Source organism: Medicago sativa, chromosome 1 (assembly GCF_051527215.1).
Source record: "Medicago sativa cultivar Bolivia chromosome 1, Bolivia_mono, whole genome shotgun sequence".
Classification (NCBI taxonomy): Eukaryota; Viridiplantae; Streptophyta; class Magnoliopsida; order Fabales; family Fabaceae; genus Medicago; species Medicago sativa.
Genome location: NC_140749.1, coordinates 8,820,766 through 8,890,760, shown reverse-complemented (window position 1 = coordinate 8,890,760; position 69,995 = coordinate 8,820,766). Strand labels below are relative to the sequence as shown.

The 69,995-nt window shown below is 32.7% G+C and overlaps 9 protein-coding genes and 1 long non-coding RNA gene across 13 annotated transcripts in view; 8 read left to right on the top strand and 2 right to left on the bottom strand.

Moving 5' to 3' along the window:
- The window catches only part of LOC146952375 (serine/threonine-protein kinase EDR1-like), a 10,327-nt gene extending 6,786 nt beyond the window's left edge, over positions 1-3,541 (top strand). Inside the window, exons 8-12 of the mRNA XM_085739303.1 lie at positions 2,315-2,413; positions 2,657-2,743; positions 2,865-2,914; positions 2,999-3,175; positions 3,466-3,541. Coding sequence (XP_085595429.1) covers positions 2,315-2,413; positions 2,657-2,743; positions 2,865-2,914; positions 2,999-3,175; positions 3,466-3,541 — 489 coding nt within the window. The remainder of the gene's footprint in view (positions 1-2,314; positions 2,414-2,656; positions 2,744-2,864; positions 2,915-2,998; positions 3,176-3,465) is intronic.
- A 3,236-nt stretch (positions 3,542-6,777) lies between these two features.
- Positions 6,778-9,508, bottom strand: LOC146952374 (histidine kinase 5-like). 2 transcript variants are annotated; one of them, XM_085701348.1, is made up of 6 exons: positions 9,291-9,508; positions 8,381-9,022; positions 8,133-8,189; positions 7,742-7,969; positions 7,302-7,395; positions 6,778-7,212 (listed from the first exon to the last, which is right to left on the bottom strand). In XM_085701348.1, exons 2-6 carry the CDS (start codon positions 8,960-8,962, stop codon positions 7,001-7,003), a joined length of 1,173 nt encoding a protein of 390 aa, XP_085557474.1. In that variant the 5' UTR covers positions 8,963-9,022; positions 9,291-9,508; the 3' UTR covers positions 6,778-7,000. The 2 variants fall into 2 exon arrangements, with proteins under 2 accessions (XP_085557474.1, XP_085557477.1); XM_085701351.1 differs by having other exon boundaries at positions 8,381-8,996; positions 9,291-9,416.
- A 13,097-nt stretch (positions 9,509-22,605) lies between these two features.
- On the top strand, positions 22,606-28,470 carry LOC146952373 (ubiquitin carboxyl-terminal hydrolase 18-like). 2 transcript variants are annotated; one of them, XM_085701335.1, is made up of 12 exons: positions 22,606-23,026; positions 23,573-23,780; positions 24,345-24,433; positions 24,535-24,620; positions 24,708-24,870; positions 25,000-25,123; positions 25,449-25,606; positions 25,822-25,906; positions 26,180-26,392; positions 26,501-26,562; positions 26,929-27,963; positions 28,328-28,470. In XM_085701335.1, exons 1-12 carry the CDS (start codon positions 22,758-22,760, stop codon positions 28,338-28,340), a joined length of 2,505 nt encoding a protein of 834 aa, XP_085557461.1. In that variant the 5' UTR covers positions 22,606-22,757; the 3' UTR covers positions 28,341-28,470. The 2 variants fall into 2 exon arrangements, with proteins under 2 accessions (XP_085557461.1, XP_085557464.1); XM_085701338.1 differs by lacking the exon at positions 28,328-28,470 and having other exon boundaries at positions 26,929-28,154.
- A 2,256-nt stretch (positions 28,471-30,726) lies between these two features.
- G-TMT (gamma-tocopherol methyltransferase) lies at positions 30,727-35,502 on the top strand. Its single transcript, XM_085701327.1, has 6 exons — positions 30,727-31,032; positions 33,160-33,329; positions 33,716-33,820; positions 33,950-34,153; positions 34,513-34,615; positions 35,172-35,502. Exons 1-6 carry the CDS (start codon positions 30,801-30,803, stop codon positions 35,288-35,290), a joined length of 933 nt encoding a protein of 310 aa, XP_085557453.1. The 5' UTR covers positions 30,727-30,800; the 3' UTR covers positions 35,291-35,502.
- A 2,329-nt stretch (positions 35,503-37,831) lies between these two features.
- LOC146952371 (F-box family protein) lies at positions 37,832-40,215 on the top strand. Its single transcript, XM_085701318.1, has 2 exons — positions 37,832-38,168; positions 38,689-40,215. The coding sequence occupies exon 2, from the start codon at positions 38,713-38,715 to the stop codon at positions 39,922-39,924; it is 1,212 nt and encodes a 403-aa protein (XP_085557444.1). The 5' UTR covers positions 37,832-38,168; positions 38,689-38,712; the 3' UTR covers positions 39,925-40,215.
- Positions 40,216-42,212: 1,997 nt separating this feature from the next.
- On the top strand, positions 42,213-46,195 carry AIP2 (RING/U-box superfamily protein). Its single transcript, XM_085701305.1, has 5 exons — positions 42,213-42,478; positions 44,239-44,464; positions 44,600-44,802; positions 45,454-45,669; positions 45,811-46,195. The coding sequence occupies exons 1-5, from the start codon at positions 42,332-42,334 to the stop codon at positions 45,958-45,960; spliced, it is 942 nt and encodes a 313-aa protein (XP_085557431.1). The 5' UTR covers positions 42,213-42,331; the 3' UTR covers positions 45,961-46,195.
- Positions 46,196-49,277: 3,082 nt separating this feature from the next.
- LOC146952369 (RNA demethylase ALKBH9B-like) lies at positions 49,278-54,020 on the bottom strand. Its single transcript, XM_085701292.1, has 6 exons — positions 53,771-54,020; positions 52,526-52,993; positions 51,106-51,191; positions 50,656-50,966; positions 50,432-50,503; positions 49,278-50,249 (listed from the first exon to the last, which is right to left on the bottom strand). The coding sequence occupies exons 1-6, from the start codon at positions 53,949-53,951 to the stop codon at positions 49,796-49,798; spliced, it is 1,572 nt and encodes a 523-aa protein (XP_085557418.1). The 5' UTR covers positions 53,952-54,020; the 3' UTR covers positions 49,278-49,795.
- Positions 54,021-58,036: 4,016 nt separating this feature from the next.
- On the top strand, positions 58,037-58,705 carry LOC146952368 (uncharacterized). The gene is made up of 2 exons (XR_015023234.1): positions 58,037-58,105; positions 58,255-58,705. It is a non-coding gene; the product is annotated as an uncharacterized LOC146952368 (long non-coding RNA).
- An 826-nt stretch (positions 58,706-59,531) lies between these two features.
- On the top strand, positions 59,532-63,903 carry LOC146952367 (initiation factor 4F subunit (DUF1350)). 2 transcript variants are annotated; one of them, XM_085701252.1, is made up of 9 exons: positions 59,532-59,864; positions 59,984-60,187; positions 60,437-60,494; positions 60,747-60,809; positions 61,596-61,671; positions 62,403-62,518; positions 63,186-63,275; positions 63,371-63,502; positions 63,597-63,903. In XM_085701252.1, exons 1-9 carry the CDS (start codon positions 59,545-59,547, stop codon positions 63,729-63,731), a joined length of 1,194 nt encoding a protein of 397 aa, XP_085557378.1. In that variant the 5' UTR covers positions 59,532-59,544; the 3' UTR covers positions 63,732-63,903. The 2 variants fall into 2 exon arrangements, with proteins under 2 accessions (XP_085557378.1, XP_085557386.1); XM_085701260.1 differs by lacking the exon at positions 59,984-60,187.
- Positions 63,904-69,340: 5,437 nt separating this feature from the next.
- Positions 69,341-69,995, top strand: part of LOC146952366 (uncharacterized) — a 1,444-nt gene continuing 789 nt past the window's right edge. The window contains exon 1 of the mRNA XM_085736536.1: positions 69,341-69,995. This exon is cut by the window's right edge and continues 789 nt beyond it. Within this exon, the coding sequence (XP_085592662.1) occupies positions 69,479-69,995 (517 nt within the window). The 5' untranslated portion in view covers positions 69,341-69,478.

The window sequence follows — 69,995 nt, the reverse complement described above, 5'->3', positions numbered from 1 at the left end:
CAAATTGATGATTTAATCGAAATCAGTCGAAATCAGGCATATATTGAAGTGAATTAAAACTATATGCATTCTGAATGAATTATTTTAACCATGGCATAAGAAAAGTCCTTAGACAATTTGGATCGTGACGTCCATATTTTTAATGATTATGCGACTACAAGATTTAGATTCCTTGCAATTGGGGATTCTATGTATTCATGACATTAGTGATTATTTGGTAGTGCACTTCGAAGTATATAAATATTCTCAGCTGATGTGGGACTATTTGGTAGTGCCTTTTCCTGTTTCTTTATGCTTTTAGAAGAAGAAGCATAAACGAATAATTCAGTAGCAGCCTCAAAATCATATTGTAAGCATTAAGAAAGCATTTATCCAATGACTCTTACCAATTTAATCATCAACACCAAATTTAAAATTAGTTTTGAATGAAAGATTCATATATTATTTTTTTTTATTTTTTATAAAGCTATGAAATGAAATAAAAGAATCAGGAGCTGCCTGAACCACTTACAAACACCAATTCCAAAAAAACAGGAAAGCTAAAAAATAAACATCAATCCATGGCAACTCTAGTGTAAGGTAAACCTTGAGAATCCCTGTACAGGAGATTTTATATAAATACCAATCTAATGTGGTTTCTTGGTAACAATACCAGAAGTTGTTTCTTGGTTCAAAGAACCGGAGAAAAATGACAGAAACAGAAATGAGAAAGAAAAAAAAAATAGTAGTATTAAAATTTCTGTTTCTCCCCATTACTAAACTAGAGTTTTCTTGATCATATTCTCCAATTTGTCACATTCTGTTTCTCATCATAGTATATGTTTTCTCCAATTTGTCACATTTTGTTTCTCATCATAGTATACTATATGATCATAGTCACATACCAACCACTCATAGGTTTTTTCAGTTACTCATAATTGATTGTGTTCCATGAGTAATTTGTGAAGAAAGAATCCCTGGATTATCCATAAAATGTATACTTAATAATATTTTTGTCTAAATGACTAGCTTGTCGACAGGGTCGGAGCTAGGTGCAGCCCAGGGGATTCAACTGAACCCCCTCAATTTCATAATTTCTGCCCATTCATAATTTCTGCCCAATTATCTATGTTATTGCCATATTGAACCCCCTGACATTTAGTCCTTGCACCTCTTTTGAACCTATCAGCCTATCAAGTCTCCATAATTAAAGTTAAAGTGTTGAATTGAATTGAATTAAATACAAAACATAACATTTTAATTAAACAGCAATTGTGGGAATCGAATTAAACATTTTAATTAAACAGCAATTGTGGGAATCGAACAGCTTAAGTTCAATGAAATTGCACTAATCTTTACCACTATACCAAATGAGCCCAAACGAAAAGTATTGCTCAGACTTGTATATAAGACATATTTTCAAAGTTCAAAAGTCTGAACCCCTGACCCAGGTTCCTGGCAACGCCCCTGCTTGTCGATGACCTTACAGGATGTTACTGTATGGAAGTGGCTTGACCAATATGGTGAGTAACTGTTACTATATATATGTTATTAGATCTTGCTTTCTACAAATTAAGGTTATGCGAAAGCTGTGTGATCCTAATGTTGTGCTCTTCGTGGGAGCAATTACTCGTCCTCCACATTTCTCTATCTTGACAGTGTTTCTTCCTAGGTTAGTTTTAACTTTCTTTTACGCATTGAGTTAATACAGACTTTCCCTTTTTTGTAATTTTCTTGAATAAACTTTTTGTTTGTGCTTATGTGAAGTACCTTTTTTTATTGATTACTATTATGTACCATATATCTTATTTTGTTGATGTTTACTTCTATTATAACATTTTCTCAATATGCAACTTTGGCCTTCACCAAACACATGCTTGATTAATTAATATCGCTATATTACTATTTTGCTCATTAACATATATTTGTTACTTTGATACAGAGGCAGTTTATATAGGCTGTCGCACTGTTCCGATCTGGTACTTGATTGGCATAGACGGTTGCATATGGCTCTTGATGTGGTATGAATTGGAAATAACTGTCCTGATTTCATTTGGTGGTAGAAAAAGAATTTATTAGAAAAACGCGTAGAAAATGCAAATAGCCAAATAGTCTGGGAATAAATATGAGCTTTTCTCCCCAACCAAATAACTGCATGGGCGAGGCAACATATTTTTCACAAAATCATAGCCTAGCCTCCTTATTTGTGTCAAACTCCGAAGTTGAGGGTCGCTCTTTCCTTTACCAAGAACTCTAAAATCTGTCCTCATTTTTTATTTTAGATATTATTTCTCACTTTCTGATATTTGATTTGAATTTACTGCCCTCTTGTCAGGCTAAGGGAATGGATTACTTGCACACCGGTGATCCTCCCATTGTCCATCGAGATTTAAATACTACAAACCTTCTTGTTGACAGGCATTGGGATGTAAAGGTAATATTCATATTTGACTTCTTTGTCCGCGGTGTTTATTTCTGCTTCTGAAGGAGTTAACGAAAGAAAATTGGAGTGGATATGTTTTTTTCTCCGCTGTTTCTGATGACAAATAAGAAAACTAGAGAAACATCAATCAATCATAGATCCAATAAACTAGTGATAAACATCTATTATAAAGTATATAAGTTGTTATTATTGTTGTTGATGTTGTTATTATTTTTATTATTTGTTGTGTAACAGGTCTGTTATTTTGGTCTGTCATGTATGAAGTACCATGCCTGTGTGTCATCAGAATTTTGTGCTTGTAACGAGTCTTGTGCTAATAAGGTAATTCACCGTTCGTTAAAAGACTTTTGTAAATTCTGTGATGACCAGTTATACCGGGTTTCTCTGCGAGTTATATACTTTTTTTTATGAAAAACAACCTGAACGTATATTTTTCTTACAGCCTGAGTGGATGGCGCCAGAAGTCTTAAGGAACGAGTTTGCCGATGAAAAGTAAGTTAATTCTGCTTATGTATGCTTCATGGAAAGCCAGATATAAGGGTTTAGGATGTAATATTTAGTGTTTGCACGATGCATGTGTGATGTATATAGTTTTGGTGTGTTCTTGTGGGAGTTAACTACCAAGAAAATCCCATGGCCTGGTATGGACCATGAGCAGGTTATTCAAGTTGTTGCAATCGAAGATGAACGTCTTGAAATTCCAGAAAAAGTGGATATAGAAGTAGCTGAAATAATACGTGATTGCTGGCACACGTAAGTATTAATTCTCCATTTATATTTTCTGACTGTTATTTTAGCATCTAGAACTATGCGCGGTTACCGTGTTTGCCATCCTTTCATTAGATTAGAATGTGGGCCAAGAGATTCACAGTTCTTGAAAAACTTGTACTAGAAATAAGCCATATTATAGACACTCATACAAGTGAAAAATACAAGTGCCAATGTTAGTATATTACAAATTTGTGGAAACTGCAGGGACTGGTTTTTATTTTAACTGATTGTGCTATTGGATTAATTTTAGTTATTTTTGTTTTTTTATGCAGGAAGCCACACTTGCGGCCATCTTTCTCACAACTGATCTCTCGTCTTAACTGTATTCGCCACTTGGTTGTCCGTTGAAATGTATACTTGTTAGTTAGTAATTATTATGATCATTTTCTTTTAACTTAGTTTTGTACATTGATGTTTAATTCGTACATATTTTATGATTGTCAAAGAAGACCAAAGGACCTATCATTTTCCTTACTGATTGGATTGGATACATACCAAGATTTTGAGAACCGACACAAAAATATGAGCATTAAACATGTAAATATTCAGTTCTCCAAATGAAATCATCAACAATTTCATTGTCAAGTATCCACCAACTAGATCTTTATGTGAGTTCCTATTAAAGAACTTATTGAGACAATGTACATGAAATTCATATGGTTTTTTGTAGTGTATAAGGTCTGGCTCTAATCAAATATATTCATTAATTACAAATCAGGACATTGAATAGGTAGGTCCATAAAGTTAGTATTCCTACTTGATCATTTCTGTAATTGATTAGGCCCTACCGAATATAACATTTCTTAATTTCAGCCACATTTTATATTTTCCAACAAAGAAAAAAAGCAAGGAAGAAACATTCATATCAAAACTAGACAAAAATGACAGAAACAGAAATGAGAAAGAAAAAAATGGTAATATTAAACATTTTTGTGTCTCCCCATTACTCAACTCGAGTTTTCTTGATCATTTCTCCTCAAAGCTAATTTGACTATTGGCATGGATTGGGATTTGCAATCTCAAATCTGCAAAATCTTTCACGATAAAATTTAGTTGTGTTGTTTATTAGAATGACGTTGAGTAATTTTGTCCCTTTTTAATTTTTTAACTTTTAGTTTGACACTAACTTACATGATTCAAGGGTTAGTTATTTAGTTTAATTGTAACTTATATATATAATTGACGGACTAATTTGTAGTAAATTAATGCACATTAGTAGAAGGACCAAGTTACTCAACATAGTTTGTGGGGATTGGGTCGCTCAACTAGTTTGATCTAAGGGTTAAGGAGGTTGTCCAAGGTTCATGTCCTGATAAAGAGAAAAACCAACATAACAATTAACAGACTAATATTTGTCATTAAAAAAAAAAAACTCGACATAATTTAAAACCATGGTCTTTTTTGCCTATTCACAAATTTCATTGAATAAATGTTAATTTGTAGGTACTAGTTTGACACTAAGTTATATAATTAAGGGGTTAGTCTTTTTTTTTTTTATGTGTTCGGGGCGGACCTTGCATATATTATGCATTGTCCTTACCAACTGAGCTAAGCTCATGAACACAATTAAGGGGTTAGTCTAACAGTAAGTTATATAATTGAGGGACTAGTTTGTTAGAAAGCGATCTAATTAGTTTGACACTAAGTTATATAATTAAGGGGTTAATCTAATAGTAAGTTATATAATTGAGGGACTAGTTTGTTAGAAAGCGATCTAATTAGTTTGGCACCAAGTTATATAATTAAGGGGTTAGTTTAATAGTAAGTTATATAATTGAGCGACTAATTTGTTAGAAAGCGATATTAACGGGATAATTTGATAGTAAATTAGATACAAATTAGCATACGGACCAAGTCACTCAACATAATTTAAAACCACATTGTTTTTTTTTTGTTTTTTTTCCTATTCATAACTTTCATTGAGTAAATGTGCAAACCTCTCAATTTCAGAGGACAAATTGATGATTTAATCGGAATCATGTGTATATTGAAGTGAACTAAAACTATGTGCATATTGAATGAATTATTTGCATATTGAATTAATTATTTTAACCATGGCATAAGATAAGTCCATGAATAATTTGGATTGTGGCGTCCATATTTTTAATGATTATGCAACTACTAGATTTAAATTCCTTGCAAATGGGGATTCTCCGTAGTTAATGATTGTAGAGAGGTAGATAATTTCAACAAAAAAGCAAAATGTCAATGGAGATCCAGTTAGAGATTCAAAAAAGCAAAATGTCGATGGAGATCCCGTTGGATTGATTTGAAACCACATTGTTTTTTTTCCTATTCATAACTTTCATTGAGTAAATGTGCAAACCTCTCAATTTCAGAGGACAAATTGATGATTTAATCGGAATCATGTGTATATTGAAGTGAACTAAAACTATGTGCATATTGAATGAATTATTTGCATATTGAATTAATTATTTTAACCATGGCATAAGATAAGTCCATGAATAATTTGGATTGTGGCGTCCATATTTTTAATGATTATGCAACTACTAGATTTAAATTCCTTGCAAATGGGGATTCTCCGTAGTTAATGATTGTAGAGAGGTAGATAATTTCAACAAAAAAGCAAAATGTCAATGGAGATCCAGCTAGAGATTCAAAAAAACAAAATGTCGATGGAGATCCAGTTGGATTGATTTGATTGATTGATTAATGATTGGATTGAATTTTAAATTGATTGGAAACTAAGTACTTCTCATCAACCCAACTCTCCCATCAACCTATGTTTTGTAGTGCACTTTGAAGTATATAACCATTATCAACTACTTTTTTCAGCCGATGTGGGAGTATTATGTAGTGTCCCTTTCTTGCTTCATTAAGCTTTAGAAGAATCTCGACCAAAAAAAGGCTTTAGAAGAAGAAACATAAACGAATAATTCAGTAGTAGCTCAAAATCATATTGTAAACAAGCATTTATCCAATGACTCTTACCAGTTTAATCGATCAACACCAAAATTAAAATTAGTTTTGAATGAAAGATTCATTCATATATTGACCGGAACCAAAACCCAATTTGAGACTAGTTCCATATATACATACATACACCAGATCAATACCGGACTAATGTGGTTTAAAATTGTTTCTTTTAATTGATTGTGTTATTTACTGGATTGATTTTATTGTAGTTGTGTCATTTATTGGATTGTACACATTAAATATTGTCCATAACATAGCTATTCTGTAATAATACCAGAAGTTGTTTCTTGCTTCGAAGAACTAGAGAAAAATGACCGAAACAGAAATGAGAGAGGAAAAAAATGGCGGTATTAACATTTTTGTGTCTCCCCATTACTCAACTCGAGTTTTCTTGATCATTTTCTGCTCCAATAATACAACCAACACTATAGGTGGCTGCCAAGTATGCTAGATAACTCGTAGAAAGCTCGTGATTGTTCATCTTCATGCCCTCTTCTCGTCATGTTTTTTTTCTTCTTTAAATTTGTTGGAAAGAAATGGGGGTAGGAAAGTGATTCTAATGAAGATTAAATAAAATGTTGGTGCTTGCCAAGCAAGTTTGTCTCCAATGATCCAATCAATAATTACGTAGTTTGGTTTGAATTAGATTTTAGCATGTGTTTGCTTTTGCGCTATCTTTGCCATTTCCAAGGTGAAAAACCACGTTGATGTAGGAAAATTAAGATAACATAGTTTAAAATGAAAAACCAATAAAAAGATGTTACATAGTCCTTCAGCATGAGCTTTTGCCTTTCAACTGCAGCTCCACCTTTGAGTTCTTCATTCTCCTCGGTTATATTATCTGATAACAAGAAATGGTAAAGGAAATTTCTAACCCGACTCAGCCTTGGAAGGATCAAGTATATCAGTAATATGTTGAAGAACCAAATCTCCTGAAGATATCATGGCATCCAAGAGCTGCCTTTGTTCTCTATCAAGTTTTGTTGTAGTAAGAATTTTAGCCATGCTAACAACATCAGAAAGTGGTGATCTTATCTCGTGAGACATTGTTGCCAGCACTTGTTTTGCTCTCATTGTCTCCTCTATTACAAGGGGTCAAGAAAACAATAATAAGTAAATTAAAGTGTGATATTGAAATTCATAAATCAAAATTTGGATTGACTGATTAAACCTGTAATGTAAATAGTTTTATTAAGTTCCGTTTCCTTGGCTTTCTGAACTGCAATTTCTTCCCTTAGCTTTGCCATTTTTTCTCTTTTTCTCACCTGCAATTGTTTGTCGAAATTATAAATTTTTTTTTGCACAAAAACAAGATTGAAAGGTATTAGAATTTGGTGAAGACATCCCCCACTTATAAACACATATCCTATCCAATGTGAGACTACTAACAAATCGCCCTTACCCCCAGGACTAGACATCTGAAGCGTGACCTTAGTTGCCTGATATCGGGTCACACTTCATAGGCCACATTGGATGAGATATGGCTTGTAAATTTGTTTATAAGTGGGGGCAACCCAGACCTTACAAGTTGGTTTTGTAAGGATGAGTCAGGCCTAACCCAAATTTTAAGACAATGCAGGTAACAGCGAAAACCAAAGTAACAGTTTTTACCTGATCGGTTATTTCCATTCCCATATGGTTTACTCCAATTGTTTCTCCTGCCTTGCTAAACACAGGTTCTGCATACAACAAAAATGTCTTTGATCCAAACAGTTCTGTCTCAAAAGTTATTTCCTTTTTTGCAGGTAATCCTTTCTCCATTACTTCTCTCTTAAAATCTTGAGATTCCTTCACACCTGATCCCGTGAAAATTTCAACATCCGTTTTTCCTATGAGGTCCTGGAAATTTATGTGCAAGTAAAATAAATCATGAAGAGAAAAGAAAACTATATTCTAAAGAAGTTTCATTACAAATTTTATGTTGTTTTTTATTTAATTTAAAAAATCACAATGCAACTCAATCATATAACCTTGCAACAAGACCTCCAACAAGAATCATTACCTCCTCTTTTAAACTTGGAAAATGGTTATAGATAAAACGATAGCGCAACTCTTTGTCCTGGGAATTCATTGCAATGGCAAACACAAATTTAGCATTCAAATGATGAATCAACTAAAATTACAATAAATGAGATATAATGTAACTATTGCACATAACATATATTTGATATAGTTGAAAAGATTACAAGTCATTTAGCACTTAAACAAATAACAACAGAAGAAAGAAACTAAATACTCGTTGTAGTGTACCTGATGGCCTATAACAACAGGTGCATTTTGAAGTATAAAATGTAAGAAATTATCTGCTCTCTTAAGAATCTGTGACAGTTCTTGCACAGGTGATGATTGTCTTTCAATAATCTCTGTACTTTCTTGCAACTTTTCTTTTAATATTTCTTCTCTCCAAATACTTCCCTCCAATCGTTTTTCCAAATCTCGTGACCGATGTTTCCAGTAAACAACATCATCATACTCGGCCTCAATTTCAATTCTTTTGTTTTGAATGACAGCGTCATTTTTCCTGATTGCAACACCATCCAATATTGAATCCGGATGTTTTTCTCCACCGTAGCTTTCTTCCTCGAATCCATTATTGTCTTTAAGTATCTCACACTTTTTAAGCTCAACTTCCTCCCTTTGTTTGCTAAGGTTGTCGAGCTCTTCTCGAAGAAGGCGAACTGCATTCGCCTGCTTATACTCCCAATGTTTCGTGAGATTAGCTAACTGAGAAGACGCTATATCTGTATAATCTGTAAGCTCCACAATTCTTTGAAAATCAGCTATAATTGGTTCCTCTAAGATTGTTACTTCTTCTAATATATCTTGATCCATTCTTGGCTAAATCATTTAAATCCAATTTTCCTTTCTACAATATACAACTTTTGATCTCAACTTCAATTCCATAGCACCAAGAAATACAAAAAAAATTAATACACATTCTAACAATTGCAAAAATATATATATATAAAAAATATCATTGTTAAAATTAAAATAAAAAAACATTTTAACTATTGCAAATACTTTTTTAGATGAATGATCCTAATGGAAAACAATGAAATCAAATTCCATCATCAGAAACAAGTCCAAAAATGTAAAACATTCACATATTCAAAACACAGTTACAACATGGATACATTAAAAGCAAACCAATTAATCTTACATGTTATTGTGAATCATCATGAGAGTGAATTGTTGAAAAACTTCAGCATTTAGGACTTAACAAAAAGCTGAATAGTTGATGCTGACAATGTCCAAAAGATTTTTCTTGCAGATCTGAAGAATCTCTTCAACTTAGGAGTCAAAAGCATTTAGTGGAAACAAAACAAGTCATACAAAGGAGAGAGAAACAAGCATGTGCATTAAGAGGTCAAATATGACAAAAATCCAAGCATGCATGTGCATTAAGATTTATGTGTACTTGTTTATTAACAATAATAATTGAATAAATTAATGGAGCTAGCACAATAATGCGTGCCTTTTCCATAATATATACAAGTTCCTATGTCATCTTCATATGATTAATGGCAACTCCACTTTTGAGCTTAATCCAACAAGATGAGATCATGTATATGAGGTGTTTTTAGATAGGCTAATGGATAGAAGCCGTTTATGGATTGAAGGAAATTGGAACACTATATTGCAGTCATTCTTAAGTACCATCAAATGTGAAGGAAAAAAATTCACTTGGTGGCAGAAATTGCATATCAACCAAAGTGAACATATAAAGAAATTGAAACTTTATAACATAGTACCTTCTTCAGCTGCCAATTGCTAAATTCTGCTGTATTCTCGTCAAGGATTGAAATCTTTGCCAAAAAAATAATTATTATTAATGAAATGAAATAAGTATCATTTAGTCAAAAATAAAACGTAGCCGGTGTAGTTTGATCTAGTTGGTAAGGAATCGACTCATATTTTGCAAGAACGTGTTAGTTCAACTCAACTCTTTGAGTCTAGACTTGCCTATATGTGTGTTACGATATTTATAGTTTATAATTCGTGTCAAACAAAAAGGGTGAACGGTAAATGAGGGTGGCCTCTTAGGATATAGGATGTGGATTGAAATATTTTCTAAAAAAAAACATTATCAAATCAACATTAACAAAATGATATCAAAACTCTAAATACATCTCTGAAGGTAAGTAGTCATTTTGATCTTTAAACGTGTGAGTCATTGTCACTTAGTCTCTAAAAGAGACACTTGAGAATTGTTTGTAGTTTTGTTACATTCAAAAAATATAATGACCACACCTTATACATTAAAGGATGACTTTGCTCTTAAAGTCGACAATCCATTTTAATTTATAAATCTATACTTTATATTTTTAACCCATTTATAATTTGTTATGTATGTTCACATAACATCAATGGTTAGTTTATTTATAAATGATTAAGATTACTTAGTTAACAATTGATCACTTTGGAGGAGACATTTCTTAAAGAAATATGAAGACAATTAGAGGACTCGTCTAACATGTAAGTATACTAGTAGAAACCTTATCATAAAATAGATAGATTTCAGACTTGAAATATAATTTTAAATATTGTGTTGATTATTATTATCATTTTTTTCCTTCTAAATAGCCTACTGGCTAAATATTCAGCAGTAAGGTGAATGAGTGGAGAATTTATGATTTGAACTCTGACTCTGGAATGCATAATGTAATGTCTCTTTTAACCGAGATATGCTCACGAGCACCACAAAGTAAGAAAGTTGGTAGGGAAATAAACCAGCACTATTTTTTATCTCTTAAATTTGTATCCACTTGGGTTGCCTTGGAGTGTACTCCTCCTTAAAGTCTCATGTTTGATTCTCTCCGATATCAATTTTGGTGGAGTAGTTTAGCTTATTCAAAAAAAAATATTTAGATACGCTTACCAATATTTATATGTATCTCTTACATAATGGTCTATCATGATATTCTTACTAACCATTTCTTTGTAGTAAAGATTTATCATCATAAAGACTAAGATGAGCTATAATGGGCAGAAAATACTATTGAGTTGAAAAGATTGAGAAACAATGGGTGAGCCTATGAGGGAAAATATAGGGTTCTAAGAGTTGGGTGTGGAAATTTTTAGTGTCTTGAATGTTAATAATTTATCACATATCATGAAATATAATTTACATATCATGAACAATAAACTTCAGTCATAGTTGCATGAATTAGGACACCATTAAAATTAAATAAGAGGGTTTAGGACTTACCTCTTGAAGCCATTGATTGTCAACGTGTATGTATGCTCTTTGATGATCTTGAATTCCAATTATGTTGGATAGGATCTTCCTCTCCTTCTTTCTCAAACTTTGATGAGTAAGTATGTAATAACATTGATGATCTTTTGCATATGCCCCAAGACATATTTATAGAGAAAGTGGAGAGGGGACCTACCCTTTCATGTAGGGTTACAATGGTTCTACCAATTCTTTCATGAATAGTCACTAGGTATCAAACCATACCCTTTCATAAAGAGTTGAATGGTTCCACCCATCATGGATTCATTCAACTATAGGCTACATTATTCAAGTACACCTACCATGTGATGTCTAATATCTATTGATCACAATATAGATATTCCAAGACCCATCAAGATACCATTCAACCAATGTTTAATTTTATAAATCAATGGAAGACCAAAAATTTCCAACATTCTCCCACTTGGGCAACATTGATTTGATAAATAAAAGAAAACAAAACAAAAAAAAAACCAAAATAAAATAAAACTTTAAAAAAAAAAACACACATTGGTTGAATAATAGTGGCCACTTTTGTATCTTGACTAAAATCACAAATAACCATGATCAATGCCGACAAGCAAAAAACCTATCAGCTAGAGCTATAGGTGAGAATTAAACTATTAAGAGTTTATGTCACCCACAACCACATAACTAACATTTCTTGTTGTCATGATCACCAAATAAGCGTACTAATGCAATACACATCATAGTATATATATTGTGATCATTGTATACTATTGTGTACAAGTCCTCATTGTACCTTTCAAAGAAAGTACAATCAATCCCTTAAAAGAGATTCATGTTTCAAATGAAACACTATTCCATTACGGAACACAATTTTTTTTTTTCTCATGCAAGAAATGACAATCTCCCCAAAGAGATTAAAATCACATTTCATATGAAACATCATTTCCACAAGAGAAATTAGAGACAAATCTCAAATGAAATTTCCATAAAAAAAAAAATGCATGTTAAGCATGATAGTAATAATCGAAAGAAAATGAGAATAAATTCATTAATTTAAAAGATGAACACATACAATTAATGTCTGCTCCCACTAATTAAAAACATCAAAGGACGTTACAATTCCCATATTTTCAACATGTTTTGTAAATATAACCGGCCTAAGCCCTTTAGTTAATGGATCTGCAGTCATTTCTTCGGTGGATATGTGCTCAACCTCAATTTCATTATCCTCTACCATTTCTCGAACAACTAAGAATTTAATCCTTATGTGTTTAGAAGCAGAAGTCGTTTTATTATTTTTGGTAAAGAAGACAGCTGAGCTATTATCACAAAATATCTTCAATGGCCGAGAAATGGAATCAACTATACCAAGAGCGGAGATAAAATTCTTTAACCACATTGAATGGGTTGCAGCACCATACAATGCAACAAACTCTGCTTGCATTGTGGATGAGGCAGTTAGAGTTTGCTTAACGCTCTTCCAGGATATAGCACCGCCAGCCATCTTGAAGATATATCCAGAAGTTGACTTCTCATCATCAGGGCATCCAGCAAAATCAGCATTGGAATATCCAACGACATTTAAATCATCAACTTCCCTATAAACAAGCATATAGTTCTTTGTCTTCTAGAGGTATCGCATTACCTTCTTAGCAGCAACCCAATGAGCATATCCAGGATTAGACAAATATCTACCTAATACGCTCACAGCAAAAGATAAATCAGGTCTTGTACATACTTGAGCATACATCAGGCTGCCTACTGCGCTAGCATATGGGACATTTGACATTGCATTCATTTCAATGTTGTTCTTGGGACATTGATCCTTACTAAGTTTATCTCCTTTAACTATTGGAGCATCTCCAGGCTTGCAAGTCTCCATATTAAATCTTTTCAGAACTCTATCAATATATGTCTTTTGAGATAAACCCAATAATTTTTGGTTTCTGTCTCTATGAATCTCAATACCCAAGACAAAAGAGGCTTCACCTAGATCCTTCATATCAAAAGAAGTGGACAAGGTTTTCTTGGTTTCTAAAAGTAAATCCAGGTTATTACTGGCAAGTAGAATGTCATCTACGTAGAGAACAAGAAAGATAAATTTACTCCCACGGACCTTGAGATATATACATTGATCCACCTTATTCTCCTCAAAACCCATGGAAGTAACAACTTCATCAAACTTAATATACCACTGTCTTGATGCTTGTTTCAAACCATATATAGACTTCTTCAATTTACACACCAAGTGTTCTTTATTATTCTCTATGAAACCCTCAGGTTGCAGCATGTACACATCCTCATAGAGATCACCATTCAAGAAAGCCGTCTTTACATCCATTTGATGAAGTTCCAAATCATAATGAGCCACAAGAGCCATTACAATTCTAAAAGAATCCTTTGATGATACAGGAGAGAATGTTTCTTTGTAATCAATTCCTTCCTTTTGTGTGAACCCTTTAGCCACTAATCTTGCCTTAAAGCGTTCTACATTTCCCTTAGCATCTTTCTTAGTTTTAAACACCCATTTGCATCCTATAGGTTTATAACCATTGGGAAGTTCTACAAGCTCCCACACATTATTGTGATTCATCGAAATTATTTCATCATTCATAGCCTCAATCCATTTATCGGACAAATCACTACAAATTGCCTCACTATAATTTTCTGGATCTGGAAAACATCCTATGTTTGAATCCTTCTCCCCCAGAAAAGTGTAGTAATCATCACGATTGACAGGCCTTCGTTCTCTTTGAGAACGTCTAATGGGTAAAGCTTCAACATGATGCTCAGGAGCGGGTGCAGGAGCGGGTGGATTATCTATGATGGTTGGTTGTGGTTCCTCGGTTGTTTGCTCAACTAAAGGTATCTCAACTCTTTCTTGTATAATATGTATAGGTATTAGAACCTTTTCTCCTTTAGAACTTGATTCTCCAGTTTCATGACCAATTGAATCACCAACATCATTCTCAAGAAATTTTGCATTAATGGCTTCTATTATTTTTGTTCCCCGAGTAGGACAATAAAAAATATACCCCTTAGCATTATTAGGATAACCAATAAAATAACACCTAGTGGTCTTAGGGCTTAACTTTGATGCAGTAGGATCATAAATTTTAACTTCAGCTGCACACCCCCATGTACGAAGATGATTTAGACTAGGTTTCCATCCTTTAAACAACTCAAAAGGTGTCTTAGGTACAGCCTTAGATGGTACCCTATTTAATATATACATAGCTGCCTTAAGGGCTTCTCCCCAAAGGAAATCTGGTAATTTAGAATGACTCATCATGGATCTTACCATATCCATCAATGTACGGTTACGCCTCTCAGCCACACCATTTTGTTCAGGAGTACCGGGCATAGTATATTGAGATATGATTCCACATTCCTCAAGGTATTTGGCAAAAGGTCCCATATATTGTCCAGTCTCACCATGTCTACCATAATATTCACCACCTCTATCCGATCTAACTATCTTAATCTTTGTGCCACATTGATTTTCGACCTCAGTCTTAAAAATCTTAAACTTTTCAAGGGACAAAGACTTCTCATTCATCAAGTAGACATAACCAAAACGAGAATAATCATCTATGAATGTTATAAAGTACTTATTTCCACACAAGGTTGTTCTTAAAGGACCACATATATCAGTGTGAATTATCTTTAAAAGCTCTCTACTTCTATTAGAACCCTTCCTATTTTTTCTTGTAAATTTCCCTCTTATGCAATCTACACATTCATCAAAGTTACTAATATCAAGGGGTGGTAAGAGTTCATCTTTAATCAATCTATTAATCCTATCCTTAGAGATATGCCCTAGGCGTCCATGCCACAAAGAGAGTGAAGTGTCCTTTAATAAAGGTCTCTTATATCCAATATTTTGAACATGTAGGCTATTATAAATATTAGAATCCAATTCCAAATTATATAAACCATCATGTTTATGAGCTTTTCCAACAGATTTGGAATTATAAGATAACAAACATAATCCTTTATTAAAACTAAAAGAAAATCCACAATCATCAAGTTTTGACACAGAAATTAAATTACGCCTCATAGAGGGAACATACAAAGTATCTCTTAATTGCAAAATGAAACCAGATTCTAATCTTAATTCTACTAATCCTATAAATTGCACATTAACTCTATTTCCATTTCCTACAAACAGGTTCACTTCAACTTCACTTGGTTTTCTCTTTGTCTTGAACCCCTGTAAAGAATTAGAAACATGAATTGATGCCCCTGAATCTAACCACCAAGAGTTTAAAGGAATATCTACCATGTTAGACTCAAAACAAACTAAAGCATAAGGCTTACCTTGGGTTTCACTTTGGGTTGAATTCTTAAAGGCATGACAGTTTGACTTCTTGTGTCCTATACCGTTGCAAAACCAACATTTCAGCCCCTTTTTCTTAAAGTTGGGTTTTGAACTAGATGCCATGTTGGATGGTCCACCCTTCTTATTGTTTCCTTGTTTAAAAAATGGTTTCTTTCCCTTATTCTTAAAATAACCATTCTTTCCACTCTTATGGTTAGGTTGCGAAAGAAAATTCACACTTCCACTACTCAAATGCTTCATTCTTTCTTCCTCTTGCACACAAACAGATATGAGGGTATTGATATCCCACTCTTCACTTTGAATATTATATGAGATTTTCAAAACATCAAACTTGCTTGGTAGAGAACTTATAGCATGGTGTATGATAAACTTATCGGCTAATGGACATTTAAGGTCACTAAGTTTGTTGGCTATGGTCATCATTTTCATGATGTACTGCCTAACACCACTACTACCATCATACCTCATGTTAATAAAGGAATCCATCAATTGCGCTGCCTCAGCCTTTCCGGAAATGGCATATCTTTCACCAACAGAAGCAAGAAAGGTTTTAGCATCATCAGAATTTGGAATGGCTTTAACCAATGTATCATCAATGGATCTCTTAATAAGCATCAACGCCTTGTTATTAGCCCTTGTCCATTCCTTGTGATATGTCTTTTGTTCAGGTGTGCTAGTTGCAGTCAAGGCAGAAGGTTTATCCTCTCGAATTGCAATGTCAATGTCCAATAAATTCAATGCTAACTCAATATCAGCCTTCCATTTCTTATAGTTATTCCCCGTTAGAATCTCTATTTGGTTTGCAGAACTATTTAAGGAAAAGGAAATGGGGGCTGAAAAGTAAAAATAAAAAATGATTAATATCATGAGCAAATAATCAATAACAGGGAATCTAAGCACATACAATATAAACCCCCCTGTGGGTGGAGCATATATTATACAAACAACGGTGACAAAAATTCAGACACCTGTGGGTAGAAAGAATTTTTAACCGTTACACATTCCCAATAAATCATGTTTTAAGAATTAAATCCAATTTAATTTCCTGTGGGTAAATTAAATTGTAAATCATTCAAGAAACAAACAATCCAAAAATCACATGAAATTTTATCAATATTCATGAGTGAGCCGCTGTGGCGGTATACACTCATTTCAACTAATAGAATTCCAAATTGGATAGCATTTGCTCAAAAATTAATCACTTATATTAACCATTTTTATTTCAAGCACTACACATGGAAAGTGACCTATGCTATTGTAGTATGTATGGACAGTGACTATCGAATAAGTTCATAACAGGAAGCATTCTTAGATTGAACCAATCTTATAGTATATAATTTAAGGATTAAATATGTATGATATTTAGGCCCTAAAACAAACAGGAAGGAGAACAATGGATTCAAACTCATGACACCAAAATTGTTTCAGAAACGGGTTCACTGCAACCCTTCGCGAACAGTCATGACTTTACGAACATTCACGACCTTTTGTGAACAATCACGATCTTTCGCGAACAGTCACGACCTTTCGCGGAATTTCAATTCAATTTTCCAGAAAGATAATTTTTTTTTTTCATATTCTTATCAATTGGAATTATTTGGAAAGAGATTTGAGATAAAAACAATGTATAATTTGGTTGGGAGTTATGCTATATGATGCAAATCTTTTCCAACGAAAACAGACGAACTTGTAATTGTGGGGCAAGACTTGCACGTTTTAGTCAAAAGAGTAATAACACTTCAATACATGAGATATGGAGATGCATTCAATTAATTTATAGTAATAATAATATAATATCCCATTTACCGAGCACATGAGGATTGGAATTATAACCATGCAATTAAAGTGTTCGTCAAATTTTGTCGAATACCCAGTTCGCACCACTAAGCATTTCTCGTTGGTTTAAGAAAACCTCTTGAACATCATAATCTCTTGAAAATGAATTGTTTATTGAAACAAATTTATTATATGAAAATCTAAGTCAATTTTATGCATTTTTAAATCATTTAGAAGAAACAAAAAATATACTACAATTGACAAGATATTCAACATTAATTAATTAAATTTAAATGCAAATATATGAACGTGAACCAAATCAATGTATTGGATTGAAAGACATGATTTTCATATTCAAGCATTTATATGGATCCTAAACATGCAACTAAGGCTCTGATACCGCATGTTAATGATTTATCACATATCATGAAATATAATTTACATATCATGAACAATAAACTTCAGTCATAGTTGCATGAATTAGGACACCATTAAAATTAAATAAGAGGGTTTAGGACTTACCTCTTGAAGCCATTGATTGTCAACGCGTATGTATGCTCTTTGATGATCTTGAATTCCAATTATGTTGGATAGGATCTTCCTCTCCTTCTTTCTCAAACTTTGATGGGTAAGTATGTAATAACATTGATGATCTTTTGCATATGCCCCAAGACATATTTATAGAGAAAGTGGAGAGGGGACCTACCCTTTCATGTAGGGTTACAATGGTTCTACCAATTCTTTCATGAATAGTCACTAGGTATCAAACCATACCCTTTCATAAAGAGTTGAATGGTTCCACCCATCATGGATTCATTCAACTATAGGCTACATTATTCAAGTACACCTACCATGTGATGTCTAATATCTATTGATCACAATATAGATATTCCAAGACCCATCAAGATACCATTCAACCAATGTTTAATTTTATAAATCAATGGAAGACCAAAAATTTCCAACATTGAACTCATGATGAACAAGCAAAGCCTAAATATTGAGAAGTCACTTAGCATTTTCATAACTAGGAAGAGTGTGATTCAAGGTAACATTCACTTAAGAGATTTGGTGTATCTACGATACGACTACATATGACTAAGAAATGTGTTTTTGTAACATTGTATGTTAAATGTGCTGTTATTATAGGAGGCTTGTCACGGCGTGTGTCTTAAAATTTTACTTGGAATATCTTCAATGAAAGTATAATTAAGGGAGTTTCATAAAAGAATGGGGCACATTTTTTTTCTCCATTAGAGAAATTTGACATGACAAAATGTGCAGCATAAAAACCGTAAAAGTAACTTAAATAATGTATGGTGTCATCATTAATGTTTTTTGATTGTAAAATAGTTGTCCTATAATCATTAATAAGATACCTTAATTTTTTTTTACCATTAGAGTAAAATATGTGTGAGTTGCATAAATTTGACGTAATATTATAAGAACACAACTTATATTAGTATATGAAACTTCCTTAAAACAAGACAATTGAAGATGATCTTATTCTTTGTAAGACTTGTATAATATGCTTATTTTTCCCACATTCTAGCATATGATAATGTGTGTCCTCAACAACCCTTCATTTTGGATACAGTATATTTATGTTGCTACTATTGGTTGGACTATTATTAAAGCAATATTCTTATTTATCGAAAAACAAAGTTGAGTAGGATCCTCTCAAAAAAAAAAGTTGAGTAGGATGCATTCGAAATTTTAGATGAGATTCAAAGGGAATATACGATAGATGCTACTCTTGACTTTTTTTTTTTGGGATTTAGAAATATATTTTCATTCTACTTCAATAAATGTTAGGAGGAGAGTAGGTAATCATATGGCCAATGAACTAGCTAGGTTTGCTATTAGACAACATGCTGAACAAATTTCTCATATGTTGTTCAATCAATTTGTAGTTTTTTGGTATTGACTTTTGAGGAACATTTGTACATTTTTTACGACAAAGTGGTTGATAAGTTACAATTTTGATATTTTTTAATTTTTTAATATGAACATGTTTTTTATGTCAAAAAAATTACTCCATTAAAGGGTGGAAATAGTCATGGGCTTAAAATGAGTCTACTTCAGATTCAAATCAGTTCATACTTTTTAAAAATAAAAATAAAAAGTAGACTATGTTAAAGTTTTTTAAAAACTCTATAGCTAAAAATATCAGTTTTGTTTTGTCCATATTTTTAATGATTATGCAACTACAAAGATTTAAATTCTTTCCAATTGGGGATTCTCCATAGTTATGACATAGTGAATGTTTGATCAAGTCAGAATAATTTAGCTAGATTAAAAGCTCAGTTTTTTAAATTATAAGATTAAAATAAAATCTACATTTTTTAGACAAAATATAGATTAATGAGACAAAAAGCTAGTTGGGCTAATGATTGTAGAGAGGTGGATAATTTCATTTTAGACAAAGATTCTTTTTTTTGGAGAGATTTTAGACAAAAAGATGGATGTAGTGAAAAGAAAAGGCAGATTTAATGGTCAAATTGAAAACTTCAACTCACTCATCAACCCAACTCACTCATCACCCTACGTTTTTTAGTGCACTTTGAAGTATATAACCATTATCAGCTATTTTTTTTAGCTGATGTGGGACTACTTCATAGTGCCCCTTTCTTGCTTCATTAAGCTTTAGAAGAATTTCGACAAAAGAAAAAAGCTTTAAAAGAAGAAACATAAACGAATAATTCAGCAGCAACTCAAAGCATTTTTACAATGACTCTTACCATTTTAATCAATCAACACCAAATTTAAAACGAGTCTTGTTAACTAGTGCCCGGGGCACTAGTTAAGGAAGAAAAAAAAATAAATATTTCCATTAAAAACATTATTTTTTACACTTTTTAAACTTTGACTACACAAATTCTAAGATATTTATACTATATTTGGTTTCCTTAACTAGTGTCTCGGGGACACTAGTTAATATTTTCCATTTAAAATTAGTTTTGAATAAAAGATTCATATATTCACCGAAATCAAAACTAAATTTGAGATTGGTTCTATAGATACATACATACATACATCGGTTCAATGCTGGTCTAATGTAGTTTTTTTTTTTTTTTTGGACAGAGCTGGTCTAATGTAGTTTTAAATTGTTTCTTTGGGTAAACTGTTTTTTGGGTTTGACTTTTGAGGAACATTTGTACATCTTTTACAACAAAGTGGTTGATAAGTTAATGTGTGATACTCCCTTGGTTAAAGATATATCTCGCAGTCGACCACCGTACACATGTCAATACACAACTTTGATCATTAATATATTTAATTAAATATATAATAAAAAATTTAAAAAATATGATATTTTGAAAATATTCATTGTGACAAATCAAACATTTTACATGCTAACATTTGTATTTATATAGTAGTTAAAAAATAAGATCAAAGTAAGTTATGTAAATAGTATACATTGTAAAATTGCAACATGTATTTTGAAACCGATGGAGTATTTAAAAAATTTAATATGACATGCTTTTATGTCAAAAAAATTACTCCATTTAAGGGGCATAAAATGAGTCTACTTCATATTCAAATCAGTTCAGACTTTGTAAAAAAAACAAGTAGACCATGTTAAAGTTTTTTTAAAAAACTCTAGCTAAAAATGACAGGTTTGAAGACACACAAAAAGTCTTTTATGCCTAACAGAGTCACAATCACAACAATGAATATATTTTTTTTAATAATTATTCTTATTATATTATATTTTATAATTTGTGTTAAATATTTTCATTTTTCAAGAAATGTTTTTCAATAATTTAAACATATTAGTTTAAGTAATTTTTTTTACATATTTAAATGCATTATTATAAAATATAATTAAAAGGAATATGATATTCATGTCATAAAGATCCAGCCACAATTATAAGGAAAAATAATTTTTTTAGCTTCATTGAATAAATGATGTATCTACGGACCACATACATCATATATCAATGATCGTAAAAAGTTGAATTTTGCTTATAGTTGTGACCAAGAGTGTTTGGTCGTATCATTTAAGTGTTTGATTAGGGCTCACTTTTAGATTATTGTCTTAGGACATTTAAAAATAATAATTTTATTGACATACATTAAGAGTCTAAATTGTGGTTTACAATTACATTGTCAAACAAGTCTATGTGAACTTAGCTCAGTTGCTATGGACAATACATAAAATATGTAAGGTCTGGGTTCGAACCTCAGCCACCAAAAAAAAATTACATTGTCGAACAATGTTATTGATATACGAAATTATTAAAATATTTGATTTGAAGCATATTTATCTCCTTTTTTTCGTAGTGAAGCATATTTATCTCTTTGGTAAAAGAAAACATTTTTATCTCAAAATTAATACAAAGAATGATTTTTCATTGAGTAGAAGTGTAAAAAGTGACTATGGACAATACAAAATACTACTTTTTGGTGTGAAATTTCCTTCAAAACATAATACTACTTTTTTTGTGTGAAATTTCCTTCAAAAAATGCTATACAAAATAGTTAGATCATATTTCCACATGGAGTATAATGTCTCTTTATAAACACTTAACAACAAGTCCTACATATTATTTTGAGTCCTTCATAGTACTAAAAAAAAAGGTCCTTCATATTATTTTGAGTTAAAAAAAATCCTTCATATTATTTTTTTGTCAAAAAAATCTCAATAATGTTTATATTTTTTTAGTTATGTTTATATATTTATTAAAATTCCTTCCCTCAATTTTTTTCTCTCTATAATTTATCTCTTCTTTTTTGAAATCGCTCTTTTTTGTGTAAACCGGGTATCCTCCGCGTGCAACTGCGAAGATTAATCATGTGAAAATTAAAAAATTGAGGGAAGGAATTTTAATTATTCGTATTCAATTCAAAATTTAATACACAAATAATAAATAAGAGATAAATCATACCTATTTCCAATATATTATTTTCTCTTGAAAAATAATATTTTAAATATCTTCCTCGGATATAGAAAAATTAAATTGTATAGTATATGATACTTTTACATGATAGTGAAACTAATAAAAAATAAAAATAAAAAATAAATCTTTTTATTGAGGGAATCTTTTTATATATTCTTATTTTTTACATTTTTACATGATTCTTTTATACATAGAAAAATATAGAATTATTATTTTGTAGTTAAAACAGTGTCCCTGATTTATAGAACAGAAGAAAGAATAGAAAGTTAGAGAGAACTGAGAAGAAGTGATTCTAATTCTAATTGTGATTGTGATTGTGATTGTGATTTGGGGAAAAATTGAAAAGAAAGAAAACCCTAATTCACGATCAATGAAAAACCCTAGAATCACAATTCAACGTAGATGCTTGTAATCGGTGGTGTATCGTGGGATCTCAATCGATTCCTTCAACTCATATTCACCGCTCTTGTAATCGCTATTGGATTGCACACTCTTGTCAAGAACACCGCTTCTAAATACTTCGAAGTCGACGCTAATTTCGAAGGAGATCATCATCCTTCTTCTCCCACCTCCCCAATGCCCGGTGTTCTTAACTCCGATGAGCCTGTTTGTGCTGTTTGCGCTTCTCATGCCACCAAGAAGTGCTCCCGTTGTAAAGGCGTTCGATATTGGTATGATACTCTTGTTAATTCGTCATTATTCTTATGATTATGATTAGATTCAGTCCTGCTATATTTAAAAATCGTTGCTTTTTGTCCATAATGACACTTTTTTGATTTAATTTATCATTATTGTGGTTATAATGATTATGATTAGTTGTTTTGGTTAATTGATTATTGTGATTGGTGTTTTTTTTATATTATGATTAAAATTATGATTGTGATTATGATGATTATTAAGTTGTTTTGTTTTGTTTATTTGGTTAACTGATTGTTGATTAGGAATTAGGATTTGTAATGATGATTGTGTTTGTTTAAGAGAAAGCAAAAAAGGAACTGAATTTAGTTGTTTTTGTTGTGTTAGAATACTGGTAGTGGTACCCTTAATTCATCATTATTATTGTTATGATGATTATGATATGACTAGTTGTTTTGATTTTTTTGGTTATGTGTTTGTAATAATTAGGAATTAGGATTTGCAATGATGTTGTTTGTGTTTGTTTTTAAAATTTAAGATCTGAATTTAGTTTGGCTGTGTGTGTTGTGTTGGTTTTCCAGCTCAACAGAATGTCAACAGTCGCATTGGAATTCCGGGCATAAGAAAAAATGCAAAAGTAATAGCGGTGCCAATGTATTTAACTCGGCTCCAAATGGGGCAACTAATGGTGTGTTTAAGGCTTCTGCTGCTGGGGGTAAAGGATCGAATTTGATTGCACTGGTACCTAGTGGTTACGGTACTTCCAGGCCTATCAAGAAGCCTAAAGATGTAATTTTCTTTTATTGATGTTTTGATGATTTCTTTTTATGTTTTATTATCCCTTGTTGTCGAAGGTGAAGTGCATCCTTGAGGTGCTAAGATGTTTTACTGCCTCGAGGAGAGATGCCAAAGAGCACTCACTTAAGTGAAGAATAGTACGCTTGAATACTTTCAACTATTTTCTGTTTTATGTAGTCAGCACTTGAGATAGTAAAAATAAACATATTATGACTTTCAATTCGTAAAAAACTAAATTATTGGCAAATAAGCAGTCTGAAGACTAAAAAACTAGTTTGTCTTTCAATATTCTCCCCAAGCAGCATGATTAGAAAGTTAGATGACTGAGCTTTTTGGAAATTTTCTTTTTGTTATCGATAAAACACCAAGCGCATATGCCTCCCTTGAACTGACAAGGTTTTCCCTAGGCACCAGAGGCAGCTCCTTAACCAACATGAGGTTTCTGACCCTTTATGGTTCCTTGCCTTGGTGACTTTGTCTATATTTTGTTTATAGGGTTAAATCTTGTATGGTCTCTCTCTTGTATGCCAAAATTACAAATATTGTGCTTTTCAGGTTCTTTTTCCTTATGATGAATTTGTTAAACTATTTAACTGGGACAAGCCGGGATTTCCTCCTTGTGGACTCTTGAATTGTGGAAACAGGTTTGCCCTTCTCATGATCGAACTTTAGCTTTATTATATACTATCATTATTAACTGAGATATGAGGGTACATGGAAATATTTACTTTTCTTTACTTTGTAGTTGTTTTGCGAATGTGGTTCTTCAGTGTCTCTCATTCACAAAGCCGCTTGTTGCCTACTTGTTGGAGAAGGGCCACCGAAATGAATGTAATTTCTTAATTTAACTTCTTTTTTTCATAATGGATGTGAACTATATATTACTAGTGCTTATGTTTGTTGACGGTGTTTTTTCAGGCATTTGTAATGATTGGTGCTTTCTATGTGAGTTTGAAAGTCATGTTGAAAGAGCAAGGCTAAGTTCACAGGCGTTTTCTCCAATGAATATTCTATCTCGTTTGCCTAATATCGGTGGTACTTTAGGTTATGGAAGACAAGAGGATGCTCACGAGTTCATGAGGTTTTTTTTGTCGCAACATTACCATTTCAATTTTTGTAGTGGATTGTACATTAACTGTCTGGGAAGAATGCCTATTCCATATTTAGTTTTGGATTATCTAAAAGTTGTATTTTTAAAATATTTTTTTAGGTTTTCAATTGATACTATGCAATCTGTTTGCCTTGATGAATTTGGTGGAGAAAAAGCTGTCCCTTCTAACCTTCAGGAGACAACCATTATCCAACACATTTTTGGTGGTCGCCTTCAATCTGAGGTTAGACATCTAGTCTGACTAAAATTAACAGTTTGTTGTTGGAAGGCATGCTTTGCTGTTATTACATTACATCTATAATAAAATAGAGGCTAAAGGTTATGTTCTCCAGGGTTATTAAAGGGAATTGGCGTGTTTTTCTTTCCTTCCCACATTTAACTTAAGAAGTTAGTCTAGCCCAATTGCCAATATTTGATTTCTATGCAATCTTTATGGATCAGTCTTTAACCTAAGATATAAATTTTAGATTTTTTTTCAGTCTGATTATCAATTTCCACCATTTGCTTCTGTCTTAATCTTCTGTTTTTATTATTGTGAAACTAAATAGGTTATTTGCACAAAGTGTGATAAGACTTCAAATCAGTATGAAAGTATGATGGACTTGACAGTTGAAATTCATGGAGATGCTGCCTCGTTGGAGGAATGTCTAGATCAGTTTACTGTTAAAGAGTGGCTTGATGGGGAAAATATGTATAAATGTGAGGGGTAAGGTTATCTATCCTATTTAGTTATACAATAAACGGTCTGTTTATTAATTGAATGTAGAGGACATCATGAGAATTTCATCTTATTATAATAACTATTTTTGTTTGGAACTTTGAGTGGTGGAATTTATTTTTGTCAATGAAAATAGAATTCAAACACTTACTTTTGATGATGTATTTTGCCGTCTTTTAACATGTTATGCTGCTGTTTGGCAGGTGTCAGGACTATGTAAAGGCATGGAAACGTCTTACTGTGAAATGTGCTCCAAATATTCTTACAATTGCCTTGAAAAGATTCCAGGTCTGAGTAATATGTTCTATAGACTGTTTGTTGTCAGATGCTTTAGGTTGTTTATACTCTAGATTTCAGTCGTATCATTTCTAGTACTTCCCCTTTGTGCTTCATGTGATATGAATTATACATTGCTAATGCAGCATGATTATAACTATATACTGTTTAATTGCACTTTCATATTTTTCCTGCTAACACATAGAAACTTGAAACTTAAGGCTTACGTGAACTTTCTTTGTCAAATTTTCTCATGTTTTTTTTTTTGGGATGTTGTACATGCAGAGTGGGAGGTTTGGAAAACTTAACAAAAGAGTAGCCTTCCCTGAGACTTTAAATCTTAGCCCTTACATGAGTGAAGCTGGAGATGGATCTGATATCTATAATTTGTATGCTGTTGTAGTCCATATTGATATGTTAAATGCTTCATTTTTTGGTCATTACATCTGCTACATCAAGGATTTCAGGGGAAACTGGTATAGGATTGATGACTCAAAGGTAGATTTATCCCAATGAAACTTTTTACTATTTTTCTTTTTGGTCGCTGCATACTTTTTAGCTTTTAAACTTTTAGTATCCTCATTTGTGTGGCATTACATTTCTAAGGTTGCTTGTGTGGAATTGGAGGAGGTGCTTTCTCAGGGAGCATATATGCTGTTGTATAAAAGGTATCCTTCCCTCAAAATTTTCTTTGGTTTACATGTTGAACCCCTTGCCAACGTGATATATTCAGTTTTTTAAACTTTAAACATTTAATAATTTGCTCAGATAATTTTAGATTGAATGTTTAGTTTTGTATTCCAATACATACTGCATTTGCTCTGACCTTAAATTTTAGCACTTAGAAATTGTTTTCCACCTATTTGAGACCTCTGGTTATTTGAATAACTTACAGTTTATCTGGTGTTTGTTTAAAGAATGGTTACGATATTTGATGTTGGGAAGATGCATCATTCATATAACTTTTTTAACAGTAATTTGTGCCAATTACTCTGAGTGAAATGGCATGTAATTCTTGTTTTGATCCTGGACAGGTGTACTGCCCGACCATCAGGCCTTCAAATTCAAACTACCGAATCTTCAGGGAATGTAAAAGAGCGAACAGTGGAAGTGGAACCTGGCAAAACTGAACAAGCTGAATGCCTTTCAAATGTGAAGGCCTTGGATTGCAATAGAGATTGTGAGGTTTCACCATCTGATATTAGTCCAGAATCAAAGGTTTCTTCTGGTGATGAATACGAGTCTTCCATTGAATTGAACTCAGAAGCTAAAAGAGAGCAGTCTGAGGACACACTCTCAAATGTGAAGGTGTTGGCTTGCAGTAGAGATTGTGAGGTTTCACCATCTGATAATATTAGTCAAGAATTGAAGGTTTCTTCTGGTTATGAATATGAGTCCTCCATTCCATTGAATTCCGAAGCTAAACGAGAGCAGTCTGCGGACACACTCTCAAATGTGAAGGATTTGGCTTGCAGTAGAGGTTGTGAGGTTGTACCATCTGATATTAGTCCAGAATTGAAGGTTTCATCCGGCTATGATTACGAGTCTTCTGTTGAAGTGAACTCAGAAGCTAAAAGAGAGCAGTCTGACGCAGACATGATTGATGTTGAGTCAACTGATAATTGTAATGATATTTCTTATAGTGCTGTTGATGAATCATCTTATTTACCCATTTCTCATGTTGTTGAAGATTTGATTGATGTGGATATGGGAAGACCTATAGAAGAGACTTCAGGCTGTGCGCAAGATCAAGATGATACTGGTGTGGCTGGGTCTTGTCCTTCTCCAGGTTTACCAAATGATTTTTCTTTCTTGGATAAGCATTCTTCTGTTTCAATAGATTATCGAAATGTGGAGGAAGATTTGGAAGATACAGATGCGGTTAAATGCAAGTTGCTAACAGCTAACGACGATGCATATTATGGCAATGGATATGTTAGTGCAAACCAATCTGCTACTCCACATGAAGATGCTGGTACTCTATTTTCCGGTGTTGCTTCCTATCCCACAGAAAAGGACAGAGGAAATGGAATTAAGAAAGTGGAAATATCAGCGGATAAGTTAATAATGTAGGTCTAGTTTTTTAAATTTAAATTCTTCATATCATTTATATCCCATCATCGGAAAGAGGTGGTGAGTTGGGAAATTTTTTTTCTGGGGTTTCTTAATTTGTGGGAACCTTGGATCTCATTTTAACTTTTCTAGATGGATTATCTAATTTAATTAATTATAATGATAGAGCATAATTCCTTGGTCCTTATTGCCCTTCATTCTGTACATAAAGAAAAGCATAAATTTTTTATTTTTTTTATTTTGCTGCATAGATCTGTAGTTTTTATTGTTGACTCTCAAATCTAGTTTCATTATTAAGAAAGTTGTTTCTGGTACAAAATACTTTGGCCTGATACTATGATTGTACAAATTCATGCACAGGTTCACAATTTGAAGAACAGTGGGCAACTGCAAGATTTCCACATTTTTTTGCCATGTATTTATAGCAGGAGTCAATTCTTTTATGATTTGTAAAAACTATATACATTCAAACTATGTATCATAAAAATGAGCTAACTTGTCAACACACATGGTCGTGAACTCACTACCTCGGAAACCTAGAGAAATAATGACGCTCAGGTAATTCATAAGCAATGAATGTTTGGAAAATAGTTTTTAGATAACGCTTGTCTAAGCATGTGATTCATGGAATGATAAAGTGAGTAGTATCTTTAAAATTCATTGCACAACTAAGTAATCTTAAATGTGTTATTAGGTGAATTTTCTCATAAATCTCTTGGGTGAAAAGTGATTTTTTTTTGTGGTCAAATAATCTAATGGCTAGAAATTCACATTTAAGGTGATTAAGTCGGAAATTCAGGACTCGAACCACAGCTCATGCATGCTATAACGTCTTTTTTATTGTGTTTCTTTTGGTTTTTCTACCACGTTTAAGAATTATATGTGGATTAAGTTCATGTACGTTAAAGAATTGCGTATATTCAATAGTCAAGAACACTATTTTTTCTTAAAAAACAAAAAAAAGTCAAGAATAGTCTTCAATTTGTAACCAAACAATTCACGTACAACTTGCAATTTTTGAATATGCATATATTAAGTGAAGTCATTTCAGTTATATGTGGTACACTTACCGCCGTAGAAAAATCACATAGGTAGGTGTTACATGACGTCATATCTCAGTGAACTGAAATACAAATATGTGAACTCATGGAGAGGAATAGGACACGAGTTAGTGAACATAAGTCTCCCCATTTTGTTGAGTATGTGAGCTCATAATTTAGAACACAATTTTAGCCAAATTCACGGAATAGCAGATTGGTTTGCACTAACAATCATATTTTCATATTTTAGATAGCTTAACCAGTGCAGATTTGGAAGATACATATGCGGTTAAATGCAAGTTGCTAACAGCTAACGACGATGCATATTATGGCAATGGATATGTTAGTGCAAACCAATGTGCAAGCCAAATTTAGAACACAATTTTAGTTCACGTCAACATTCATATTTTCAATTCAATACTTGATGTATACCTCTACCGCATCAGAGATAAATGGAACACAAAAATGGGTAGGGAAATTGAGTTGAAGAAAAAGACAATGAAAGAGGAAAAGAAATTAAAAAATGGAAAAGGATTGAGGACATTTTTGTCAATTACTCCCTCCGTTCTTTTTTAAGTGTTACTTTTGGAGAATTTTTTTGTTCCTATTTAAGTGCCACTTTACATAGTTCAATGCAACATTAAACGTTATTTTACTAATATTACCCTTATTTATTATTGTGGAGAGAGAAATATATGTAATGAGATATTAAATAAATAAGGTTATTATAGTAAAAATAGAAATTATTGTATCAAAAGTAGCAACATTTATTGATTGTCTTGATTTGTGTAAAATGTCAAAATGTGACAATTAAAAAGGAACGGAGGTAGTAGAAGTGTAACAAAAATATCAAAGTATATAAATTAAGGATATTTTAATATAGAGAAAGGATGTTTGGACATCTAAATTTTATGTGATTTGATTTTTCATATGCATTTTCAAATGTGTATAAGTTGTACAAGATAAAAAGTAATAGAAATAAATATAAACATACTACATTACAAATAATGTTTGGATTTTTATTTTCAAATAACACAGCTGTTTAATATAAATAATTTGATAAAATACTGTTTAATATAAATAATTGGTAAAGGTGTAATGACGCAGCTTGTTGTCCGCTTGCCTTCTATTAATGTGTAAGTAATCATTGATATATAAATTTGTAGTAAAAATAAGGGAAATGTTAACCAGTACCCCTGGGGCACTGGTTAAGGAAGCAAATGTAGAAGTTTTTGCATAAAAAAATTGGGTAATCAATGTTTCAAAAGTCAAAAAAATGCATTTTTTAATTTAATTTTTCCTTTTTTAGATAGTTTAACCAGTGTCCCGGAGACACCGGTTAACACAACCCTAAAAATAAAAGCAAAAAATGTAAACAATATAATATAGTACATGAGTAAAATCAATTTCTTAACCTCAATACAAAAATAAATCCTAAATAATTGAAGATTGAGAATAAAAGTAGTTACGTGTAAAATTTTCCAACTATGTATTTGATGTTCAGACATGAAAATAACAATTCATCATCATCGCACCGTAGTTTCGTGTGTACCTAGAATTATGATTTTATAGTAACAACAAAATCCAGCAAAAATTATGCCTTGTTTTTTTGTTGTATAGCGCGTGTACCGTTGCAAGTGGTAACACACAACACAACAATGGTGACGACAGCGAGAATCTCTTCTTCATTATTACACTGCACGCACACATTTCCTCAGCACCACAGAGATACCATCATTACTACTACTGTACCATTCAGCAGTAGAAGAAGAAAAGGGTCATTGCGTCTATCAATGGCGGCGGTGAAAGAAGCGATGGTGGTAATGGAAGAAGAAGAGAAGAAGAAACTTCAGTTGGGTATTGCTGAGTTTTACGATGAGTCTTCTGGTATATGGGAGAATATTTGGGGTGATCATATGCATCATGGTTTTTATGATCCTGATTCTACTGTTTCTGTTTCTGATCATCGTGCTGCTCAGATCCGTATGATTGAAAACTCTTTGACTTTTGCTTCTCTTTCGACTGGTATTCTTTCTTTTTCACTTCTCTTCTCACTGCTCACTTTGTACTAGTATTATCTTATCTTATCTTATCTTATCACTTTCTAATGCATTAAATGTAAATAGTATACTTTGTTTTGTTCCGTTTTAAATTTGACTATGTCCAAATCAAGTTCACTACGGTTGGACTCAAGTGGTTAATGAGTTCCACCAATAATGGATTGTTCAGATAGACTTGAGTTCGATTGGTGAAACAATTCTTGGCCAGACTTTTCTTACTGTCTAGCCGAACTCTGGATTAGCAGAACCCATTATCGAAGGGTTAACGCAAAAAAAACAAAAAAAAAAACAAACAAAAAAAGAGAGCATATATGTAGGGCCTGATTTGATTGAATTATTTGAGCTAATCTAGCGACATGAACACTTGTGTGATTCTTTCAGAACTTATTTCCATAAGTTTTCAAAGATAGTTTATAAAAACAAATTTAACTTTATTTTATTATTTTGTTATAGAAAAAGCTTATACATTAGTGTTTATAATGATAGGTTTTTATGCTATAAGTTGAAAATTAAGATGTATATCCAAACAGGGCCTTAGATGAAAAAATGAAGATTTTCAATCATTAATTTATCACGTTTGGGGAACAAACAAAACCTATGAGTTAAATTGTCAGGTTTGGTAGTTGAATGTGTGAGTCTTTGTTACTATAGTCGCCAAATGTATCAAAATTACGATAAACATATATAAACATGTATTTTGTTACTGAGTTTTGTCTTGTATGTGTCTTTCTTTGGTTAGTTTTGTTATCGGATGTGTCTTTCATTAATCAATTTGGTCCATGAAATTACTAACATAAGACACGCTTAGAGATGTTTTTACAATTTTGATATATTTATAGACTAGAGTGACAACACCTTACACATTTAAAGACCAAAAAAAGCTATGAAGCAGAGAGACTAACATTAGATATGAGACTTAACACCCAGAGTTAAATATGTTTATTGGAGTAAATTGTCATTTTGGTAATTGAATGCGTGAGTCGCTGTCATTATAGTCTCGGAATGCATCAAAGTAGTACAAACCAAAGGCACACTCGAAGACTCACTTAGAGACGTTTTTATAATTTCGATACATTTAGAGACTATAGTGACATTTCCTCACCCATTTAGGGACTAAAATGATTATTCAAAGCTATGAAGCAGAGACATGGACATTTCCCACGACGAGGTGAAAGTTGGAGATCATATCATAACCCCAAGTTACACGGTTTAAATATCTTGGGTCCATAGTACAAAATGACGGAGAAATAGAAGCAGATGTAAATCATCGTATTCAAGCTGGGTGGTTGAAATGGAGAAGAGCCTCAGGTGTTTTGTGCGATAAGAAAGTACCACTTAAGCTGAAAGGAAAGTTATATCGGACAGCAGTCAGATCGGCAATGTTGTATGGTACGGAGTGCTGGGCGGTTAAGAGCCAACACGAGAGGAAAGTAAGTGTAGCGGAGATGAGGATGTTGTGCTGGATGAGTGGTAAGACTAGATAGGATAGGATTAGGAATGACACCATTAGAGAAAGAGTGGGGGTAGCACCTATAGTAGAAAAGTTGGTGGAAAATAGGCTTAGATGGTTTGGACATGTAGAGAGAAGACCTGTAGATGCCGTTGTTAGAAGAGTAGATCAAATAGAGGAGAGTCAGGTTAAAAGAGGTAGAGGAAGACCTAAGAAAACCATTAGAGAAACCATTAGAAAGGATTTAGAGGTCAATGAGTTGGATCCAAATATGGTTTTTGGCGTCATTTGATCCATGTAGCCGACCCCACTTAGTGGGATAAGGCTTAGTTCTTGTTGTTGTTATTGTATTGACACATAGACAACGATAATACTTTGAAAAAATGTAAGTGATTGAATATAACCACATAGGTTGATGTCGTGTAACACCAACTACATCTTCAATCTGATGTCTTGGTGCTACATAGAAAAAAGGTTTTAGTTACTGTATTATTACTCAAAAACAATGTCTGTGTGTAATTTCAGATGTTATTAACAGCAGTAATTTTTTTTTTTTTTTTTTTCATTTTTTGCTGGTAAATTTTATTTTGGTTGGACTGGCTAGTACTGACTACCTGTTGTTATTGATGCATGTATGCTCAGATGATCCATCAAAATGGCCAAAGAGTGTAGTTGATGTTGGGTGTGGCATAGGGGGAAGTTCAAGGTACCTGGCCAAGAAATTTGGGGCAAGTTGTGTAGGCATCACTCTCAGCCCTGTTCAAGCTGAAAGAGCTAATGCTCTGGCTGTTGCTCAAGGATTAGCTGATAAGGTCTTTCTTTCTGTGCATTTTATCCTTTATCATCTATTTTTTTACACATTTTACTACTTGATACTCAATGTGTTGAGTAATATTATTATAATGAATCTCACCAAGGGTATTAAGAACTTGTATAGAATAGAATCTACTCATATGTGGCCTATGCAGCACTGACACTTCCGATTGAAAACACGTATCATATTCAACATGTGTCTGACTGCAACGTGATACTGGCACATGTGATTATATTCAATCACTTTCATTATTTAAAATTATTATTGGTGTCTATGTATCAATGTCAGTATCGTGTTTGGTGTTTGTGTCTTTATGTCAGTGCTTCATCGCGTGGCTGATTTAATATTTACCTTTACTGTTTATGCAATGCAATGCAATTGTAGGTGTCCTTTCAAGTTGCTGACGCTCTAGAACAACCATTCCCTGACGGCCAGTTTGATCTAGTGTGGTCAATGGAGAGCGGAGAGCATATGCCTAACAAACCAAAGGTCCTAATTTCTTTTGCCGTCTCACTTGCATACTGCACTTCACTTTCTTTGATATTTTCTGTTCTTTATGCCAGTAAAGTTGTAATCAATCTCATTTCAGTTTCCTATTTCATACAAAAATTGTTTCAGTTTGTTGGTGAGTTAGCACGGGTAGCAGCACCGGGTGGCACCATAATAATAGTAACATGGTGTCATAGGGATCTTGCCCCGAATGAAGAATCCCTACAACAATGGGAGAAGGATCTCTTGAAGAAGATATGTGATTCATTTTATCTTCCAGAGTGGTGCTCAACTGCTGATTATGTCAAATTACTTGAAACCATGTCCCTTCAGGTAGTTAATTAATATACGTAATTGTAAAATTTTCATTCTCTACTGTGAGTTGAGAAATATTAAAGAGTTTATTTGAGTCTACATGAACAGTGAACACTTATATTAGTATTTGGATACACTTGTTATTAACTATTAGTTTTTTGAACAATTTCTTATATTGGTTGAAAATAGTTTTTTACATCTCAATTTTTCACAAGATACTGTAACCGTAAACTTATTGATATGGAAAAACTTAAGGAAGTTAGAAGCCAATTCAAATGAGATAGTTGCATATCATAATTTATTGAATAAGCACTTAAACAATCACTATGTGCTATCAAGTTAGGTTGTATTGACATGTTTGATTGCTATCTATCTAGGACATCAAATCAGCAGATTGGTCTCCCTTTGTTGCTCCATTTTGGCCAGCAGTGATACGTTCAGCATTAACATGGAAGGGTTTCACCTCAATCTTGCGAAGTGGTAAGCTCAACTTTTTATATTGCATTTACAAACAACTCCCTTGTCTCAAATCACTAGTCTTATTAAATACTCTCCGTCCTATATTGAGTGTCACGTTAGCAAAAGGAAAAGTCTCAAAATAAGTGTTGCTTTACATTTTTTTTCCTAAACAACAAATGCTGGTATTGTTAGTATTTTGTTGAGGGTGGAGATCGAACCCTCAATCTCCTTATCATTCCTCTCCTAAACTCCCCCACCCAACTACCAAGCCAACCTTATATATCCGTGTTGCATTACATGTTTGATGTAACATTTGTTTTATTTTAGTTCTCTTCCCAAATTAATGTTATATACTCCAGTATGCATTTATGATAATGGCCAACAGTTAATGGTTTATATGAATACTTTTGTAAAATTGTTACACTCTTTCATTTATGTATACCTTTTCTGAATATGTGTGAAATAATCTAACTAAAGTGACGCTCGATATGTGACCAAAGGAGTACATAAATTGATAATGATCTTGTTGGATGAAATGACTTAATTAGAATTATGTCATTTTTGTTATTGTGTGCAGGTCTAAAAACTATAAAAGGAGCTTTAGCTATGCCATTGATGATAGAAGGATTCAGGAAGGGTGTGATTAAGTTTGCCATTATCACATGTCGAAAGCCTGAAAATGCAGAGGGTCAATGATTTTAATGAAACAGATTTCCTACATGTCATTTATTTTGATAGTTCACACATAAAACAAATAAGAAATAAAGAATACGTGTTTCTGCCATGTCAGATCCTACTGGGACTGAATAAGTGATATTGAAGGAAAGATGTAAGCTAGTTCTTGAACAAAACTCTAATGGCGACCGATAATCAGCATCTTCAATGTATACAAGAGTACAGTTTTAATATTTTTTGTAGCACTGGAGTATGATGTGGCGGCCATTGAGCAATAACATGTTCTTGGCCATTGTGGATGGATTGTGGGGTCTGTGTAAAGTAAATTAAGAACAAAGTGAGTGTTTGGTTCCACATCCATTCACCGACCGGCGTCCACATGCTTTCTACTGTGAAAGACAAGAAGCTACAAAGTATAACTTCAAGTTAACCGCACGTTTGATGAGTTTCTGTCGCGAAAACAAACACGCTAAAAATTGAGTTCGGTGAAAAGATGTAAAAGTTTTGAAATTCTATGTGGCACTTTTGGGTCCACAAGAGATAGTTAAGAATCTAATTTGTGTTATAGCATTGGAAATGCTTTCACAATTTATTTGGTGCACCTATGGTGGCATACGTCACCTTTCGAAAGTCGTAACTCGCAATCATTTTCTTCCTCACGAATGAGAGTTAATCAATAGTTGAGAAAAATAAGTGAATACGAATATGCATGTTCACAACTCAAATCGTATTGTTTTTTCTTGAATTGATATTGATAGGCCATCACCTCTATCATAAGAACAAAGAGTATTGTGAGTTTCTACTTCCAAAAAACATCGTCAATCATCATTAGAATTTGCATTAATTTATTGGTATCAATCAACCATAGACGACTATCAAAGTATTCCACCGTAAAACCCACACATGGCATGACATTGGTAGTAGTTGTCTATTTGGTTCAACATTTAGATTCACAATCTTACGTCTCAAGACCAAACATCGTCGTGAACATTACGTCTCAAGACCAAACATCGTCGTGAACATAAGAAGCTAGAAATTGGATAGTTTGTTGGACGTGTGATGTGAACGCGACTTTCAAATTTTCCAAACAATAGATTTTGTTTTGATTTTTTTTTGTCCAGAATTTTGTTTTGATTCTTAAATGCATTGTTGATTGCATAAACATCTAAAAAAGTAAACGGTCACTTTACCAAAGATATATTGTCAAGTGAAGGTTAGAAGCTTTGTCAACTTGTTTTATGCCCTTTATTATCCATATTCCACGGATGAAGTTCATTAGACCCTTCTTTTCCATTGCATTAAGATGAAAACGTGAAACCTTAAAGAGCAAAAAAAAAGCAAAACCAATTTATTAAACAAATGAGCCTGCATTAGCCTAAACTAATGACTTTTGTGTATGCAAGCTAGCTTCTAGTTGAAGTGAAAACACACACACACGAGGAACAAGAAAAGAAGAACAAAAAAAACGGCCATTACTTTTCCATATTTTCCTCCACAAATCTAGTGTTATACTTGTCTTGTGAATGGGGTTTGAGGAGCATTGACTTTGTAATAAAAGAAGACAAAGATTCCATAACGAGGAGCCAAAAGTGGTTGCTTCTTACTTTTGCTAGGGAAGGGTCAGCTGCAACACTAGTCACATTGCAAAACCCAACACTTTACCTTTGACAATTTAACATCGTGATTCCACTTTCTCTTTCTTTTATGCAAACATCAAATTATTAATTTAATGTGACACCAGTTTTTTTGTTTCTGTGCTTTCTGTACTTTTTCATTTTTTCAACCCGAATCCAAAGCTCCTCTGTATTGTCCTCTAACAATAGTCAACTACTTATGTCTATATTGGCATATAGTAGTGGATTTTATTTATCCAACTTCTTATTGTAAAATTCATGTAAAATTTTATATTCATTTTAGTTTTGATAATTTTAATATAAGGAATCACACTCATTTTGATATTAGTAAAAAAAAAGACATGTTTTTAAAATTTATTTACTATTTTTACTTTTGATTATAAGTTATCACTTTTTTCCAATCTATTATTTTGTTTTTGCAAACATTATATGTGAAAATAGTGAATTTTCATTTTCAACACTTACCATTCTATTCATTGACACAATTTTCACATTTAATTAAAAACATATACCTACATATAAAGGGGAATATCAAGTTTTGGTGTTCCTTCAAAAAAAAAAAAATCAAGTTTTTGATGTAGTTGTTTCTTCCAATTTTATTCTTTATCTAAAAAGTCTTATTTACAATTTTATCATTTTTATCCAATCAAATAATTTAATTTTTTTTAAAATATATACACCAATTATATTTATACCTATATATAAGATAAGGTTTTTAGTTTGTAATTAAAAATAAAATAGAAAATAAAACAAAATAGTTTTTTGAAATTAAATTGATCCATTTTTTTTTATAAAAATGAATTGACCCATTTGTTCTATACTAAATAATAATGTTATAAAATACCGTCCAAAAAATTATTAATGAAAAATTGACGTAAGAAAATCCGTTGACATAGAGATATATAGATATGATCCAAATCTATCCAATGTAACACCAACATTAAGCCACTCGTGTGTGTTGTTTTGTGCGTGTGTTTGTGTCTTTGTGGCTTGTGAGTAGTATAGTACTGTCAAAGTGTCAACAATCCATTGTTGTTAAACAAATATTATTTGTTCTAAAAAAGTGATCCCTACGAACCTTCCTCCCTCTCTCTCTCTGTGTTGTGGAGAAATTCACTTTCCCTTTTTCACTTTTTTTGGATTTCATTTTAAACACCTAATCCATACCCCCATTTTCATTCATTCTCCTCTTGTGTCTGTTTGTGTTTTACACTCTCACCTTGCACTTGCACTTGCACCTGCTCAAACACCTTCACTTCCTTCAGGTACTTTTTTGTTCTTACTTTCATTCATCATCTTGTTCTTGTTCTTGTATTATATCATCATTACTTTAAACCCTTTTGAATATGTGTTTTTTTTATTTACTGTTTTTAGTATTATTTAGTTTTTTTTTTTATCATTTTTTATTTTTACTAGTTCTTGTTTGAGGGTTTGTAGTAAAAGGGGTGAAATTTTGATTACTGTTTGCAATTGAGGTCTCAAGGTTAATCTTTGCTTGTGAATTTTGAAGAATAGCTTCTTAAGCTAAGAGGGTTTATTAAAAGTTATATAAAGTCTTGACCTTTAATTTTTTTTGTTATCAAAATGAATCAAGCTTTGCAATTTTTATACTGAAATTAAAAGGGGTTGGAGAATGAAGGGGAAAGTTTTGAACTTTTTCATGGTTTACCCTTTTTCATGATATGTTAATGTGTTCATTTGAAAGTTACTATTCTTATCAATTGATTTTGAAAAATTGATTTTTTTGTTGTTGGTACTAACATCTTAGTTCATTTGTTTCTGCAGTTGTTTGTTCTAAATTTCTGTTCAATGGAACATAGATTGAAAAGAAAGTCTCCAGAGAATGGATTCAATAGTTTTTCACTGGATGATCTGAATGAAGATGTCTTTGAAAAGGTACTTTCGTGGTTACCTACTTCGAGTTTCTTTCGTCTTACTTCCGTGTGCAAAAGATGGAAATCAGCTGCTGATTCTGCGAGTTTCAAGCTCGCTTGCTCACACATCCCCACAAGGGATCCTTGGTTTTTCATGGTTGCTCCCGATCTCAACCAGTCTGTCATCTTTGACTCGGCTGAAAACAGTTGGAAAAGACTCAATCATCCGAATCTTCTGCTCGAAGATTCCAACAAAAGTTGCATTCCTGTTGCAGCTTCTAATGGCCTGGTTTGCTACCGAACTTCGTCAGGAAACTTCATTGTGTCCAATCCTGTGACCGGATCTTCTACCGAACTACCTCCGTTGAATTTCGCCTCAGAAAATCAATCTCTCAATGCTGTTGTTATGAGTACTACATCTTTTAATGGCCAAATATCCTACAAGATTGTATTAGTCTTCGGTGAACTTCCCAATCTTTCGTTTAAAGTCTATAACTCAAGCTCTTCTTGTTGGGAAGACGAGAATGCTCTTGGGAGGAAGGTCGATGATAGTTCAGCTGATTGCGATTCAACCGATGACAATGTTGTGTACTTTCTGAGCAAGGCTGGAAATGTGGTAGCAAGTAGCATGCAGAGAAGTCCAACCAAGCAATATTCGTCGGTCATTACTAACAAAGACGGTCAAGAGGTAGTCTATTTTTTGAGTTCGTCCGGGACCGTTGTAGCTTGCAATTTGACCTGCAAGTGTTTCTTTGAGTACCCTAGGTTGTTGCCAGTTTTTTGCGAATACTCTATTGATATCGTCGAGTGTAACGGTGAGATGTTAGTCGTTTTATTATCAGAATTCTTGGAAACCACAAGTCTTAGGGTGTGGAGATTCGATGAGACCAACCGATGCTGGCAACAGATTGCAGCAATGCCAGCAGCAATGTCTCATGAATGGTACAGAAAGAAGCCGGATATCAATTGTGTTGGTGCCGGTTCTCGGATTTTTATATGCTTGAACTCTCCTGAGCTATGCACTTATGTTCTTTGTGATTTGGTAACCAACAACTGGGTTGAATTGCCAAAATGTTGCATTAATGGAGAAGTCATGGAGTTTATGTCGGCATTTTCTTTCGAGCCAAGAATAGAAGCTTCTGTTTGACGGTGAAATGCCCTAGCCGGATATCTTGGTTTTGGTTATGAACCATTTTTTATGTTATTTTTTTTCTAGTTTTTGAAGAAACCATTTTTTAATGTTCTGTTAGCTTGAATTTTATTTTGATTTGTGCTTAATTTTTTTTCTCTTCATGCAACATAGCTAGATATGGAAGCTAACCAAATGATTTGATTGTTGACAGATTATATTGTAATTTTCTTAATTGATTGTCAGATGTAACCTTGTTCTCATTTAGTGGTATTATCAATGAATGATCTTGTTCATGATTCTTTTTCATTGTTTGATCTTGTCTCATGTTAATGCTTGTAAAATATTATTACCTATAATCTTTGTCTGAGGTAAAATTTATTTGCTATGAGATTTTGGCATAAGGAAGTAAAATTTGAAAAGTTTTGATAGACTGCTTCATATAACAGTTCCATCGATTAACTTTATAAGTAAACACTCGTTTTAGTTCTCCACAAATAGAGGAGACATCGATATGGCTTTTCTGCAAGAAAATTGACATTAGTTTACTGTTTTATATATTGAAAGATGATATCAAAATTATCTTCTTTTATTTTATTTTGTTATGGACTGTGAACCTTTTAACGGATGAAGGAAACTCATCTCATTTATGATTGATTGTTTAAATTTCTTTGAAGGATAAAAGTGCATTAATTTGGTTTTTACGAGTCTTCTATGTAGATTTTCAAGCTAACTAAGATTTTTATTCCAATAGAAGGTATTCCTAATTTTTTATTGTAACATTGACATGTAAGATTTCTTTTAATGTTTTTTGGACCGCTTGTTAACATGACCCTTTTATATTATAGGTGTTTTGGAGTAAACTTTACTTACTTACCTCTAACGAATGGCCTTGGATCATCTCCTTCAAATTTCTCTCATCCCCTCTTCTAACTCTCCATAAAAAAATCAAGAGAGTAAGATTAAGAAAGAGATAGATAGGTAGGAAAGGGAATGAGAGAAAAGAGAACGTGAGGATTCCAAGTGTTAATGAACTAACATTGTTTGTTTTTTGATAGAGAAACTAGTGAAAGACATGTTAGCTTCCAGACTATCATTTTTAAGATGTGTTTGATCCGTTAAAAAAATAAGAATTTGTATCATTCAACTTCAATTGTACTTGATTGTAATACTGTTATTTTACCGGGACGAGACAAATTGGAATGTAAGAGATTGGACACAAACTAAAATTTAAGTCCTTCACAAAACTCCATCACAACTATTAGTTACAAATACAATATGTCTAAAATATCAAAATAGTTTTTTGTCTAAGAAATACTACCTCTGTCCCTAATTATAAGACTCTTTTGAGAAATTTTTTTGTCCCTTTTTATAAAACGTCTTTGCTATTTCCAACTACATTAATTATTTCTTTACATATATGTCCCTATTTATTATACATATTTTTCTTTAATTAACAATAAATAGTACTCCCTCTGTCCCGGAATAACTGACCCATTTTCTAAAAAAAAGTGTCCCAAAATAACTGACCCATTTCAATTTTCAATACAACTTTCATCATTCCCAATACAATATAACACTAAATAATACTACTTTTATCATTCCCAATACAATATATTCCACTTTCCCCTTTATTTATACATTTTTCTTAATCTGTGTGAAAAACCAAAGTATGTCAATTATACCGGGACAGAGGTAGTATATGGAAAACATAAAGTAACTCTCTCTCTTAAGGATAAAATTGTAAAAACAATAGTAATTATAAACAACTTTAATACAAATACCCACTTTCTTAATTCCCATGATTTTAGCAAAAGGTCCTATAATTAGGGACGCACGTAGTATTATACAAGATAAAAAATTGTTTATTACATTAAAAGTTTGTCATGTGTTATTCAATCTGATGTTATAGTGATGTTTGGTCATGTAGTGATGTGTCAATATTGCATGGAAAATAAAACATGAGTCTTGTTAACGAGTGCCTCCGGGCACTCTTTAAACATCCTAAATTTAGTAATTATTCTTTTAAAAAGTCAACTGTTCCAATTTCCAATGCATTTAATACACAACTTTTCATTAAAAACTTACTATTTAAAGGGCTTAAAGAGTGCCCCGGGAGCACTCGTTAACATTTCCCATAAAACATTGATCATCAATGACGTGGTATTGTAAAAAAAATCATCAATGACATGGCAAAAAATGATTGGATGACCTACTGAAAGAACGGTAGGAGCATTTGTAGACGATCATTCCCTTCAGTTTCCCCTTGCCGAAGAAAATCAATTCCCAAACCAAACATATAAAACATCACAAAATCATAGAAGAAGAAAAAGAAAAAGGGTTTCTCAATTTCCAAAATCTGAGTGAAAAATCATTGCAATTTCAATTCGAATTTGAGTTTCGTAATCACAAAGAACAGAAAAAAATGGAATCAGAGAATTTGGTTAAACAAGAATTGGAGGAATTGCAGAAACAATTGGGGAAGAAGCAGAAATTCGAAGACGCTGTTTCATCTCTCAAATCTCTGCTCCAAACCACGTATCCATCAGCTTCCACCTCTCTCCGAAAATTGGTATACTCCTTTGATTTCAATTCTTCATTAATATTCAACAAAATTGTGTTATAATTGTATATAATTACTTGCTGGTGTGTATTTATCAATTTAATTTCTGGGTTTTGTTTATTTTTCTATGTTTGTTTAGGTTTGGTAAAAAAGAACTGATTTTTAATTTGTTTGGATTGATTTATAGTTTATATTGTTATGTTATGTTATGTATGCAATATAACTGGATATATTATGATGAGTTAGTACACATGGTTAACTATACTTGTGGAGATTCACAACGTCGAGGGGATAATTGAGTAACTGGGGTGGTGTTAAACTGTTTATAGTTATGAAGCGCGGACACATACATTGACACCAGTAAGAATTTTAGAAAATTATAGTAATTGAAGCTAACAATTGAGTAGCTGGGACGGGGTGAAACTGTTTTACGAGTATGAAGCACCGACAGGTCAGATACATTGACATCAAATATTGGGGTGGCACTTTGGTGACATAATGTCACCGTGACATTAAATCTGGGCCACACAACACACACCTTTGTGTGACCCAGATTTAATGTCACCCATACAACACATCTGAGCCACACAACATAAACCTTTGTGTGGCCCAGATTTAATGTCACCGTGACATTATGTCACTGAAGTATTATCCCAAATATTGATGGTTTGACACCAGTAATAAGAAAATGATAGTATTTGAATGTAAACAGTATTTGTCGTGACTCGTTGGAAAAAAAAAAATTGTGTGTGTCATGTCAGGTTCAAAAACTGACACGCAGCAGCAGAGCTTCCTTGGAATATGGAGGGGTGCAGAAAGTTTTTTATACATATATAATAAAATGCTAATACACATTAATGAATTACACTTTGTTGAGGTAGCTAGGCAGAGGGATGAAAGTAGTAACGTCTAACGTGCAGGTTTGATCCCTGGATTTCGTGTTTTTGCAACTCATCTATTTTTTTTCATCCAAGCAAGGATAACAAGTAAAATCTCCAAATGCTAAATATCATACTCGAATCTAGTATTTCTATATAAAACAGAGGTGCTATACTGCTCAGTGCTCACCAACATCAATTTGATATCAATTTGCTATAAATATTGTGATTATAATACGAAGCACGGACACTCCTCGGATTAGGCGTGTCCCGGTGTCGGACACGTGTCGTGTCCGACACCGACACTTGTAATTACACTGAATTATGTGATTTTTTCAAATTATTAGCTGTGTCGGCGTGTTTGTGTCCGTGTCCGGTGTCCGGTGTCCGTGTCCGTGTCCGTATCCGTACTTCATTATATGTGTGTGTATCTATGGCCCCTTCATAAATTTGTGCCAAGCTCCACCGTTGCTGACATGTGCTGATTACTGGACACGCTTTCAATCCAAAGTGATGGTGCTACACAGGCAGTAATTTGGTGGTTATCTCTGCTAACGCAGCCGTGCCCTGTCGATAAGTCTTGGGATTGAGATTTCCTCTCTTTGCTCTCATTTTCAACATATAAAGGAAATTAAACGATATGCTATTGATATATGTATGTATTTATCTCTGTATATATAGATGTATGTTGTTAATGCTAATGATGAGGTCGACTGATAAGTTAGAACAGCACTGTCGGGGATGTTTAGTTTCGTTCCTGTTAATGATCTTTCACTGTTAGGTCATTCATAAGTGCTCTTGTTAGGGGTACTTTGAATAGGTTAACGTTGTTATTGTTTGATGGATAATTAAAGGCCAATAAATTGACTGTGGTGTTATTGGTGGTGGCAGTTTTATTCTGTTATATGCCGAGTTGCGACAGTGTTGAAGACGAGATATACAGCACCCGGTTTCTGGAGTGCTGGCCTTGGCCTTTTTGAGCAGGCTATATTGTTTGTTTCTGAACCTTTTGAAAAGGAGCACCTGAAGGCTTGCATTGCTCAGGCCAAGGAACATTTGCATCTAGAAGACAACCCTTCACAAACTTCGCAACCTGCAGTAAATCGTGAAAATAGAGGTGATTTTCTTTTTGAAGAGTTTTTTTTCTTGATGTGTAGTTTATAGCTTTTTCATGTTGATGAGTTGTGGGCTATGGATGTTTTTAGATAGTTTACTTTAACCTTCCCGTGTTTATCGCGTTTTGTTGATTCAGGATATCTTTTTGAGGGGCACCTTACGGTAGATCAAGAGCCACCACAACCTGAATGGATGATGCAGGCGAACCTCTTGAATGAAGCTGTTCGACTATTTGAAGCTCAACCTTCTCAGGGTTCAGCAACAAATGACACCACGCCAGAGGATGTTGCTAGTGTGCTTGAAATGCTTAGAAATAGATTGGAAGAAGTTGTGCCCCTGGTATTTATCCAAAAACTTTTCATGTATTTTTGGTCACCCCTTATTTGCTTTCATTCTTTCTCTTAAATATCAACCTGGCTTTGAATTTCTCTAGATTCAGTTTCTGTAACTTAAAGAAAGAAGTTTGTGGCTTAAGCATTGTTTGAAACATTAACAAACCAGCTATCCGAGGTTCAATTGAGAACTTCAACAAATTTTGTACGCTCAACTTAGAACTTGAGCATACATAGTTGACTTCAGAATAGCATTTCTTGAGGTTCTATTAAACAAACCAAGCTACTTAAGATTGGTTCAATAGGATAATTTTTCACAACTTCATGAATCAACGTAAACAGCCTGCTTAACAACACAATTTCTTATGCATAACGTTCCTTGTTGCGGTGGCTTTCGTGGATCTATAATTGATAATTTGATTGCGATGCATTTTTTTGTTAATAAGCAAAAGATAATGATGCATCCTTTTATGGGTAATTAGATATAAACAACCTGCTCAGCTCACTCATTTTGTTAACTACTATATCATATTTTGCTTGTTTCAACTTGCCTTTTGATTAATGTATATTCATTTTTGTCTCATTTAATTGTTACACTTTACACTGTTTAATTATAAGGCTGACTTGCTTCTTTTTAAAAAAAATAATAATTGATTAGATGGAGACTGGTGGTCCTGCAGCTCCAAGAGTTCCTCCTGCAAGCAAAGAAGTTGTCTCAAAACTTCCTGTCATTACTCTCACAGAAGAGATCCTGTCTAAGATGGGGAAAGATGCAGAGTGTGCCATTTGCAGGGAAAATTTGGTGTTAAATGACCAAATGCAAGAGTTACCGTGCAAGCACACATTCCACCCTCCATGTTTAAAGCCATGGCTGGTATTGTTTCTTAGTCCACCTATTTACTGAAAGTTCTGTTTTGCCCTTTTAAAACCAATTTTTTGCATTTGATACTAAAGAGACGGAAGAAATTACATGATCGGATATGAAGTTTGTTTAATTTTATTCCTTATGTGGCAGGATGAGCACAATTCCTGTCCAATCTGTCGTTATGAGCTGCAAACTGATGATCATGCTTATGAGAGCTGGAAGGAACGTGAAAAGGAAGCCGAAGAGGAGAGGAAAGGTGCTGCAAATGCTCTTCGAGGCGGTGAATTCATGTATGTTTAGACGGCTATTCAATACAATTACGATGTATACTATGGTTTACCCTGAAATAAGGGATTATAAATTTCCTGTTGGTGAATAGTTGTGTATTCTTCATTATTTGAAATTATAGAGTTATCTCGTCTCATGTTTAGTGTGACTGCTATTCCTTGAAATTCAATATCTCACTTTATAGTATTACTGAACAATGATTGTCTACAAATACAGTCCTCCAAACAATGTTGGGATCATTGATTCACGTGTTCAATTTTATCCTATGCATGTTCATTCTTTTCCGAACATATGTTGAAGAGGTTGAGCTATAAACAACAAGAGTTCATAAAATGCACCCAATTAACCATTCAGGTTACATGTGTACACACTACACACAAAGCAGAGCAAAAATGAAAATTGCAATGATTCATTGCAAACCCTTCAGCTGAGAATGGTAAACGCGGCAATAAAATTGGATTCATATCTCACTTCACCATAGATTGTGCAGAACTTTAGGATAATTTTGAGAATATCTAAACTGTTTCTTGTATTTTAAGGTACATGTTACATCAAAATCTTGCTAAACTAATGTGTCAATATAGTATCCATGTAACCAGTGCCCTTCATTGATCAATTTTTCACAGTCGATGGTATTCAAAGTACACATGATGTCAACTCAAATTTAGTCCTATATTTGAATCAAATCCACTAAAATTGGATTAATACAATTGCGGCTCTTTTTTCAGTGCACAATGTAAAAAATAATTATTTACAAGGAAAAGTCCTCAAATTGTTTTAGCGTTACAGATTACAGAAGCACTAATAGATTATAAAACATGGAAAAACAATTATCAATAACTGTATAGGATCAAATGCTTCGGAAAGCATTTCTTTGTATCGATCCAAGAAGGATAATGTGTTTATTAACCGGAAATTGAGCAAAAGTTCTTACAATATGAAAATAAAAGATAAATTGTACAAAGAAAGTAATTCCCAACTACTCCAGAGCAACACTCTTTCTTTGCCTAACCATAATGGTTCCCCCAATAATCTTGCATACTCGTTACAATTCAGGTTTCATTTGGACGACATTAAAATTTTGGTTTGATGACTTTGTTTTAATCTCTCTTCTCACCAATCATTTTCATTAAAAAAGTATATTTTAATCGTCGGCTATCATTTTTTCTCATCAAAATACATTTGGTAGGGACAATGCATAATATATGCAAAGTCCGAGATTCAAACCCCGATCACCACAAAAAAAAAAAAAAACACACATCATTTATTTATAATTTTTTAATGAAAATATCTATTAAAGACTTGATGACTTCAATGGTAATAAACTAAAAAAATTCCTTAAATACATACTTTAATGTGTACATTTGTTTATAATTTTTTTCAATTATACTTTTTAATTAATATTGATTGCATCACTCACGATTTAAATTCAATATTTATATTTTCTGTTTGTGATACTGATAAATACAAATACATGATCAATTTACTTTAGTAAACGTATCATTATCACTTTTTTATTTATCTCAATTATTTTGAGAAGGGAGTACATAATAGCCCTTCTTTCCCTTATCCCTCTTACTCGGGTCTCCCTCTATCAATTAGTTAGAGCAGTGTAACGTGCACAGTTTCAGTAGGGAAGACCATGCCTTATAGGAGAAAGTCTAAGTTGGTCTTAAACACAAATAAAATATGCTTAGGCATACTTCCTTGAATAAGAAAAATTTAAAGATAAAAGTAAAAAAATGATATGACTAATTCATTTCTCTTTTAATTTTTTTCATTTGTGTGTGCGCCTAAATATTTTTAATTTAATGTTTTGACTATGTAAGAGTATCTCAAGTTGTAAATCCTCTAATACCTAAAAAATTACTAAAATTACTAAATTTCCTACTAAATTTAATGGATCTGAGTCATCTGACTGAGTCTGAATACAGGCAGGTACTAAGATTTACTGCTCACTAAGTCTACCCTACCTGCACTGTATTTATTTACTTCCATACTTTCTCTTTTTGACAAAATTTACTTCCATGTATGTTCACCTATTAAGCTTAGATACATATATTCAAAAATGATTTTTTTTTTAGGGAATATATTCGAAAAAAAGAACATCATTACTTAATCAATTACATATATTCTAAAATGAAAATATCAACCCAAAAAGAACATCATTACATATATTATAAGGTTTTTTCATTTTTTTAAGTAAAAAGAAATTAGAAAAATCATGTTTTTTTTATTATCTTTTAAAGAAAAAACAGAGCAAAATTAAAGAAAAATCATTTATCCTGCGCGTATTGATTTCCACCATCGTATCCCGCGCATATCCTAGACGTATCTGAAATATATACAATTTTTTTTTAATCACCGGATACTCTCCCGATACGTATCAGGGCGTATCAGGCAAGTATTGATGCAAGATACATATCGGATACATGTATTTAATCAATTTTGCAGTATCTAAGAGATGTTAACGTATAATTAATTATCATTATGTATCAAATTAAAAATTTATGAACTAAATCTAAAATTTGTATTTTATGAAGAAAAAAAAATCTAATTTGTATTTTATGAAGAAAAAAAATCTAATATTAGTAAAGACTTAACTTACATGAGTTTTTTTTTTATTTTTTTATTCTGACAGTATAATGTACTCTCTATCCTACAATCAATTTCATTCATAGAGGAAAAAATGTCTGAAAATAACATCAGAGGTTTTTCCCTTTTAAGTAAATCCTACAATATCAAATTATATTTGAAAACTACATCAACTTTTTATTTTCATTGATCAAGCCTCTAAAAGAACTTAAAAAATTACCCTAAAAAAAAAAAAAAAAGAACTTAAAATAGATCACACAATTTACCTTTCCACTTTTTATAACCTGGATTGCATGCTGTCAAATAAATGACATTGAATTGGTGCAATTTTAAATAATTATTTACTGATTGTTGGACCAAAATTCGACCGTTTAGATTTTTTCAAGCTCGATATTTTCATTGCAATTTGAATTGAAAATTTGAACAATTCAATCTTTGATCAACCAGCCAATAATATTCACCACTGCGTGAATGCGTCAAAATGTTCGACTGCAAGCAATCTGAATTCAATTTCTAATTTTCGTTGGCTATGATGTGCAACATAATTCTTTAATGACCAGAACACTTTTTCCATGAAAGATCAGTTCTTATAATTAAGAATTTAAGATCCAACACTAAAACATTCCTTCATGAAAACAATCTAACTAAATGTGGTTAATATCAACCAAATCACATAGTTTAAATATAACAAATAATGTGAATCTATATCAAGAAAAGTACTTGCAAACAATATATCAAACATGTAATGATCAACAGTATGTATAACTGTTTATTGTACCAAACAACATTCTTCAATTCATCCTTTCACAAACAAGCAATTTCAAAATGATTAGATCCCACTGCAAGTCTCAAACCAAGCAACTCTAACAGTGCTAAAAACACTGACCATACACAACCAAGTATTATCACCTCAAAAATGAATATTTTTAGGTATAAAGCATCAACCTGAAAAAATATAAGTCAATATATAACCCAGCTACATTCTAGCTTGGTACTAAAAAAATGACAAATACAAGTTCTCACTCAGTTTAATATACACCAGCGCCTCTGGCTAACGAATTGAAGGTGCCAACACATCCCCCAATCGTCATATGATAAAATTGCCAGAGAGTAAAGCATTCTCGAAAACCAAAGTCAAGAAACCTCCCATAACAAATCTATTCAACATTACCAAGTGATTGGCATAAAGATCAGAGAATTGACTTAACTGTGAACCAGTATGAGCCTCAGATCCTAATAATACACCGCCTTGTTAACTGCTCGGCCTTACCCTACTCCACCTATTTGAATATCTTTGTGAACTTTGCGGCGACTCACGAGGCTCAGAGAATCTGTCATTTCTGGGCTCAGAGAATCTATCATTTCTGGGTGCATATCTTTGTGAATTTTGATTCCACTCACGAGGCTCTGAATATCTATTGTTTCGAGTTGGTGCAGATCTTGGTGAATTTTGAGTCCACTCACGAGGCTCTGAGAATCTATCGCTTCTAGGTGCAGATCCCATTCCATCAATCCTGCCACCTCTTCTATTATCTCTCCTCATATAATGATTGTGAGGTCTGTTTTCTCCGTTTTCCCCAACGGTTGACTTTTTTTCTTCTTGCTCAGCTTCATAGGCCAATGGTTGGATCCCCTGAAGATCGGGTTCTGGGATATACCCAGCAGGTCGCTTGGATTCATCCATTCTTCTAAATGTGATTGATATCCTAGCAAAATTTTCAACAAAAAGAACACAAATCAATAACCATTTTTTTCGTAACACTAATGACCATTTTAATGTAACACTAATGACCATTTTAACGCTGAACATACACGCCATGGACAAATCAATAACTTGTCATTGGTGTTAAAAGCCGAAAAAGGGAATATCTATCATTTCAGTAAATACCTTTTTGTAGGAACTGCAGGTACGCAATGCTTAGCTACATCAGCTCCATTTCCATTTAAAACAAGTACAGATCTGTAGAAGGTAAAAATGATTATAAGATTTGGAATCGTCAATAACAATGGAAAATTGGTAAATAATTTAATCCAAATAGATCCGACGCCGTGTAGCAACAGTTAAAAAACTAAATAGACATAGTAGTAGATAAATCAAGATTGAATACTTACCCTACTGGTAGAGGAATAGCAAACGAACCATCAAATTTACCAGGACCTGCAATCCTAAGGTTTGATCCAAAAAGTATGTCGCACTCACTTAGAAATGAGACAGTGCAAAATGGTCGAACAAAATCGTGATTATCAATGTGTGGAGGTATGCAGTCCCCTTCTTCATACACATTCACGATACAACTATCTGGCACACAAGTAGTTGGAAGTACATGCCACTTGACTAGGCGTCGAATGATGACCTTGAAAAGATCAGGTAAAGGATCTATGGATGCATGGTGGAGAATACCAGGTGGGTTACCATCCTTATCCTGTAACCAGAAAGTTAATTTTAGAAGTTATACATCCATTTATGAAGCTCATCAACCATAATAGTTTGCCACAAACGATAGCTAAGTTTAATTCTGTCTAAAGAAAGAAATGTGAAGACATTATGTGAGAGGGACTAACCACTGCATAATTGTAACAGCACCCAAATTGGATAGTTTGGCGTCCCTTGCCCGGCATCCACTTTCTAGGAGCTGAGTATGTCCGGTCTGAAAAAGTTAAGAATCAACACCCATATAGTCAGTTCCTCAGAAATAATGCTATTTATCACATTATCAAATTGTCAAAGTAGTATAGCCAATTAGGGGAAAAACATTTATTTTTTTGTTTTCGGTATCTTATGGTGTGAAGTTTGCATATAAAATTTATAGACAAAGTGCAATGAATTTAAAGTATGGGCCCAACCATGCTTATTCTAAAATGATAAGATTCTCTCTCTTAAAAAAAAAGATTCTTTCACTATTTCCAAACCCATTGGCCTCATTAAGTTTTGGGCAGCGCTCAAAACTCTGGAAATATATGAAAATTACTTCTATATAAATTTGGTATCTCCATGGCCAGTAGTCAAAGGGAAAGGGTCAGAGCATGTGGCTGATTGAGGCCCGTTGAAGTGTTTTTGAGCGGGACAAGGTATTGCACACCTTTAGCAACTTCCCAACTGTTAAAATAAATAACTAGTTGTCAACCATTGTTACTCTTGATAGCAAGCAGCTCAAGGTTATGAATGATAAGCTTGAGTAGTTAAGTTACAAGGCATTTGACTACTTTTTCATTGCAATCATTAAATTACATATTGGGGTACAAGTACACATTCGGCAACCATCTTAACAGTTTAAATTTCCATCTCACAGTTAAATTATCAATAAGTCTTTACAGAAAAAGAAATCAGGACGATTCAAAACATGAACCGGCACTATAAAAAGAACCAAAGATAGACATTTGATAAGTCAACAACAATTGTATAGCTAAAATAAATCTTAACAGAATAAATGATGCAGCGGAATAAACTAAATCTTGATAATTTATAGGAGCAGATACAATGGCAATCAGGTTAATCAGTAAGCTATAGATCATCAAATTCATGATATTACTTCATATACACAAGTCAGTTTATATGCATAGGAATACCACAAACATATAAATAATTTGATTAAACTGATCATAACTATATAGTACAAAATGACAAAGGTCATGCACAAAAACAATTTTGGACATCAATTTAATCGTATTCATTAGGTTCAGCTAATTCTATTTTTCCACAAATGTAAGTTAGCAATATCAAACAAGGAAGAATCATTCCAAGGTTTCAAAAATCGGTGCAAAACCCTAATTGTGGTCGCTACATCAAAGTTTTCAATATTTAATATCTCTGCAGCCATAATTGTGGCCACAATCTTTTTACAAAATAAGCGACACAACTCAGAATCGACCACAATCTAAAGCCTTGGATTTTTCAGTCCTAGAGCATCATTATCATTAATCAACAACAAATACATAACAAATTAACAACAAAAAAAGAGGTTTCGAGATGAAAATCACAAACCTTTGAGCTCTCCCATTCTACCCATCTCTTGTAAAGAAGCAACATAGTTAACGATCCTCTTTTGTTCAGCAGCACTAAAGATACCGGTATGCAACTCAAGACCATCAAGAATGTTCACCAATTTTCCATTAACCCTTTCAAAACAAATAAAATCTTTCTTACGCCTCACATTCATAAACCTAATATACTCTCTTTGTTCCCTAGGCAAAACAGCCTTATCAGCAACAACCCTATTTTCTCCTGAGTTGTTCCCTGAAACCACACCAACGTTGCTATCATGTTCATCATGTTCATCTTCACTAAACTCATCATCTTCTTGTGCCATATCAGCCCAAGACATGCGTGGACTCGGAGCTTCCGAGATTGAATTTCCCTGCACACCATCATTCCAACTCCCAAGAGAATGACAATCACAGTTGTCTTCTACATCAACCTTAATCTCAGAATTTTCAATTTTGTTTACAGACTCTGCAAAATTCAATGAAAAAAAATGTAAAACTCAAAAAGAAAGATCCAGATTTCAGCAGCACGTAAACTCAAAAAGATTAGTAGTTTCCTATGTTAAAATCCAATGAAAAAATTAGTGGTTTCCGAATTGTATTCATTTCAACAACGCATAAACGCGAAAAATATTATTAAAACTACGTTTCTCCAATGTGAAAGCAAGTGAATCTATTCACTCCTTTCTTGATTCAACTTGAAGCTAGAAATTGTAGCTTTTCATTCTAGAATTGATTTTTACACTCAAATTTAACTTAATGTATCCAAGCACAAATCACTTCACCTTCAACTAAATTTTCACCAGAATCAATTTTACATAATCAATTCACTCGAAACCAATTCTAATCACCGCATAACCAAACATACATGCACATAGTTTCCTAAATGTATTCATTCAATAGTTCAACAGCATATAAACTCAGATTTTTAAAGCTAGTGAATCTATTCAACCCCTTCTAGATTTGGGAGTTCATATCAACTAACAACTAACTAACAACAATGTGAATCCGGCAACGGCGCCATTTGATAGCTTATAGTGATATCAAAGTACTTAAACCATCCAATCAACCCAATTGATAAAACTAAATTTTTTGATGACCCAATTCAAAAAAACTAAACTTTTAATGATCCAATTATCTGAAAAAACTAAATTTTGTGATGACCCAATTGAAAAAAAATAAGTTTTTAGATGACCTAATTGAAAAACGATAAATCTTTTTGATGAAAATTTAGGGTTTAAGTTACCTGGGGCAATTGAGATGGAATTGATGCGATCGGAGAGAGATTGAACACAGTTGCGGCAGAGACCTTTGGAGAGAAAAGGAAGCCAAGTGGAGAGAAACTCAGAGGCGATTTGAAGCTCGGAAGGTTGATAATTAAGGAGGAATGGGTCGTTGTTTGAAGGTTGTTGAGGTCGTTCATCCATGGCGGTGGGGAGAGAGAGAGAGAGAGAGAGAGAGAGTTGAAACAAACGCAACTGAAACAAGACCAAGATACTACGCTATGCTTCTTCAAATTTTAATTTTATTGTTTTTAGAAAAACTAATAATATTTATCTCTTTTTTTCTTCTTTTTTTGATAATAAAAAAACAAATATTTTAATCTTTTTTTGATAAGATCTTGATTCAATTGTGTTTTTTTCACGCAATGTTTCCGTTAGATTTTGAATTTTTATTTTTTTGCATAAAAAATAATACTATTTCTTTCTAAAGTTCCTTAAAAAAAACTATTTATTTCAAAAGTCAAATTTATGATAAAAGACTTGATTTGAATTGAATAAAATATTGGTATAAAAATAAGAAAACATTCAATTTTATTTTGACTGAAGAATAAATTATATTTTTTGGTCAAATAGGTTAGTGCTAGAGCTCACACATCTGTCCTCGTGAGCATAACTCAATTGGTATGGACAATGCATAAAATATATAAGGTTTGAGGTTCGAACCTCGGCCACCACAAAAAAAAAAGAGCTCACACATCTTAAATGTGAAAAAAGTGGGGTGTTTGGGGTTCGACCCTCAGCCCTTGCATATAATATGTAATATCTCTACCAACTGAGTTAAACTCACGGAGAATAAACTACATTAATGTTAAGACAAAGATTTTGTTTAGTAAATAATATATGTTGTAAAAAAAAATAAAAAATAATATGATATGATATGTTACAAAATTAACACTAAGGGTCCGTTTGTTACAGATTAAAATAAAAGTGATTTTGATATAAAATAATTTAGAGATTATATTTTAGAGATTATATGAAAAATCAGAATCTATTTTGCGTTTGTTTACTGTAATAAAAATCACTTTTTTTAAACAAATAATCTAGTTTGTTTGGATACAACTATATAAAAGGGATTTTTTGTTACAAAATTAGTTTAATCTTTTAAATTATATTTTCTCTCTCCTCTAAAAAAAATATATTTTATTTTAAGCTGCTCCTAACAGCTTCTCATTTGAAGCTGTTTTTAGATTATTTTTAGATTCTGATTTTTTTAAAAATCTGTAACAAACTGATGCAAAACTCTTAAAAGTGATTATTTGTTTAAAAAAAGTGATTTTTTTCTTAAAAAAGCTATAACAAACGGGCTCTAAACTACACAAGAGTGTTTATATGAGATGACATGAGTCTCTTCTAGTTTAATTAAGGTGTGGTTCGAATTCAGTGTTGGGCATGCAACAACGTTAAATTTTTTTATGAGAGTTGCTGCCCATTTGAATTCTGCAAGGCTCGAGGATTAGTATCTGTAAGGGAGAGTTGTTTCCCATTTAGGTGTTGCAAGGATTTGTCTATCTAAGTTGCACGCGGAAGATTCACGGTCTATGAAAAAAAATAACTCTAAACTTAATTTAACATGCAAAGAGGTGGGTAATATATGTTCATTTATCCATATTTTTCCATTGTATTTTGTTGTATTTATATTTTATTAGTTTTAAAATTTAAATTTTAAAATTTTTCTTAGATTATTATGGGCAACGTAAAAATGTTCAACTAAAACAAATTGAATTGATAAGGGTAATTTTGTTCACAAAATTGTTCCCCAAAATGTAGTTAAGTGCTTGAATATGTAACACCTAATTTGATCGAATGAGTATTCAATCCAAACTTTTTTTAAACAAGTTTATTGTCAATTTGTTAGTATTTGTTGAAGGTGTGATTGATTGATAAAGAGGTTATATGTTCAACTTCTTTCATTAACAAAAATATCAACCAACATTTATTTTTGAAAAAGAAATGATAACTAACATTTGTTATCTGAGAAGCTCAAGATATATCTCGCATATATAGCATGCATTTGGTTTTATTGATTAACCACTTAAAATGAATTTGATGTGTATTTTTGTTACAATAATCATCACTTTTACATAACCTTTTTTACATCACTTTCACTATCTCAAGCAACACATTTTGAAAATTGTTGTTCACACATTTGAGAAGGCTGAGACACACATGTAAAATACGTTTTTGCCCCCTCAGCAGTTAACTGCCGAGGAATTAAAAATCCGGCTGCAGTTAACTACCGAGGAAAACCTCGGTAGTTAACTGCCGAGGAAAACATAACTTCATTTTCTTCAATACTTCTTCTTCTAAAAGTGCTGTATATACAATAACGTTCATTTATTTCTTTGGAGTTCCATCATTTATTTATTTTGCTTTTCTAGATCTAGTGGTTTAAAGGTTCTTTGCATTATACAGTATTGTTCCTCACTCTTTAGCTCTATCTCTCATTTGTAGTTCTTCATTCTTCTCTTTCTACTTCTACCTCTGTGCCTTTTCACATAGAAAAAAAAAACAGTAAGATTGTTGAGATAAAAATGGATGAAGATTAATTAGAGAAAAGAAGATGAACATAGATTGAAGAAATTGGGTGTGAGAGGGAAGTTCTTGATATGAATTTAGAAAGAAATATGGAGAAAAATAAAATGAAAAGCATCTCATAAAGGATGAATCGAGAATAGGGGATTTTGAATGCAAACATAAATATTGATGTAATTGAGTATTTGATGGTGGATGTGTATGCTGTGCAGCGGAATAATGAATATTGTGAGAAGAAGTATCCAAATTGCTGCATATGCAGCACTTTTAGAAGAAGAAGTATTGAAGAAAATGAAGTTATGTTTTCCTCGGCAGTTAACTACCGAGGTTTTCCTCGGTATTTAACTGCAGCCGGATTTTTAATTCCTCGGCAGTTAACTGCCGAGGGGGCAAAAACGTATTTTACATGTGTGTCCCAGCCTTATGCAATGTGTCAACAGCAATTTTCACACATTTTTGACAAACAGCTTTGAACACACTCTTATTGATTGGTTAAAATTAACATAAGACTCACAAAATTTCTACAAAGCGGCGAGATCTTGTGGAATTCGTGTAAATTTTAGCTAATCAACACAAATGTGTTAAAAAGTAGGCTTAAATATGAAAAAGGTCCCTGTAAGTTGGCGCATTTTTGGTTTTAGTCCCTGTAAGTTTTTTTGTTGCGAAACAACCCCTATAAGTTGTTAAACTTTTGGTTTTAGTCCCTAACGTTAACTTCTGTTACAAAAACGCTTAGCTGGCAAACGGAGTAACATGTGGCAGTCGCTGACATGGCCAAACACGCTTACGTGTACTGACAGATGATAAGTGACTAGATTTGAGGGACCAAAATCAAAAACGCAAAATTACATAGGGACCAAAATAAAAAAAATAATCATCAAAATTTGAATTTTAAAACATATTATTTCCACCTTCTTCATCACTATGTTCTTTCTCTCTTCTTCATTTCTACCATTCCCACCCTCCCATAGCTTTGCGCCCTAACACCAAAAACCCATTTCATTGAACAATGTTTTCTCATTCCATTTGTCAATTATCATCAAATTGCAGAAAAATTATGAGGATGTTCATCTCCAATTCGCATGCCATGCTGCTACAACATGAAAAATTGATAATGAGAAAGAGCCATTAAGCATTAGTGTTGCAACATTTCAGAGCAATTGAGAAAGCTTAAATTCTCACAGTTGATTGAAGCAACCAATGGCTTCTCAGCAGCAAGCCTCATTGGTTGTGGTGGTTTTGGTGAAGTGTTTAAGGCCACACTCAAAGACGGAACATGTGATAAAGAAGATCATTCGACTGAGTTGCCAAGGTGATAGATAATTCATGGCTGAGATGGAAACCTTAGAAAAAATCAAGCATAAAAACCTTGTCCCTTTATTGAGATACTGCAGAGTAGGAGAAGAGATGCTACTTGTTTATGAATACATGGAATATGGAAGCCTAGAAGAGATGCTCCACAGAAGAATAAGCCTATGAAACATTTCGTCGTTGTTTAGAAAAACTGCAACTTTTGAATTAGCTTTGCATTCTTTGGAATCACGAATTACAAAACACTCCATACTTGTATCAATGCAAAACTCAGAGTAGAATTCAGACATGTCCCAGGTATCTTGTACAAGCGGAACTGATTTGGACAAAGCTACAAATGAGCTTGTGCTTCGTGTACATCCTGATGAAGCTATATATTTGAAGATCAACAACAAAGTTCCTGGCATTGGAATGAGATTAGACAGAAGTGACATTAATTTGCTTAACGGATCAAGGTATTAAGATCTTCTAGATATGTTCTTCTTGGAGCTCACTAACTAATCTAAATTCAATTTTTTTTTTTAACAGGAAATCTAAATTCAAATGTGAAAGTTAACATAGTAGTTTTGATGACTTGTTTTGATGACTTTCAATTTCTGTGAAGGTATCCAAGAGAAATACCAGATGCATATGAGAGGTACTCTTAGTTGCTATTGAAGGCGATGAAGGATGTTCATCAGAAGTGACGAGCTTGATTCAGCTTGGGCACTATTCACTCCATTGCTAAAAGAAATTAAAAATAAGAAGATTGCTCCAGAGCTTTATCCTTATGGTAGCAGAGGACCAGTTGGAGCACGATACCTTGCCGCAAGGCACGATGTAAGATGGGAAGATCTTGGGGTTTTTATTTTGAAGGAAAGATCTTGGGGTTGGAGAAGAAGAAGAAGAAACAGAGAGATGAAGAAGCTTTAGTTTTTAAATTTTGATGTTTACGTTTTTTCAATTTCATCCCTATGTAATTTTGCGTTTTTGATTTTGGTCCCTCAAATCTAGTCACTTATCATCTGTCAGTACACGTAAGCGTGTTTGGCCATGTCAGCGACTGCTACATGTTACTCTGTTTGCCAGCTAAGCGTTTTTGTAACAGAAGTTAACGTTAGGGACTAAAACCAAAAGTTTAACAACTTATAGGGGTTGTTTCGCAACAAAAAAACTTACAGGGACTAAAACCAAAAATGCGCCAACTTACAAGGACCTTTTTCATATTTAAGCATAAAAAGTATGTCTGAGTATATTGCTCACACTTCTATTTTTCCAGGTTTATTCTCGTTGAAAACTTTATCATTTTAAACTAAAGGGAGATGCAATATTATATAAACTTTGACACGACCAACATTTCAGAATTAAATCTACATCTCCAAAATCAATTTTGACTCATGTGTATAATCAATTTTGACTACCAAAAGTCTCTAAACTCTCTTCATCCAAACGTCGAAACCAATAATATTTTAAAGTTTAATAGTGAATATTCATTTTATTCATTCACAATTTTCCTGTGGTTCAATTTAGTCATTAACAAAAAATAATAAATAAAAACCGTCTAACTTTTGAAGATAGTGACTAATTTTTCCTCTATATATTGAAGTTAGTGACTAATTTATCCTCTATATAAAAATGTCAACGACTCGTTTAATATTTTAAAATGAGCCGCAAACTTAAACAACATCGTAGAGGCCTCAAAATCGTGGCTAAATCTTCAACACACATAAACCATCATTTGTGATACTTTCCAATACCATAAAAAGAAAAACATTCTCATAGACAAATGTACAACACAAAAATAATACTATAAATAAATAATTCATTAATTTAAAAATTAAACTTTTTTTAGGAGAAAAGATCAAACAAAATTATAACACTCTGCACTTTGCAACACTTTCCACAACACTTCACAATGGAAATGGCAGCCTCAAATTTCAAATTCACTCTCCCTTTGAAGAATACTAGGTACTTGTCTATGTTTCATGGATTGAAACACCAACACTCAAATTCATTCAACAAATGTTTCAAACTTCAATCTTTGTCTACTAGAATAGTGTCAGCTACTACAAACATAGCTTCTGATATGTATGTTGGAAGAAACAATAGTAACAAGATTTACACAAACTTGAATTCTTGTCTTGTGATTCCACCACCTACTTCCACCAAACCAAGAGCTATAATCAAATTCATTGGTGGTGCTTTCGTTGGTGCTATTCCTCAAATTACTTATGGGTATTGATGTTATTCTCTCTTACCCTTTTGTTTATTTTAATGTAAAGTTTGATTTTTTTCATGTTGGTAGTTTAATTTTCAAGTTTTTTTTGTTTATTTTTTCATTTTGTAAATTGTAGATATCTTATAGAGTTATTGGCTAAGGAAGGTTTTGTTGTTGTGGTGGTGCCTTATAATGTGACATTTGATCATTCTCTAGCTGCTAAACAAGTCTATGACAAGTTTCATTCTTGTTTGGATACACTGCTGACATCTGGGTTGCCTCAATCCAATTTGTCACCTGCTCAGCTTGGAGGTCTTCCTATTTTCTCTGTTGGTCATAGGTATGTATGTCGTACTGACACTTCAGATTCAAGGCGTATCCGGTGTTCGACACATGTCGGTGTCAGACACCGACAAGACACCAGTATATGTGGTTATATTTAGTTATTTCATTTTCTCAAATTATCATTGGTGTCGAAATATCAATGTCGTGTTTGGTGTTTGTGTCTATATGAATGATTCGTAGTTTAGTACCAATCTTACTGGAATTAAGGTAAAGTAACTGTCTTTTTTTTGTTTTCAATTTGTAGCAATGGTGCACTTCTTCAAGTACTCACAGGAAGCTTATTTTCTGAGAAACTACCTAAGGTTTGGTTATATTTCTGGCTGCTAGGGTACAAGACTGTATCTATCTATGAACAAAAAAGGGTTTTATTGAGACATGGTGCAGATTATAAAACTTTATAATCTGGATAGTGCAGATTATAAAGTGTTCGAATGTTTTAATTTATGGAAGCATAGTGCAGATTATAAAACTTTATTTTCTTTAATAAAACTTATAGACTTATAGTTATATCAATTCAAGGAATGTGATGAAAAGGTATGTATCTCTTATGGAAGGCTAATGCTGTAATCGCTTACAACAACAGACCAGCAACAGAGGCGGTTCCTTACTTTGAGCAGGTATTAACAATATTCATACTTGTTGAATGCTAAAATTGCAATTTATCTAAGATTCTTCATTATAAGCTACCTTAATAGAGTGATTGATTTTTGTGGTTGTGATTAAGGATTTTTCCAATAGACTCTATATGCCTTGCCAGTCGCCGCATAAAGTTTTGTTATGGAAGTTAAAATTTAGTTTGAAGGATGGACTTGCTATGTTACCTAAAAGTATAAAACATTGTTTGGACATAATTTATTGACATTTTGTGTTTAACCTGGATAATATATATTTACACAAAGTAATTAAAGTGGTGAATGGTGATGGAACAAATCTAAGCATGCTAAATACTGGTTATGAATATGTTGGAAACACAGCTGAATGTGCTTTATTATTGTTTTTTTTAACATATTTAGCAGAGCTAAAGATTTTGTATATCTGTGCAAATAAATGGGAAGCCAATAAATATGCTTAAGAAAGCTTATGAAGAAATGCACCATTTATACATGCAGATGCAATTAAGTTCAATTAGTATAAGCATTATCGGCATACCATCAACTTACTGGAAAGTTTAAGATAAATTTATTATGTCTAGAACATTAAATTTTGCTGCTGATGGAATCAATTATTCCCCTTTACTCTAACTGTCCAGTACAGCATCAGAACCACTCAAATAAACATGCTTCCTGACTTAATTTTATATGGCCTTATATCATTCATCTTCATACTGCATTTCAGATGATAAAGCATGCATGTAAGTTGTCCGTGTCAATTGTGATTCAAAACTTTGCATTGATGTCCTGCAGCTAGGTCCTGCTGTCAGCCAGATGATGCCAATAGTGGAAGCAAATCCAATTTACTCGATAGCTAGAAATGCACCAGGTATCACCTGAGATTGCGCATTTTTTGAATGTACAGTTTGGCTATAACTTTGCTTTAAACTATCACACTTCTCTTACTGATGAAGTTTTCCAAAAGGAAGTGTTCTTTTCTTTTTCTTTTTTTTTGAGGGGAAAAGGAAGTGTTGCTGTCGCTCATTTCTAAATATGTTAGCATATAAAACATATTTACTTTTTATAATCCTACACATTCATTACCACTCCTGTTATATTTCCTATGTAGTGAATTTAGAGATTGAGATGCAATAACTTTGTTCTAAATTCAAAAGTCTTGGTCTAATAATGTAATTCTGATGTTAAAATCAGTTAATGCGATAGGTGTGCTATTGACTCAACCATTCTGCTAGAACTGGTATCTATTGTTTGAATAAATTAGAGGAAGGAAACAAAATATAGTAGTAAGTAAAATCTTTGTGACTTTGTATCAACAGAGACACTTAAATTTATTTAAGCAATCACACACTAGAACAATATGTCAGAGAGATTTGGATCATATAGATATAGTTTCCATAAAACTGACCAAAGTCAGTTTTGACCTTCTCGGCCTCTCCTCCTATTAGTAATTCTTAACGAGAGGTCTAACACATTATTGTGGAATTCATTGGTTTGTTTAATTGCATGTACATTTTATCTTTTCATTTCAGAGATTAACTATAACGATTTGTGTATGTAAAATCATATGACGATTAAACATGTCATCTGCAACGTGTGTAGGAGATGCATGGAAGATGGTTCTTGATTCTGTTGGATCAATTCTGCAGGAAAGCGAGAAGGAAGTTCTGAATTCATTAACTAAATTTGTTGATCAGCTGCCTTTGGTAATGAATGAGGTATGTGTTAACTGTTGATTTTGGAGATTACGTGATGATATTTATTTCAATAAGTAACTAGTATCAAGGACCAGCTTACGTGATGTGTTAAAGGGAAAACCTTGGAGGTCAAGTATTGCTGTTGGTTTTTTCTATAGGCGAATCTTAGTAAGTCAATGGTTATGTTAGTTTCTGAGATCTAACCCGGGTCCTCCTGCTCAAAACTCCTTCATTGTCCCTTATCTCACCAACCGAGCTACCTTCGTGGGACAAATATTGTTAATTCTTTTTTGCAGTTAACTTTGCTTCCATTTGAAGTTTATAATCCCTTAGGTTAATCTATAAAAGCTTATGATGATCTTTGCGGCCATGGTCTATTATGATCTATGAAGCACTGACACACACACACACGACACTAACACGTAGACACCGATAATAATTTTATAAAATAGAAGTGATTGAATGTAACACATGTGTCGGTAACGGATGCCAAAGATGCCTACAGTCCGGAGTCTAGGTGTCACTTAGATGATGATTGAAAAGTATGAAGCCCAACATACGTCTTGCAAGGAAAATTACACTATGATGCTTAAAACCCACTCTTTTTACAAGTTACTGGTACTATATATATATATATATATATATATGTATTTATTTTCTTCTTGACGTGTATATATCTCTCTGTCAGGTTACACAAGGAGTCTCAGAGTTCAAGCCAACGCCATCTGAAAATCGTGATTGCTTTAAAAGTTCGTACAATGTCAAACACACATTATTGGTTTGTCTGATACCCTATATCTCATAACTTACTTTTGAAAGACGGCTAGCATTGGTAAGATATATCTGATATTGTCTTTCTTTTTGTCTCTTAAGGTGCAATTCAATATCGACACAATAGACGAAACAAATATTCTTGAAGAAACACTCAAGCCTCGTGTGGAGTCCTTTGGTGGGACAATAGAAAAAGTAGGATTGAGTGGTAACCACATCACACCATGCATCCAGGTAAAACTTCTCTGCACCATCCTATAATACATTTCATTTCATTGAAATTTTGTGTTGCTTCTTTTTCACTGATTGGTGGTTACACTGAAATCAGGAACCAAGATGGCAAGTAGGTAAGTTGTATACTCCAGCAGATGCTGTTGCTCAAAGGCTTAAATCTTTTTCTTTGAGTGATACTAGAATCCTTGCCAGAACCATTAGTGACTGGTTCCAACGTTTTGAGGATTGAAGTGCTAGGGCATATTTGCATTGCGTAAATCATGCAATATAGGTTTGGGAAATAGAAACTTACATGTTGTATATGTGCATTAATGAGTCAAGAATGTAGTGATAATCTTAGTGTAAGCTTGGATTTTGAGAGCAACTGACACACAATAATCCAACACAAATATATTCATCAATCTTGCTTTTATTTTTCACCATTTACTTTTGGGCTGTATTGCATTTATTTACATTCATTACTTATTGTCTTTGATTTTTATACATTTACTAAACGTATTTACTAGCCTTAGTTATAGTTTAGAAAATCTGCACTGAAGAGCTTTTTGAAGAATTCTACAAATCCAACTTGAGAAGTATAGTCAATTCCTTAAATAGAGCATAAGGGAGCTGATTGCAAGACTCATCTGTCGAGCAGGGACAAAATTTGGCCTTAGCGATATGACAGTGTCGAGTGGAAGGGCTGTCAGCCTGTCGCTCAATAAATAAATTTACTCTAGGGATATATAAGGCAGATCTTGCCTAACAGCTCATTTAATTGGGGTGAATAGGCAGCTTGATGCCGACATTTTCTACCTGTAATTGTGTGTGTCCCAAGCATTGGATTATTCAGCCATTTAAGCAGTACGTGAGCCAAGTTCAGAACATCGCGTGACAGCTCGGTCCATATTATGCAGGGGTCTTAGAGCATTGAGAGGACCGAGAAGTCACGTGTAGGGCAGATAACGGCTGAAAATATCTTAGTAAGCCTAACTCAAGATGAGTCCTTTATTTTCAGACTTCCTCAAAACCTCCTATATCACAACGAGAAATCGACGAGTTTGCTTGTACACAATTACATAAATAGTGATTAAATACCATACTAATATCATTGCATTTTCCAAATAATATCACTGTTACATTTTCAACTAATTTTATCCATAATCAACTTCTAACTTAACCAAATCCACCTCATACATCCTCAGCATTTATTTCAAAAGAGTTATATCAAATCTTATTTCTATTCAACTATATTGACTAATGGATGTATATCTAGATAAGTTCCCAAATATGCTTTCTACTTTGCATGAAGTCCAAAATTGACCAAAAATGTGTAAACGAGTAAGATTTTGTTTCATTTTCCTTCCAATACCAGCAATCCAATTAACCATCAACTATAACTGCACTATATATTAGTGAGGTTAAGCAAAAAATAAATAAAAATCTAACTCCTTTTCTCCCATTAAACAATTACCTATGCCAACTTAGTTTCTATGCACAAACTACATTTTTCCAGTAACCCATTTTTTTTGTCCTTACATATTAAGATTAAGAGCAATGTTATATCTCTAGAAAAATAACATCAAGAATTCTTCAAGAATAAAGAGCAGCCAATCACAATGCACTATTTGCCACAATTGAAGGAGGTGTGGCTGAAAAATAGGAAGTGAGCAAATAAATCATGCAATTAAAATATGCCAACCGTATCTTGAAAAATTCTTGATGCTATTTTTCTAGAGAAATAGCAATTTCCTAAGATTAAAAATCGTCTATTATATCTTTTAGCTTAATTTCACGAATCCAACTCTTTGAATTTCTAAATTCTAACAGAGAAGTGTTATTTTGACATTAAAACTTTGATGTCAAATATTGTGTCCTTAGTTTTTATGTGTATTTTTGATAAACACGTAACTTCTAGAAGATAAAAAGTTCTTCAAAATACACACAATGACTACTATTCATAGCAATTTTTTTTGGAAAAGGGCAAAAAACAAAATTTACTAGATTTAAAAGCAATTTGATATCCTTCAAAAAGCAATTTGATATGTTAGTGAGACTCATTAATATTAACGATGTTCAATAAAAGTGCGTATGACATCAATCTTGATGGGTATCAACAACATATCAAATGATTTTAGATTTTGATAAAATTTCATACAAATGATATTTATGATGTAATTCTTCAATCCAACGGTGTATTTTATAATATCCGTATTCATTATAATGTTACTGAGCAATGTAATTATCCATCCCCTTGCAAGTGTATATTGAAGTTTTTTTTTTTTTTTTTTTTATATTTTATGTAATGTTACGATTTGGGTAATATAGTAAGAGAAACTAAGGCCGTCATCTAAAATCCCAATTTCTTCTTTCTCATCCACCAAAAAGGGGTGGTTTAGGGTCAATTTTTGACCCCAAATCACCCATCTACATCGTTTTTCTCCTTCCCTTTTATTCAAATAAGTGATTTTCACATCGAATTAGGTTTTTCTTTCGTGATTTCGTCGTCTTAGTGCGACGTTGTTTTGTTTGTCGTCTTTATGCGGCGTTGTTTGTCTTTTCCCTCTTGTTCAGGTGTTTTTTAAGTTCAGATTGTCTGATCAGCTTCGATCCAGTGCAGATCCAACCAATGACTTTGGCGTCATCAACGTTGCAGATCCGGAGGCATGACTATTCCGGAGATTTTAATATAGTCTTTTTTGTAGGCGTATGTACTTTGCCGTTTTATACTATTAAAATGGATGTTGTGAGTTTGTTCACAGATTCATTCTTTTTGTTTTTAGTGAAATTTGTATTGCATCGATGTACTCTATCAATTTGAATGAATGAATATCGTTTGTTTTGTGTAAAAAAAAAAAAAAACTAAGTCAAAAGTGTGTTTATTTAAGGAAATTATTTTTTCAAAACCATGGCCATTTTAAAGTCAAATCCACCACCAAAAACTCCCACCTAATTTGAGTCAAGTAGGATGTACTCATTTAAGGAGACAATGCTCTCACGCCATTTTTTTTCCTTTCTATTTGCGAAATTTGAATGCTATACCTTGTTTAAGAAAAGTAAGTTTTTTATTTTTTTTACCACTTATAACGTAAAAAAAAGTTTCTTTACCACTTACTCCCTCCGGTCACTATTATAAGCAAATTTCTACTTTTTAGATTCATTCAATAAATGATGTATGTGGTCTACAATGTAGACCACATACATCATTTATTGAATGAATCTAAAAAGTCAAAATTTGCTTATAATAGTGACCGGAGGGAGTATGTGCGTTGCTTAAATAAGAAAAGTGTTTAATATGAATCGAACCAATCAACATTTTTAATCTTCTTCTTTTAAAATTAAAACTTGATAATTCATAAGATTTTTTTTTATTTCTTTTCACAACTAGGATGGATTAAACTCATCATTTTTAATAACATTTACAAAGAAAATGAAAACTCATTTTATGTAGCCTTTTGCAAATGGGACCATGGGAAGAGATCACCACTTGTCTTGTGATCAAAGCAATGCAAGTTACCAGTATGGTTCATGCATGGCTGCTCACAATATTTGAAAACAAGTCAATGAGTAAACAACACATTGGTTTTTGAAATAAGGCAACCTTACCTTGCCTCAGTCAAAATTTATTTTGAGAGTTTGAACAGTTAATATAGAATGGAGTTAATAGAGTCAAATATGTATGTGCGACATGCTTTAATCCTTAACAATTAATTTGTCTCCTGAAGTAGTACTTGTGAGTGTCCCTTACTAGCTAGGACCATCCTACTAGAAGTGGTAGATGCTTTTGTTTTTGGTCCAATTCTAATTAAACTACACCATGCATCTTAAATTTGGTGGGGAAAACCAAGCCTCATGCATGAGGTTATGTTGATGAATTCCACGATTGTGCTTGGTAATTAGTTGAAGATTGAACAAGTACAACAAATGGAGTATCAATATCACTATAGGAGTAAGGTGTATTTTTTTTTTTTTTGGACAATAAGGTGTACATTATGACACTTGTTAGGAAAATGTTTTTTTTTTTTTTAAGAGAACTTGTTAGAAAAATGTTAACATATGTTCTAAGGACACATGTTAAAGAACGTGTCTATTTAATTTAGTTGAGTCTATTTAATTTTTTTACACAACAAATGTAATAAAACTATTAATGTACTGTCACAATGGAAAATGAATTTGATGCGGAATTTTTTTTCTCTCTATTGCTAAAGTCAAAACTCAAAACATTTGGTTGTCAGATGAATTGAAAATCAAACAATTTATATTTAGACTTTGTATTTTAGATTTGATTTTGTTAGAGGTCAAAATATGAAACATAAAATAAATTTTAGAATTTGAATGTCAAGATGACAACCTCTAATTAAAATTATAATAAACTGTAAACTATAACTCTCTTTAGTTTAGTCCATGAACTATAGAAAAATTCCAAGTGTTTAAATCCTCTTGTTTTTAAAAGAACACGACTCTTATAATCTCGAGTTCAATTGAGAGATGAATAAAGCGTAGTCAAAAGTTTCTCCAATCACTTTTATTCATTACCATTTGAGTCCAATCACTTTTATCATAAAAATAATTGTTAAAAGCTTTTTAATAAATTTATTGGTACAGTGAACCATACCATGAAAATAAACAAAATACCAAATAGAAGGACTGAAACGGTGCACCTAGTCTAATTATTTATCTATCACACACTTCACCTGTGTATGTGTCTCGTAAATCATTGTTTTCTTATGAAATGAGATTACCTTTGATTGGTAGCAACTCTTCATCCCATAACCATATGTTGGCCACAGTTAATTACAACTAACTAATGTGACAAAAAATGTTAAAAAATGACATCAATCAAAATCATTCATTTGTTTTTAACTATTTATGTCATATCTATAACATAAATATTAAAAGATAAATAAATGATTTTAATTTGTATCAACTCATCATGGTAACTCTACCCATATTTTATTGATGTGTAATGTAGTTGTCACATGAAAAAACAAGATATTTTAAGGAAAGTTAATGGTGTTGGTTGCATATTAAAACATAAAAATAGTGGTCCATCATGCGCCATGCAAACTTGTAAAGAAAGTGACCTTACAATTTTGATGAGGCAAGGGGTGTCAAAGGCTGCAATCAAATTCATAAATGATAATTTCCTCTTGTCACCATTCCAATCTCATTGGTTGCAATTATTTATACTATCATATTTCTCAACAATGTCAGCTCAATAACGATACAGTACACTTTGTATAGTATGTAAATTTTGCAACCCCTTGTTTCACAAGCAAACAAAAATATTGTTGCAATAATGGAAATAAATGCAGCTTGTTTTCTTCTAATTTATTTTAGTAGAAGAGAAGAAATAATCTAATTGGTGGAGTATACAGCAAAGAGAGGCAAGATTTGTATTTTTATACTTAAAAGCCTTGAAGACATGGCATGGTCTATAACTGAGATAGAGAGAGACCACTGATCACTCAAAAGAATCCATTTAAATAGTATAATAATAAAAATAATATTAGTAATGAACAAAGTTTACCAAAATAGAGAAAACTCCAAAAATAAAAACATTACAATAAATAAAGGAGAATGTTAAAGAGTGTTCTAGAGACATTGGTTAAGCATCCAAAACAAGTTAAGTTTTCATAAAAAAATGATGTAATCATTACTTCATAAAAAATAACATCTTATATTTTCAAGACAAAATTTATATTTATATATTCGTGAACTAATAATGTCCTGAAGGTACCGGTCAACAAGACCCATAAATCAAAATCTTACGTTGGGCCCAACTATCTGCTTACTATACTATATTTATTATAACAATGAAGTTCATCTATTAAGACCAACACTTACCTTTAAATCTTCTATACTTTTGAACTTTGTGCCTCAAAATTTTAGTGTAAGAGAAAAGAAGGGAAAAAAAACCTTGTGACTCTATATATACCAAATTTGTTACATACATAACCACATATAAATATATCAAGAAACCAAAGAAGGATTGTGATGGAATTAGAACAAGACCATGATCTCTCTAGTGCGTACATTCGAAGTTTGGTGAAACAAATAACAACCACAAAACCAAAAGAAACCATGAACAATACCAAAGATTGTGTTTTTGATGGTAGTGATTCTCCAAGACAACAAAGTTTAAGAAAACATGTCAAAGTTCAACAAAAACATCACAAAAAACAAGTTAGAAGAAGGCTTCATACTAGTAGACCTTATCAAGAAAGACTTCTAAATATGGCTGAGGCTAGAAGAGAAATTGTAACTGCCTTGAAGTTTCATAGAGCAGCTATGAAACAAGCTAGTGAGGAAGAGCAACAACAAAAGCATCAACAACAACTTGAAGAAGAATCATTATTAATAGTGTCTTCTAACCAACTTTCACATGTTTTAAGTTTTGACATTGAGAAGGATTTAAGGTTCAATTCTAGGATAAATCCTAAGATTTATCCATCATGCAATGACAAATTTTCAAATGATTTTTCCTATTCTTCTTTTTCTCATCCTTCACTTT

What these genes read in the sequence shown, in the direction of transcription:
- G-TMT (XM_085701327.1), top strand. Translation starts at nt 30,801, where the DNA reads ATGGCGGCGGTGAAAGAAGCGATGGTGGTAATGGAAGAAGAAGAGAAG. An exon ending in TTGAAACCATGTCCCTTCAG is followed by an intron (nt 34,154 to 34,512) that starts GTAGTTAATTAA and finishes CTATCTATCTAG; the next exon opens with GACATCAAATCAGCAGATTG. An exon ending in CACCTCAATCTTGCGAAGTG is followed by an intron (nt 34,616 to 35,171) that starts GTAAGCTCAACT and finishes TATTGTGTGCAG; the next exon opens with GTCTAAAAACTATAAAAGGA.
- LOC146952367 (XM_085701252.1), top strand. Translation starts at nt 59,545, where the DNA reads ATGGAAATGGCAGCCTCAAATTTCAAATTCACTCTCCCTTTGAAGAAT. An exon ending in CGGTTCCTTACTTTGAGCAG is followed by an intron (nt 60,810 to 61,595) that starts GTATTAACAATA and finishes GATGTCCTGCAG; the next exon opens with CTAGGTCCTGCTGTCAGCCA. An exon ending in GATAGCTAGAAATGCACCAG is followed by an intron (nt 61,672 to 62,402) that starts GTATCACCTGAG and finishes CAACGTGTGTAG; the next exon opens with GAGATGCATGGAAGATGGTT.
- AIP2 (XM_085701305.1), top strand. Translation starts at nt 42,332, where the DNA reads ATGGAATCAGAGAATTTGGTTAAACAAGAATTGGAGGAATTGCAGAAA. An exon ending in CCACCTCTCTCCGAAAATTG is followed by an intron (nt 42,479 to 44,238) that starts GTATACTCCTTT and finishes TGGTGGTGGCAG; the next exon opens with TTTTATTCTGTTATATGCCG. An exon ending in CATGTTTAAAGCCATGGCTG is followed by an intron (nt 45,670 to 45,810) that starts GTATTGTTTCTT and finishes CTTATGTGGCAG; the next exon opens with GATGAGCACAATTCCTGTCC.
- LOC146952369 (XM_085701292.1), bottom strand. Translation starts at nt 53,951, where the DNA reads ATGGATGAACGACCTCAACAACCTTCAAACAACGACCCATTCCTCCTT. An exon ending in TTCCATCTCAATTGCCCCAG is followed by an intron (nt 52,994 to 53,770) that starts GTAACTTAAACC and finishes TGAATTTTGCAG; the next exon opens with AGTCTGTAAACAAAATTGAA. An exon ending in TAGAATGGGAGAGCTCAAAG is followed by an intron (nt 51,192 to 52,525) that starts GTTTGTGATTTT and finishes TAACTTTTTCAG; the next exon opens with ACCGGACATACTCAGCTCCT.
- LOC146952373 (XM_085701335.1), top strand. Translation starts at nt 22,758, where the DNA reads ATGCTTGTAATCGGTGGTGTATCGTGGGATCTCAATCGATTCCTTCAA. An exon ending in GTGGTCGCCTTCAATCTGAG is followed by an intron (nt 25,124 to 25,448) that starts GTTAGACATCTA and finishes GAAACTAAATAG; the next exon opens with GTTATTTGCACAAAGTGTGA. An exon ending in TATATGCTGTTGTATAAAAG is followed by an intron (nt 26,563 to 26,928) that starts GTATCCTTCCCT and finishes GATCCTGGACAG; the next exon opens with GTGTACTGCCCGACCATCAG.
- LOC146952371 (XM_085701318.1), top strand. Translation starts at nt 38,713, where the DNA reads ATGGAACATAGATTGAAAAGAAAGTCTCCAGAGAATGGATTCAATAGT.
- LOC146952374 (XM_085701348.1), bottom strand. Translation starts at nt 8,962, where the DNA reads ATGGATCAAGATATATTAGAAGAAGTAACAATCTTAGAGGAACCAATT. An exon ending in GAATGGAAATAACCGATCAG is followed by an intron (nt 7,396 to 7,741) that starts GTAAAAACTGTT and finishes AAACAATTGCAG; the next exon opens with GTGAGAAAAAGAGAAAAAAT. An exon ending in TAAAACTATTTACATTACAG is followed by an intron (nt 7,213 to 7,301) that starts GTTTAATCAGTC and finishes CCCTTGTAATAG; the next exon opens with AGGAGACAATGAGAGCAAAA.